Source organism: Rhinatrema bivittatum, chromosome 1, assembly GCF_901001135.1.
Source record: "Rhinatrema bivittatum chromosome 1, aRhiBiv1.1, whole genome shotgun sequence".
In the NCBI taxonomy this organism is placed as follows: Eukaryota; Metazoa; Chordata; class Amphibia; order Gymnophiona; family Rhinatrematidae; genus Rhinatrema; species Rhinatrema bivittatum.
In genome coordinates this window covers 656,001,294-656,073,382 of record NC_042615.1, presented here as the reverse complement: position 1 = coordinate 656,073,382, position 72,089 = coordinate 656,001,294, and the positions used below count along the sequence as shown (strand labels likewise).

Sequence of the window (72,089 nt, the reverse complement as noted above, 5' to 3'; positions counted from 1 at the left end):
TTTTAGCTTGCCCAAGCAAACTTTAAAATCTGGTGCTGGCTGTGTCACCAGGTTGATGTTCATAGATTCGCTCCCTTCATACAGACAGTCTTTGGTCAAATGATCTATCTTTCCACAGTTAAAACAAGTTGGCAGGCCTGAGGTCTATGACTGGAGTACAGTACCAGAGCTGTCCTGCTCTGGGGATTGTTGTTGGAGTCTTGCACTCTCATTGCCACACTGGGGACTCTGTGTGGGTTGCCTTTCTAGCTTTCATATTAGTTTTGGCATCAACTGAGTATGATGGAAAGTGTCCGCCACTTCCAATGCAGTTTCCAGAGTGAGCTCCAGGTATTGACATACCCACTTCTGTATAGTTCAGTCTAGACCATCCAGGAACTGCTCCAGGAGGACCTGGCAAGCTACTTCAAGGCCTGTTTTTACTTCTGGCTGTAGCCACTTCCATCCGTTATCCTTTAGCTGAGGAAAAAGGCTCCATGGACGTACCCTGGGTCGTCGGGTGCCATGCTGGAATTGTTGCTGGTATTTCTCCATAGCCAGGGCTGGACTAAGACATTTTGGTGCCCAGGACAGTCTGTATCATGTGTGGCCTGAAGTGCGATATGTGTGGCCACACAGCTAACTCTTCATGGCTGCCCATGCACGCACCTTAGATGGATCATTGCTTGTATCTACATTACATTTTTAACCTACAGAGATTATAGGCCCAGTATTTGTGAGTCTACCACATGGGAAGTGAGATACTGAGAAAAATATTGTAACATCAAGATGTCACAATGAAGTCCACAGCCATTAACAAATTGATTGGCCTAAACTATGCCACGAGGATCTACCAGATAAAATTAGTATTGATGGAATGTGACATGGATAATTATCCAATTAGTTGAGGTGAGACCCATAGACAAACAGAAAAACTATGTATCAAGACAAGGAAAGGCACTTGCAAAGATCTGTTTAGGAATAGGTGATGAATAGCAGAAAAATATTCAGCACTTAAGTTCACCAAAGGACGTGTGGAAGAACTTTGTGCCCTCAAAGACATTAAGTTCCTTATAATTAAATTTAGATACAGGTTGTAGGACACTAGTATGAAAAAGATCATCAGTGATTATAGAAAGATAAGGATCGATTTTAAAAGTGTGGCTTGAGCAAAAATAGTCACATTCGCACGTATGCGAGCAGTGCACATTTAAAGAAGATGCAAAGTACGTGCATACATACCCATGTGTGCGTCAAGTAGAAGGGGGCAGAAAAGGACTGGAATATGGGCAGGGCATGGGCGTTCTTATACGGGCCAAGACTTACATGCATAAATCTGACCACGGCGCACATCAGCTTATTATCCACATAACTTTACTTCTGGATGAGTAGCAAGCAGGAGATCTCACGTTTTAGGGTGTTTAGCACAGCACGAGGGAGTGAGGTCAAGTAGGAACTTGCAGAATGAAGAACCAGAGGGGTCTTGAAGACCTCAATATGAACTGGGCAAACTGGTGGGGAACTTTGAAAAAATGTTTTTTCTTGTTTTAAAATCTGCCTGATTATACGCGTAAAAGCAGCTAAAGTCCTAGCCTAAATACGTGTAGGAGGAGTTTTTTTTTAAATATGCTTGTACTTCTAAGCACAATTTAAAATTGCAGAGTCTCTCTGCTCATGTTCCAATACATGCATTTATGGGTGCACGTGCATTCCTTTTAAAATTATCCTGTTGTGAATTTGTTGCCAAGAATACCATAATTGTATCAAAGATTACACATGGAGTACTGTCAGTACTTTTATTGACTAGGAACAAGAGAAAAAAATGATTTTAGAGTCTATAGTTGTCACATTTGTGAAGAGGATTGGAACATGCTCATCATGGTAGAGAGGTAAGAAATCACAAACAATATCGGCTCTGAAACTTAATGTATTCCAAGTACCCCAGTTGTAAACAATGCTTCAAAAGATTGGTACACTTGGTATTTTTTGAATCATTACAATGTGGCTACAGTATGTTTGTAGGACCTTTCCTCACAGAGTCGGAGCACTTTCCAGACTCCCTCTCATGGTAATTGGTCCGTTTTACTTTATATTTTTTCAAGCATTTTTTTAAAATTATTTTTTGAAAAACTTTTTTTCATTTGTTCATTTTTTCATTTTTATCACACACGAATTTTCCTACAAACTCAATCCCATGTATTGAAAATCAGTCACTTTTCAAAAATTCATACGTTCATAAACAGTACTTATCTTGCACATCCCAACACGATCGCGTTTCGGACCCACCCTCTTGAGGTCCTGCTTCAGGGGAAAAGTATTTAATTTTCTTCAGTGACACCACACGATCCATACAAGAAATTTAGTAGCTGTTATTGCCATCTTCATAATTTTATATATATCCGCGATCCCCGCTGGAATCGCCTTTCTTTAAACATGGCCTGTGCCGGATGGCTTATGAAGGGGGGGGGAAACGGAAGTCCCTCCCCTTCTTGGTTTCTCAATGTCTTCAACCAGGTCGGCTTAGCCCTTAGACTTCCCAAGAGCTCAGTTCTCTTTCACGTCGTGTTCTATACGTAATCCACGTCATCCATTTTCAATGAGAACATAGTTCAAAGCGCGTAACTCACGCAACCTTTCTTCATCAGTCAACCAATCAAAACGTCTTATGTACTATAGAGGGTTTCTTAATGTCTCCAACCAGGTCGGCTTAACCCTCAGACTTCAAAAGAACTCAGTTCTCTTTCACGTCATCTTCTATACGTAATCCACATCATCCATTTTCAATGAGCACATAATTCGAACCACGTAACTCACGCAACCTTTCTTCATCAGTGAACCAATCAAAACGTCTTATGTACTATAGAGGGAACAGATAAAATTCTCTATCGCATCCGCTAATTACTCCCGTATTAACCACATTATGGCAAAAAATATCAGCGAAACCTGGTCTCAAATCAATGAGTACCAGTTGATTTTCTCATTTAGACCACGAGGATCCATGGTCTGTAAAGTGTAAATCCAATGATGTTCCCGTTTATTCAGTAGGTATTGAATATCTCCCCCCCTACTGCTGGGTTGCACTTTTTCTATAATAAACCACCGCAAATCTGTGAACACATGTTTATATGAAAGACAATGTTGTACGAGGGGAGCCGCCATTTTTTCTGTCTTAAGGCAGCTCTTATGTTCAATTAGCCGGGTACGAATTTTTCTTTTCGTTCGTCCCACATAGCTTAATTGACAAGGACAGAATATGATGTAAATAACACCCTCAGATTCACAAGATGTCACAGATCTGAGTTTTAGCATCACATTAGAATGTGGCATCTGCCACTCTTCACCAGACCATGAGAGAGCACACATTTCACAGTGCCCACAAGGGTAGTGTCCTCCACTTGTTGAATGCCTCGACATTGAATGAAAAGTAGAATGTACAATCATGTCACGCAAATTCTGTCCTCGAAAGAAGGCAAATCTGGGGCCTGATTGAAAAACCTCGTGTAACTCCAACACTTGCCAATGTGTACGGATCACATTAATCACTGACTGTACTTGGGTGGAATATCTTAAAGTGCAAGTGAGATGTTTAGAAAAAGGTCGTTGTTGGTACTCTAGAAGCAGATCTCTATTTGCAAATAGTGCCCTTTTGAAGGCTTTCTTGATCACTGATTTTGGGTAACCCTTCTGACCGAATCTATTGGACAACTCCAGAGCTTGCATCCGAAATTCTGCATCAGTAGAACAAATCCGGCGTAGCCGGAGAAACTGGGAAATGGGTAGTCCATTTTTTAAACGGGATGGATGCACACTGGAATAACGAAGATAATTATTGCGGTCTGTTGTTTTTCGATACAAGGTGGTACTCATTTTATTACCTTCACGTTTAATCCAAATATCCAAAAAAGAAATAGCCATCTGATCATACTGGGCAGTAAATTGTAAATGTGGATCAAGTGAGTTGAACCAACCCAAAAATGTCTGAAGATCTTCCAATGATGATAACCAAACAAAAAAGATATTGTCAATATAACGTTTATACAGTCGCATTTTTGTAAACCACTGCGAGAGATATAAATATTGCTCCTCAAAATGTGTCACGTAAAGATTGGCAATATCTGGTGCAACCGTCGCCCCCATCGCCACACCTCGTGTCTGGAGAAAAAATTGCCCATCAAACTGAAAAAAAATTTTAAATAATACCAACCGCAAACATTCAGACAAAAAAGATGAAGGAACTCTATGTGGTCGCTGGCGCTGATGAAAAAACTGTTCCATGAGAGAAAATGCTTCCTGCTGCGGAATATTCGTATATAATGATGAAATATCCAAGGTCACTAACCACCTCCGGGACGCCCTATTGTGGCTGGCAGGGGATCTGTGCTAGAGCCATTGTCTACATATTTGGACTTCTTTTTAAAACCATTTGTGAAGGAAGCACGTTCCTTTATTCAGGACACTTCACACATGCTACGCATACTACAGAATGTTACGGATCTCCCTGGTGAATATTGGTTAGTGACCTTGGATATTTCATCATTATATACGAATATTCCGCAGCAGGAAGCATTTTCTCTCATGGAACAGTTTTTTCATCAGCGCCAGCGACCACATAGAGTTCCTTCATCTTTTTTGTCTGAATGTTTGCGGTTGGTATTATTTAAAAAAATTTTTCAGTTTGATGGGCAATTTTTTCTCCAGACACGAGGTGTGGCGATGGGGGCGACGGTTGCACCAGATATTGCCAATCTTTACGTGACACATTTTGAGGAGCAATATTTATATCTCTCGCAGTGGTTTACAAAAATGCGACTGTATAAACGTTATATTGACGATATCTTTTTTGTTTGGTTATCATCATTGGAAGATCTTCAGACATTTTTGGGTTGGTTCAACTCACTTGATCCACATTTACAATTTACTGCCCAGTATGATCAGATGGCTATTTCTTTTTTGGATATTTGGATTAAACGTGAAGGTAATAAAATGAGTACCACCTTGTATCGAAAAACAACAGACCGCAATAATTATCTTCGTTATTCCAGTGTGCATCCATCCCGTTTAAAAAATGGACTACCCATTTCCCAGTTTCTCCGGCTACGCCGGATTTGTTCTACTGATGCAGAATTTTGGATGCAAGCTCTGGAGTTGTCCAATAGATTCGGTCAGAAGGGTTACCCAAAATCAGTGATCAAGAAAGCCTTCAAAAGGGCACTATTTGCAAATAGAGATCTGCTTCTAGAGTACCAACAACGACCTTTTTCTAAACATCTCACTTGCACTTTAAGATATTCCACCCAAGTACAGTCAGTGATTAATGTGATCCGTACACATTGGCAAGTGTTGGAGTTACACGAGGTTTTTCAATCAGGCCCCAGATTTGCCTTCTTTTGAGGACAGAATTTGCGTGACATGATTGTACATTCTACTTTTCATTTAATGTCGAGGCATTCAACAAGTGGAGGACACTACCCTTGTGGGCACTGTGAAATGTGTGTTCTCTCATGGTCTGGTGAAGAGTGGCAGATGCCACATTCTAATGTGACGCTAAAACTCAGATCTGTGACATCTTGTGAATCTGAGGGTGTTATTTACATCATATTCTGTCCTTGTCAATTAAGCTATGTGGGACGAACGAAAAGAAAAATTCGTACCCGGCTAATTGAACATAAGAGCTGCCTTAAGACAGAAAAAATGGCGGCTCCCCTCGTACAACATTGTCTTTCATATAAACATGTGTTCACAGATTTGCGGTGGTTTATTATAGAAAAAGTGCAACCCAGCAGTAGGGGGGGAGATATTCAATACCTACTGAATAAACGGGAACATCATTGGATTTACACTTTACAGACCATGGATCCTCGTGGTCTAAATGAGAAAATCAACTGGTACTCATTGATTTGAGACCAGGTTTCGCTGATATTTTTTGCCATAATGTGGTTAATACGGGAGTAATTAGCGGATGCGATAGAGAATTTTATCTGTTCCCTCTATAGTACATAAGACGTTTTGATTGGTTCACTGATGAAGAAAGGTTGCGTGAGTTACGTGGTTCGAATTATGTGCTCATTGAAAATGGATGATGTGGATTACGTATAGAAGACGACGTGAAAGAGAACTGAGTTCTTTTGAAGTCTGAGGGTTAAGCCGACCTGGTTGGAGACATTAAGAAACCCTCTATAGTACATAAGACGTTTTGATTGGTTGACTGATGAAGAAAGGTTGCGTGAGTTACGCGCTTTGAACTATGTTCTCATTGAAAATGGATGACGTGGATTACGTATAGAACACGACGTGAAAGAGAACTGAGCTCTTGGGAAGTCTAAGGGCTAAGCCGACCTGGTTGAAGACATTGAGAAACCAAGAAGGGGAGGGACTTCCGTTTTCCCCCCCTTCATAAGCCATCCGGCACAGGCCATGTTTAAAGAAAGGCGATTCCAGCGGGGATCGCGGATATATATAAAATTATGAAGATGGCAATAACAGCTACTAAATTTCTTGTATGGATCGTGTGGTGTCACTGAAGAAAATTAAATACTTTTCCCCTGAAGCAGGACCTCAAGAGGGCGGGTCCGAAACGCGATCGTGTTGGGATGTGCAAGATAAGTACTGTTTATGAACGTATGAATTTTTGCAAAGTGACTGATTTTCAATACATGGGATTGAGTTTGTAGGAAAATTCGTGTGTGATAAAAATGAAAAAATGAACAAATGAAAAGAAGTTTTTCAAAAAATAATTTTAAAAAAATGCTTGAAAAAAATAAAAAGTAAAACGGACCAATTACCATGAGAGGGAGTCTGGAAAGTGCTCTGACTCTGTGAGGAAAGGTCCTACAAACATACTGTAGCTACATTGTAATGATTCAAAAAATACCAAGTGTACCAATCTTTTGAAGCAGAGAGGTAAGAAACCCATTTCTTATGAAGATGACACTTCAACCACCAAGTGATAGCAAAGGTAAAGACCATGAGAAGAAGCAGGATTTATGCACTATTGATTGTTCTGATGTCAAGAAAGAATCCTTACAAGTGTGGCATTAATGAATGATACATATAAACAAAGACAGGATTCTGAAGATAGCCACAACACAAAGCCATGAGATGACTGAACTGTCAAACAATGAAGCCTACCATATGAAATAAGTATTTGAAAGGCAAGTCAACACATCAGTAATTTCCAAAGCAATTGCCATGAGAGGGGACAAAGGAGAGAATACCATTTTCCCTTCTGTACAGTGATATGATGGAATTATTCAAAATGCAGATGTAGGGTGAAGTGAAGTATATTCTTAAGGGTAAATTTTCAAAACTTTCTGCATGCAAAAATTAGAATATATATACACGTAAATAGCCTCTACATGTGTATTCCATATTTTATAAAAATAAAAAATACACGCCTATTTTCACTTTTGAGTACACAAAAAAGTGCTTAAACTGGGCAGTCTGGGGCATTCCAGGGTCTGGTCAACATTTACATGTGTAAGTTGCTATTTTAAAAGTCACTTACATGTGTACATTTGCCAATTTGCATATTTTTACACCTGCTAATTATCTGGGATAAGTGATATTAAATGTGTTTATTGTGTAGCTTTAGCTAAATGGAAGTCTGGGTGAACTGGGGAGTTCAGGCTGAAGAACAAGGACATTAAGAAGAACTGGGTAAACTGGTGGGGGTTTTTTTTTTCATTTATGCATGCATGATTTAAAATTGTCCATCTTATGTGCATAAATTGGTACTTACATACATAAGTTCTACTTTACTTTTGTGTGTAAAACATACAAGGATATATCTCTTAAATATGTAGGAAAAGTATACACATTCAGTGCATTGATATACATTCTTTCAATGCATTGCATGTATTGGTGTGTAAGCCTACATACGCAAGTACATTGTGGGGTTGAGATACACATATTTTATGAAACCCATGTATATCATATGCATAGGCTATAAAATATTGCTGCGTGTATTGCTTTGATGAAGCAATGAAAATGTGCGTGTATTCTTCCTGAAAGACAAAGAAGGCATGCAGAAAAAGTTGCAGAAATTTATGCAGGAGGCTGAGAGTTGGATTCAGAAGACCCTAAAGAGAATTTGCACTTACAATGAACTTGAGTTCTGTTCCAGGGTCTGGAACATGTTCAGAACAGTGCATGCGATTGTACATGAACACACTGAAAGAATAGCAAAGTGGATGAATTGTACTGTATTGTGTTCATATCCCAAACAGAAGAGGAGGTCCAAACTGACTGCATGGGCCTACAAAGGATGTATACTCATCGGATTTGCCCTGCAAGGACACAGTTCAAGGGTGTGATACCTCAACACCAATATATTGTTGTATCACCAGACTGTGTCTTCAAGGAAGATGTTATGAGTAGCGCTACACATTGACAATAAGACCTACCTTCAATTAAGTACTTTAGAGACATCTCATTGAGGGAAGAGAAAATGAAGATGAACTGAAAGAAAATGACAAGGATGATTACCCATATGATGAAGAGGAAGATGATCTTCCACATATAAAGTCAAATGGAGAAGCTCTTTTTAACAAAGAGGAATCAGGAGATGATGCCAGCCATGAAAATTCAGGAGACCCCCAAGTTACATAGAAAAAATAAATGATGTCAGATAAAGACCAAAATAGCCTATCCAATCTTCCTAGTGAAGATTCATCCACTTTGGGAAGATCCACATATAAATTCTCAGATGTAACCCAACACCAGCTCCCCTTTCCCCCATATCATTTACCTGTCTTTTCAATCCTTTTCCCCACCAGTGCTTACCACAGCTTTCCCAAGTATGCCCAAACATGCCACAGTGATGACCTCCATAACCTCTACTAGTAGGCCACTTCAGACCTTGCCATCTTCAACTTTGCTTCTTACAAAACCTATACTTAAGCCAACATCCAGGTTCCCATCTCTCCCAATCCAACACATAAGAAGTTCAAAGCAACCAGTATTGCACATGAAAATAAACTATATATATTCATTAATTGGTATATTAAAAATAGCACACAATGGCTCTCTATATCAGGGTTTGCCCATTATTTCAAATCATTCATATTAATTGTTAATATGATTGATCTTGTAAGCATAAATAAGTCTTAAAAACAGACAATAAGAACTCAAAAATAATTAAATACAAAAAACATTTAAATACATAGCAATTAATCTCCATATATCTTTCCTACTCAGAGATACATTGTTCTGAAAGACAATGAGTTTCAAAAAACTCCAAGATAATAGCAGTTATGACTGCACTGCCCGCGGGTTTCCCCGCGAGCAGGCACACTCACCCCATGCTGCTTCTTCACCCTACGCGGCAGGATGCCGCTGTCAGGCCTTCCCACGTGGCCGGAGCCGCGGACTGAAGTTCCTTCTGCTGCCCGGAGGCCGCCCTGCATCGTCCTCTTCACCGCGGCCGGAGCCGCAGACTTTCCAGCCTTCTTCGGGGCTGGGACTGCCCCCGACGCTGCTTCCATCTTTGCGGTGCTAAAGCCTCATCCCCAGGCTGGCCCAGCGGCTGGAGCCGCCCCCGGGGCTCCCCGCAGCAGCTGGAGCCGCTGCCGATGCAGGGCCTGCTCCTCAGGCTCTGTCAGCGTCTGTACGCGTCTGACATCAGCTGCTGTCCGCGGTCCTGCACAGCTCTCCTGCTACTTCCTAGGTGCGCAGCCGCGTCTCCTTGCTACATTTAAAGGGCCAGACACAGGAAGTGTGCTGGCCCCACCTTGGGACTAATTTCCTGTACTAGCCCTATTAAGGGCTGCTCCATCAGTCTGCTCTTCGCCTTGCATCGGAGTTACTTCACTCTGGAGGCTCCTGCCTGCCAGAGCTCCGTCAGGTCTTCTATTGTCTTTGCGGAGCTCCTCATCTCGTCTTATCTTCTTGTCATGCCACGTCATGTCTTCATAGCCTGAGGTCCCCGTCCAGGTGTCCTGGTGTCTTGATGATCTTCTATGTCCTGGTGTTCTTGCCTTCCTGGATGTTCGTTCCTGCGTCCATCTTCAACGCTCCTGAGCCTTCTGGTCCTGTGGGCCGGACTCCCTCGGACGACATCTTTCCCAGGTTGGGGTGGCCTGCAGGTGGACTGGTGTCCTGCGCTCTCGAGCCGTCATGTCCAGGATTTTTTCTGCGCTGTCCCTTTCTCCTCGTGGTCCGTGACCAGCCTGAAAGGGCTGTGTAGGGTGCGCAGTGGGACAGGGTGGTCCACGACTCAGTCCTGCGGGTGGCCTGAGTAGGGCACCCTGAAAGACAGTGCCTATGTCTGCCTTCCCTACTTCTCATCTTGTCTGGATTCCAAGTTCCTCGTTATGTCTGCACTTCAGCGTCTTGTCTCTGATGTCGTTGCATCGACCCTGGTCCAGGATGCCGTCACATCGACCACTGGTCCGTGATGTCTTCGCATCAGCCTTGGTGTCAAGTCTTCGTCTGCGATGCCGTTGTATCGATCCTGGTGTCACATCTTCAATAGTCCTGGTGTCATGTCTTCAACCCAAGTCTTCGTGTTATGTGATGCCGTTGCATCAACCCAAGTCTTTGTGTCATGTGATGCCTTCACATCAACCCAAGTCTTCATGCCATGTGATGCCGTTGCATCAATCTTCATAGTCTTGTCTTCGTGTCAAGGCCGTCTGCCCTCAACCTCAGGCCAGGCCTGCTGCTCCATGCTGCTCGCAGCAGGTCCGAAAGGGCTCGGAATGGTCAGAGGACCATTCAACTTCCAACATCCTCGGATGTTGGCCTTGGGAGCTTGCCGGCCTGGCAGAGGGTCAGACCATCAGCCATGCGGAGCCACCATCAACCCTTGGCTCGGCCCTGAAGGTCTGGGTCAGGCTGAGTCCCATGGGCACACTAAAACACCCCATTCACGCAACAGAATGCAAGGCCTTTTGAGGCCGTTCTCAACAATAGCAACTAAAAATATAGGAATTTGAGTATTGTCAAATAAATATTTATGCTCACTGTAAATAGTATTAATATGTCAGGTTTAAGTTATGGAATTAAGGGAAGATATTGGGATTATGCTGTGGAACTGAAACAAAATATTGATTTTTATGACTATTTGGAAATTGTAATGGGCAGTTTAAGTATAATAGACTGTTAAATTCACAAATGGAGAACAAAAGAAGTACCATCAGATAATAACAGGGTAATGTAAGCAACCTTTACAAATTCATTTACATCCAATTGTAATACAATTTATCAAATGTTAATACAATTTATTAAATCATAAATCTAACATTTCTCACAATAATATATTCAAATGCAAAGAAAATTCCTTTCAAAAACATAATATACATTACACAAACAAAAAATAAATAATTTTACCAAAAACCACACTCATAACCATTCCACGTGCCCTTTTCATTAACCCACCCAACCATTCATACAGCCCATTAAAATACAAATATTCATTTAAAAAAAACATCTCACACACACACACACACACACACACACTCACACACACACAAATCCCACACAATATCAAGAAACCACATAAGTATAATTGTACATTTTAATGCTTCAAAAACAATCAAATACTTCTATTGGATAATCATATCCATACAGTTAAAGGCTATGGCTCTTTAAAACGCCTTTTCAATGTATCGATGTTCTATGCAACAAACTGGCATTGTTTTCATTGGTCACTGATCAAATAAATCTTGAATTTCAGTTATCCAAGAAGCGCATTCATATTCAATTGTATATTACCTCAGGATATTTATCCCTGACATGGACCCATATTTCGCCTCTCAAGTGAGACTGCCTTAGGGGACCTATGTAAAAAAGAGAACTGCCAAACAAATTTCACATCACAGAAAGGAGCAAAAGCCAACCAATGTACTGCAGTGCACCAAACTGTAACATTTGGCTGGCCACAGGATAGCCTTGCATTTAGCCCCAATGCCAACATGGCAACATGGCATAGACACCGCCATCTTTCCTCCTCGGGTCCCCCTAGGCACACGCGCAAACAGCTCACGCTAAACTAAAAGGACCCTGTGGCAGGAAAATAGCAGCGGTGCCAGCAGAAGATGCCAACCACACTTCCAGCCGGCACCTCAGTAACAAGTCCCTCTGCCTTGCAATGCATGTTGCTACTTGAGTTCCCGTGCCTTGCCTCCTCATTTCCTTGCCTCCTTGTTGACTTCTCCGGCCATGTCTTGGTTGTCCTGCTTGTGTCTTGTCCCAGTACCTTGTCTTGCCTTGTCTGTCCTCTCTGCCTGACTCCAGTACTGACCTCTGCTTCAGACCTGACCTCTCTCTTGCCTGCCACCTGGTACTGATCTCTGCTATGGACACCAACTTCTTCTTGGACTTCCACCTGCCTGACCTTGGCCTGGACCCAGATATTGAGTCTCGCTGCTGCCCTGACCTTGACCTGGACCTGGATACTAATTCTTGCTGCCAGCCCTGTCCTCAGCCTGCACCCTGCTCCCTATGGCTCTTTTGCCTAAGCCCTGCCAGCTCCTAGAACCCAAAGTTTCAACCTGTGGGGAACAAGGCTGCTATAGGTGAAGGTTCAGTTCCAGTCCCAGTAAAAGCGAGTCCACCAGCTGTCAATGTGGACCTAGTGGGTTCACCTTTGTGACACAAACCTTACCATTCGCACTCATTAATCAAAATTAAAAATCAAAATACCTACAAAAACAAATATAATACGTCAATAAACACATGTTAAATTCTAAAAGAACCACCTTATACAAAAAAACTTTTTATAACAAAACGTACCAAGCTCCACACCATGGCCAAATCACTACCTGCTCACAGGTGATGCAATCAAACAGCAACAAACAATCAATCCTCTTTTTATACAAAACCAACCAATGAAAAGACAGCATCAAATGCCATGAAAATGCTGTCATATACACTATCTCTTAACAAAAAATTCATACATCAATATAACTACAGAAACATATCATAATCCATCTTCAAAAGAGCAAAAGAAGTCCACAGAGATTTTAATAGAGGCACTTGCACTTGTATTTGTTACTTTTGGAAAAATTACAAATAATCAAATAAAAATATTATTGTCAAGTTTATTAGTATACAATTCTAACCAGCTAAAAACATTCATGATCATTCTAATTCTAATTTGGTGAGGTCAAGCCATTCACTGGGAAAAACTCACTCTCATACATTACAAAATATATCATCACTAAGATAAAATACATAGCAAATCATAAAATACAATACATCATCATAATTCAATACATAAGTATAACAGCATAAGACACTGATCTTTTAGATGTATATGATTTCCTCTGAAAATAGAAGAAAAATAAAATAAAATAAAAATTATAGAAAAGAGATATAAATGGAAAATCTAACAGATAAAAATGGAAGGAAAAGTGATTGAATAAATAGTGTTTGTGTTTCTTTCTGTGTTTAATTGTATTATTTTCTAATCATTCCTATCATTTTTTTCATTTGATACATTATTGGTAACTTTCTATTTTTTGTAATATGTATTAGATTCAAGCAGCCACAAATTTCAGAGGTAGAAGCAAGAATAAGCAATTTAAAAGAGTCTGGCAGTTCTGGCTTGACTCCAAACATCAATAATGACTTTGGTTAGACAGAACATTCAGTGATAATAACTTTATCCAAAGGACAAAACCACAATCCTACATAACTCACTGCAAGTTTCCCCATGACGTTAAAGCTGTTGTACTGTACTGTACTGTGCCAAGGGATCTCATATCTAGTTGTCTGCCAGAAGTGAAATCTTTTCTTAGTTCAGCTCCTATCTTAGCTTTCCCCACTACTGAACAAAAAAGTTGAGCCAGAGTCAATGTCAGCTTGAGTTCTATCTGGCATGCCTGGCTGCACTGCATACTTTGATCAGAGCCCCCTGTATCCTGCAGCAGATTTTTCGAGATTCTGCAGCAAGTCAGCAAATACTGTGGCAGATTTTTCAGAATTCTGCAACAATTATGTGGCTAATTTGCATAAAGTTTTACATCTCTGACTATGCAAAAAAAATCTATTATGTTATTGAAAACCATTCATATAGTTTGTTTTTAAGTAATACTTAAACTACATACAAATAAACAATGTACCAAGTGCAAAAATAAACAATTTATCAAGTTCAAACATATAATGTTCACATTTTTAACTGTAAAATGTCACTGTTGTTTTGAATTGAAAGAGTGCAACCAACCTTTTTATATTTTCTTGAAAAAGTCCTTGTAGGAGTTTTTATGCTAAAAATGCCCTCAGCATCAGCATTTTGTCATGCTCTTAATTACTCAGAAAGGTATGTGCACATATATTGGACACATGATAACAGATACAAAAAATGGTTGAATTAGCACAAGTTAAAATTGCTCGGCAGTAGTGTCAGTCATCAAAGCTTCTTTGAATTGAAATGAATGCCCTCTCTGCCAGCTGCGAGACACTTGCAGTTGCAGACTTCCAAAAATGCACCTAGGTCTTTGTAAATGATGTATCATCGGCCACATATGCAGGTGCAAGAATGATGACATTCTTTCAAAGGGACATCACTTTATCCAGGAATTATATCAATATCATCTTTGGTTTGATAAAGATTTAGGTGATCTTTGAGGGATCAAACATTCTGACTGCCAGGGTCGGATTTCCCATAAGGCCAACCTAGGCCATGGCGTAGGGCGCAGCAGTCAGGGGGGCGTATATACAGTAGAAATAACAATCAAACATTTACAAATTTTTCAGTATTATTTTGAAAAGGCCATATAAAATGCTGTTTTTTAAATTTACATCCATATACTTTAAATAAATTGAGCGGAACATTTACGTTTGCGCTGTCTTGCTCAGTCACAGGCAAAAAGCATTTGTTATTTCTCTCTCACACACTCAGCATAAACCACATGTTAAAGGAAAATTCCAGATTTAGCATTACAATAGTGATTATAAGTGATTTATTACACTCATATCGCTCGTCTTCTACATATCTACTGATAATAGATACGTAAAATATATCATTACTATTTTTATATACTGTTTTGTTAACTCAGGACTGAAAGCCATAAGCAGAAAAAGTTGACGGGGGTGTTCGCCAAATTATAAGGGGGCTGCCATTTTTATTACAAAACATGAAACATACATAACTTATGGCTTGTTTATGCAGCATCATTTAATGTAATGTAAGTTTGACACAAAATGCAAAACATTTCAATAAAATTCTATAATGTCAGATGAGAATCGATGTAAATCTTCTGCATTTTATGTCAGTTTTATTTGCTGTTTTTTGTATCAAATACGCCATCTGGGTGAATAATTTGGACTAACCAAAGAAGTAATCATCGTACCTTATATGGGTTATATAGGCAGACGTCTGCATTTTGCGGGCTGGCCTGACCCAAACCCACGGTCCGGGTCAGGTTCAAAATATTTCAGCTCGGGTCGGGTCGGACAGAAGAATTTCCGCGTGGCAATGCGGGTCCCGCGAGCTGAAAAAATGTTTACTGGTTTTGGTCGATTTTATTTTGCTTCTGGGTTCACTCGTCGCAAGTTTAAATACGTTTCGAATAACTGGCAGGGAATAGTTACAGGATATTTCATATTTACAGCCTGCATCATGTTCTGACTCTGAAGAAAAATTGCCTTCATGATATACGAAAAGACGGTTTCTGTATGTAGACAGCGACTATAGATTGCTATTAATAACATCACGCTGACTATTCAAATCAGCCTAAAAATCGGAATCCTCAAAAGTCGCTAAAATGCTGGGTTCAGGAAACATCGAGAAAGAATGTGCATTACCGCTGGAGTATCCTGAACTGTATCCGGACATTTCGGTCCCGTAGAATCATCAAAATTTACGGACTGAACTATGCCTCAACTTTTGAGGGGGAGGGGGAGCAGAATTGTGCTTTGGCCTAGGTCATAGAAATGTGTAAATCCAGCCCTGCTGACTGCTTTCTTTGTCCACTCCAACTTCACTTCCCTCCCTTCATTTCAGGACAGGAGGACAGGGGATGGGGTAAACATCAGAAGAAGGTTCTCTACAGCCTGTTTGTGAGGGGAGGGGCTGGAGCAGGAGCAGAGAGAGTGCTGAAACTGAAGGCAGGCAGGCACCCTAAAGCTTTGTTCAAAGGATTGAATTAAGAGGTGTTAAAACTTTCAAGAATGTTGATTCTGTGGCAGATTGTAAAAAATGCAGCAAGCTAATTATGTATTTCTACCTGGATTTCACAATTAACTCTGAGACCAGGGACCAACACGCCCTTTCCATCCTGATCACGCCCCCCCCCCCCCCCACACACACACACACACACACAAGTTCTTGCAACCAATTAAAACATGATACAGTAATGCAAAACCACCACCCACCACCACCTACACCACCCAGAAATAATTGGCTATAAAGGCCACATCTTTATTAGCATACATTAAACAGAACAATAGAAAACAGGTACCTGAGCCATAGTCATGGATACCAGGGCGGTGCCCCCAAGTCATTTACCCCCGCCCCCCCCCCCCCCCCCCCCGTGACAACCAAGCCAAACAGCGATCTTCACCCACCAGCCCCCCTCCTTGGTACCAAACAAGAGGGCCACCCATCCAGGTGTAACCACTCCCTCCAATTCTGCCATAGAGGCGTTCCCTTGGCAACTGACAGCTGGCCCGATACCGTGATGCAACACTTACACCATCCATCGGAGCTTGCCATCGGCTCAGGTACCCACCCTTGCTGCAACAATAAACAATAAATTATCTGCTATTCGACAGTTGTACACTGTCTATCAAACAAAGCTGAATGTGTACATGAAGATGTGGAATCTATCTAACATCTGCTACTGGCTAAATGAAACAATGAAATACCTAAAAAATTCCATACCCACATTAACCCTCACTCCAAATGTAGGACACAATATTAGAAAAACATACAAGAGTCTTTTGAACGAGGATGGGAGGGTGGGGAAGAGAAGGAGCAGGCAAAGAGGAAGCATGGCGCGTCAGACCTTGAATTTAAAAGGTCCATACATCATCGGCCCATGCCAGGCATCAGCCACCGCCGACATCATCGGAGGTGCTTCTTCTAGTGAAGGAGAGCCCCACCAGCCGTGGACCCAATGCGGGAGGAGGGACCACAGCGACAGCCCTACCCTGTCCCAGGTTAGTCGCGGGCTACTATGCATGAGGTGCGGGCTCGCGAATTAACTGTGGCACCAGGGACCAACACGCCCTTCCCATCCTGATTACCCGCCCTCCACACGTTTTTAAATCCAATTAAGACAGGATACAATAATGCAAAAACCCCACAAATAATTGGCTGTAAAGGGTGCAGCTTTATCAGCATAACAATAAACAGAACAATAGAAAACATGTACCTGAGCCATTGTCATGGATACCAGGGCTGAGTCCCCTAGTCATTCACCACCCACTGTGGCAACCAAACAAGGCAGCGATCTTCACCCACCAGCCCCCCGCCTTGGTACCAAGCAAGGGGGCCACCCATCCAGGTGTAACCACTCCCTCCAATTCCATTATAGAGGCATTCCCTTAGCAGTTGACAGCTGGCCCGTTACCATGATACAATACTTACACTACCCATCGGAGCTTGCCATTGTCTCGGGTACCCGCCATAGGCATGAGGTAGGGTTTTCCTTGCCTTGTGCGCCCCACAAACAATGTTGGGGACTAGCATCAACAAATAGTGAATAGGTCCTCAACTGTCTCCTGCAGTGTATTATTGAAGATGTCATAACCGATGTTGGACAGATGTGTTTGATCTAGCCTGAACAAGCTGTCACATTACGCATCTGCCCAGTCGTGCAACATATGCAGCCCGCCCAACTTTGAGTCCATATGCCCACCTTTTTGCAAATTCTCCCCATAGTTTCCTGTTGCCCCATTTTGACTATAACAGAAAAGTATTCAGCCACCAGGCAGATATTTCGGCAATGTCATTCTTCATTCTCTTAATTAGTTGTTTGCATGAAAGGCTGCCCAGATCATTACCCCCGAGGTGTATTATTAATGTGTTAGGGGGAGACGATGAATCCCTGCAATGACGCAGGAGGGGTAATAACTGGTTCCAACGCATACCCCTTTGGCCCATCCATACTACACACCTGAAGAAGCCAAGGATAAGTGTGGCCCAGAAGGCTGATTGCTCGCCCTTCTGGCTGCCCAGTGTATGAAGGAGTGTCCAATAATCCACATGGTCTTAAGAAAATGTGACACATCTGCAACGATATTAAATGTCATGAGTAATATTACTTGCACAATCAAGGATCACGTATGCATTGGCTGCAGAGGACTTCCAACATCCTATTTGCTTTATTGTGTCCATCTGTAATCCTGTCTGCACTGCATTGACGAATCCTGCCTGCACTGCATTGACAAAGTTTAGCAAATAATTGGTATTGGATGAGTGGAACCATGTCTACGTGAATAAGCAAATGTGCCCCACCTTTGGGCTGAATGACCAAGTAGCTCTCCATGTTTTTTATTGGGCAGGTGACCGGGGAGCCCATGGATTTTAATGTAAGAAAAACCCCCTTACCAGCCTGATCTGTCTTGGACCTGTGTATCCGTATGGAGATGAATGATGGTGCACATCACTCGAATAAGATGCCACTGAAGCCGGAGTCACATTTGGATGAGGCCACCAGCTCACTTACTCGCAATGCTCCAAAGAATGCCAATGAGAAGGCCAAGCAGAATAAGCAAATCTCAAAATCTGACATGCATATAGTTGGCAATAGCATGCACAATTTTTCCAGCAGGTCATGTATAATCAGGAGGCAAGAATCATCAGTCGGTCCATCTTTTCTGGCCCAACCTGTGAGCATCCTCTTTACTGAAAACAACTTGGTGGGGTCACCCCAACCATGTGCCTTTGCAAAAAAGGCTAATCTTGGTAGGTGCTTAACTACAGATCTCCTGGAGGCACCTGAGACCTTGGCATGGGAGACATGTTTAATAATGAAATTCTCCAGTATAGGGCCAGCCACTCAGCCGAGCAGAAATAAAAATTCCTTCATGTGTTCGTAGCTCCTGCATTAAGCTGACCATGAGCTACCAGCTAAAGATCCTTTTATGAGGTCTGTTGTAGTCAGATACCAATCTCTCATAGGTGGTCCAGGACTGTGGTTCCTGTCTCCTCCGCTGTGAGTACCTGTTTATGAAATAATTCCCACTTAGTTCAGGATAAAGCATCTGCAACCCCATTACTGACCCCGGTATGTGTCGAGCTTTAATAGTGGTATTGCTGCGTAAACTGACCAATACCACCTCTCTAAGCAGTTCTGCTATGTGACGGTTGAGCACGTGGATGACCACTTGATTGTCACACCAGAATATAATTTGCTTATTCTGCAGCACTAGTGCCACCAGTATGGGAAATAACTTGAGGAATGTAACATTCCAAGTAAATCCTCCCTCCACCCATGTGTCTAGCCAAGGTGCAGCAACCTTGCACCCTGGCAATACAGCCTGAAACCCCACCCTCCGGAGGCATCAAAATGTATGTCTAAATCCCTAATGGAAAGTGGAGGCTCCTGCTACAGAGATACCCCATTGAAGACGACCAAAAAGGATACCCAAATGGTGATGTCTTGCGCATGGGTCTCGATATCCTAATGAAATGATGAGGCCTGCGTACACCCACAGTCACCGCAGCCAGTCTCCTGATGAAGATCCTTCCCATGGGTATCACTCTACAGGTGAAATTCAGGTTGCCATGATGGATTGCAAAGCTCAGAGAGTCAGCTTCTTCGCACTTGCAGCTTCGTTCAACATATCCTCTGGAAATCTGGATATCATCTCTTCTGAAACAAGCTCAATGCCCAAGAAATGGATACTGGTGGTGGGGTCTTTGGTCTTCTCTTGTACCAAAGGGACTCCGAAATCAGTTGCCATAGACTGAAAATCACGAAGGAGGCGTGAACAGCAGTTGGACTCGCTCAGGCCAATGAATAAGAAATTATCCAGGTAATGTATGATGTTATCCACCCCGGAATGGTGGACCGATGCGCAATGCAGAAAAGAGCTGAAAAGTTCGAAATAGGCGCAAGACACCAAGCAGCCCATAGGCATGTATTTGTCATATAGAATTGCTCCCGGAACCAAAAACCCAAAAGAGGGAAACTATCAGGGTGCACTGGCAGCAACCTGAACATGGACTCGATGTCAGCTTTAGCCATCAAGGTGCCCATTCTGCACCTTCTCAACAATGCTATGGCACTATTGAAAAATGCATATTGAACCGTGCATTCCTCTGTGGGTAGGTAGTCATTTACAGATTCTCCCTTGGGATATGACAAGTTCTATATGAGTGTGAATTTCCCAGGCTACTTCTTTGGAACTATGGCAAGCAGTGAGAGAATAATTTCAGTAAAAGGAAGCATATCGAAAGGACCCACTATCCTCCCCATTGCCAGCTCACCATCCAGTTTTTCCTGCACTATATTAGCGTGCCATAAGGAGGATAGGGCATTGCTCGGAGTGGTACCCCACAATTGCCTCCAAAATGGGATGTGAAAAACTTCTTGAAAACTTTGCTCGATGCGAAGTGCCTTGTTGTGCTTGGGGTAGCAGTCCAACCATGGAGACATTGCTGCCAGAATTATGGGAGACAGGGCCTTGCTGAAATCTCGGAACTCATTTGGGCTTAGTGAAACTCCCCCCACTCCCCCACAGTCTTCTTGGTGCATTGTTCGATGGATGGGAGGTGAAGCAGACTGAACATGCATGCCTGAATTTGCAATCTTGAAAGTTGCAGCCCAATTCATTGTACCTCCAGCAGATGTTGCTCGGAGACTGAGTGGGAGCAGAGGGCTGGGCCATCACTGAAAAGCTTTTCCGTGAGGACTGAGTGTGAGTGCCGGCATCGCTAACTTTATTCGTCATTTGCTTCAACCACAAGCTGATGTCTTGAGTTCCCCAGAATATGAATTGGTTTTCCTCCATTTTGTCATGGAATTGTTCATCATAGTTTAATTACGCCCAACCATTGTACTCTTTGTACACTTCGAGGATAGTGTCTGTGTAGGTCAGCATGAGGCCATACTGGGCTGGGTCATCCTGTCCTATCATGCTCATCATCCTTAAGAATGCCTGCATCCAATTAATTATATTTCTTGGGATTTTTATGTCAGAAACAGATGCAACATCTGCCTCCTTATTCTTTTTGCATATGGTTGTTCTCCTCCCCTCCAATATGCAGAAAATGTCTATGTATGTCCGTTCACAGATCTTTTTGCAAAGAGATTTCAGCACACTCTCCCAGAGCTATGACAGCATAGTGAGTGCTGGTGGCCCCCTGGACGCCTGCTCGGTCTCCGCTGCCAACTGTGATGGGCTATCCTCTGCTGAATTGTCTGAGTTGGATGTGACCCTTATGCTACTTGAATTGCGACTGACCCTGCACTTGCACTTGGATTTGCCTTTCTTTTTAGTCTCTGGCACAGTCACCACCCCCGCTACAGGGCGCACATTACCACCCATCCCCACCATTGACTCACCCGCTGCTGTAACGGCACTCGCCATGGCTGTTCTTGTCCCTTGAGTGCTGGCACTGACAGCCAAAAGAGAGTTTGATCATCCCCTGACTTGAGTTTCCTAAGGTGTGACCAGAACCCACTCTGGTGTGTTCCCCCAAGTGAGGAGGAAGAGCTGGCCACATCGTCAATGGTGCCATGTGAAACGGGTGTTGTTGTGGCTGTGTGCTGTGTGGAGATGTTGCCAATGTGATGTCTGTACAGTTGAAGTCTCTGGTCATAGCAGCGGTTGATGAGGTTGTGTAGGCCAGCATCCCCTTGGGTATGCAGCAATGGAGTATGATCCCACAAAACTGGGGTGAAATGGAAAACCCCACTGAGGACCAGGTCCCCAACTGGGACTGAGGTGTGGATATCCCTGAGTCCATCTGCCTCCCTGTTGCTGCCTCTATGAGCCCACCTGCCAGAAAGCCCAACCAATAACCTGGTGCTACTTGAATGGTCTGCCACGCCAGCCCGTTGCATCCTGACCATGTCCTGTCCCTGACGCTACCACCCACCTGCAATGCATTGTGAACAAGTGGGAGATCAGATGCAGTAAGGGGAAGGACGCCATCAACTGAAGATCCCGGATGCATTGGATGCTGTGGTGGGGTGATGCTGCCATGTGGATGAGCACTCCCCTGGGGACTCTGGTGTAAAGTTAAAATTGATGGTGCCTGCTTCTGGTTCTTGATCTTGCAGCCCTGAGGTTCATGCACTCCTCCATGCTATGTGGGGAACTAGTGCACTGTTATCACAGAGAACTGGCCCCTTTATGGTGGGGAGGATAGAAAGCATGTACAGAGACAGCTGGTGGGCTGAAACACCATGCACGTGATATCAAGAAATCTTCTCTTTTCTGCTTCCCCTCTTTGTTTTTTTTAATTGTGAAAGGGAATTGAACCCACAGTCCCTCTTGACTTGCCTCCCTCCTCCTACCATGCTAGGCTGTGCAGGGGCTAAGCTGCTGAGCCACTGATCTGCTGCAGAAGAGAAGGAGCAGGCAAAGAGGAAGCATAGTGCGTCAGACCTTGAATTTAAAAAGTCCATGCGTCATCAGCCAGTGCCCAACATCCCCCATCGCCGAAGTCATCGGAGGTGACCGGGGAGAGCCCCACCAGCCATGGGCCCGATGCGGGAGGGGGGACCACAGGTTAGTCACGGGCTTCTGTGCACGAGGTGCGGGCCCGCGTATCACAGGAGACTAAGGGCACTAACTATGAGTCTTTAATTTACAATTAATTTTCTATTGTAATATGGTGTTTTGGTCATACCATGATACATGCAATTTTTACTAACTGTTAAGCATATTTATGCCTATAGGTTCTTAGTTTCTGCTGCATGATAGTGCTTGCCAATGCCACATCCCTCTGAGGCAAATTTATATCTGATTAAGTAAAGTATAACTCTTCATTACCAGGGTGCCTGGGCATCATTGTGGATCCTGCTGGTGGCTAAATATCTTTGTGGCAATCTTTGGCAATGTTCTGCCACATCTTCATCTTCACCATTTCTTAGATTTTGCATGCTAGACAATTACATGCTGCCTTCTTACTGCATCCTAAAATATCACATTAAAATCATAGAAACATGATGGCAGAAAAAGACCATTTGGCCCATCTACCCAACTAAATTAACTTTACAATTCCCATCACTCCCTTAGAGATCCCCTTGTATTTATCCCATGCTTTCTTGAATTCGGATACTGTTTTTATCTCCATCACCTCCACTGGGAGGTCGTTCCATGCATCCACTAATCTTTCTGTAAAGAAATATTTCCCCTTTCGCCCTCATCGCATGACCCCTTTTTCTAGAGCCATATTGTGGTCTCACCAAAATAAACACTTTAAACCAGCAGTTTAAAATTGATCTTCTATTAGATAAAGTATGGAATGTTTCAGGAAAGTACAAGATTACTAGTAAGACAATCAGAAGCAGTCTTAGAGAGCATTGTTTACACAATAGATTAAATCCAAATTACACACCAATGTGTTGTGAGGCCCGATCGCGATCGCATGCGATCGGGCCTCCCTACCTCTTTTCAGCCGGCGGATCGGCACACCATTCCTCAGGGCCCCCAGAGCACGACTCGCTGCGTGCAGACGTCTGGCCGTCGCGAGACGGCATCGGGTGTGACGCGGCTAACTCCGCCTCTTAAAGGGGCAGGATCGCGAGGACGAGGCCGCCCCCGGAAACTGACGTCAGCAGGGAGGGAGATTTAAGCGGTGCAGTGCAGGCATCAGACGCCTTCTCAATAGGTCCCGTGCTTTGCTGTGCCCTGGTGTGACTTTGCTGTGCCTGACTCTGCCTTGCCTTGCTACCTGCCTGCCGAGACCCGGACCGTACTTGACTCCGCCTTGCCTTGCTGCCTGCCTGCCGAGACCCGGACCGTGCCTGACTCTGCCTTGCCTTGCTGCCTGCCTGCCGAGACCCGGACCGTACCTGACTCTGCCTTGCCTTGCTGCCTGCCTGCCGAGACCCGGACCGTGCCTGACTCTGCCTTGCCTTGCTGCCTGCCTGCCGAGACCCGGACCGTGCCTGATTCTGCCTTGCCTTGCTGCCTGCCTGCCTAGACCCGGATCGTACCTGACTCTGTTTGCCTGCTGCCTGCCTCGACCCAGATTGGACTTTGCTCTGTTTGCCCGCTGCCTGCCTCGACCCGGATTGGACTTTACTCTGTTTGCCCGCTGCCTGCCTCGACCCGGATTGGACTTTGCTCTGTTTGCCTGCTGCCTGCTTCGACCCGGATTGGACTTTACTTTGCTCTACCTGCTACCTGTCCGGACCCGGATTGGATTTGATCTTCACTGACCCCTGCCTCGCTTGGAACCCGGCTTGGGCTCCCTGGCCTGTACCTGTCTGCTTTCTCTTGCTAGGTACTGAGGGGTCTTGCTCCTGGTATCCACCCTCCGGAGACGAAGGACATCCCGGTTCCTCAGGTGGGTGTTCTTCTGTGCCGGGTCAAGGGTCCACTGGTTAACACCAATGAGCTAGTTTGTTTGTTTTCATAACATTTTCCTAATTAGGTGATATTAATACAACATCCTCTTAATAGAATGGTATTATAATTTTATTTCATTTATATTATTGAGTTGGGTTTATTGCATGGCATCTGATTTCTTATAAATTGAGCCCTTAAAGCAGGAGCAGAACCTAAGGCTGAACTCAACATACTTTTTAGCCTTTGGCCTACATCATGCCAAAACAGACTTGTAATGATTAAATGCATGTTTTACCATCTACCACAAGAGCAATAGCAGCCCCCTCTCCCCTGAATCACTATTGTGCCAATCATGAATAATCCCATCAGCGGTAAGAGGATGACAGATTTTATTCTTTTACTGCAAAAAGATTATTTTTATCATTTGGTAATCTATGGGGAATTATCCTGTTGCTCTTTTTCACAGTTACCTTCTTTGACTAGGGAGGTTGCAGCTCATCTGCCTACTTCTCCCAGCTGCATCAGTGGTTGACTCTGGAGCTCACCACCACAATGCACCTGGAATTGGGCTGCTGCCAACCCATACTCCTTGAAGCAGCCAGTCAGGTTGCACATCTTTTACATGCTTGCCCCAGCTGCTTCGGATGGTTGAGTCTTGGGGTCACTATAACTCACCAGGATTTAAGTTGCTGCCATCCTATGCTCCATCTGGCAGCTGGACAGATGGCGCATTATCTGAGGTCAGGAGAATATTCCTTCTCTTTGAGGCTGATATACTAAGATGCATGTGCATTCACAAATGTGATAGTGCATGAAACAATAGCAAATATCACGCATAATTGCATTTTTTTATTTTAGTGTATATTCTCTTGCTTTTTATGTGTTATTGTGTGCATGCGAACACAAATACAGAAACTGCAAAATTGCTAATGAGCTAAAGAATCATGCAAATCAATTCGTTAGTGATTTTTTAGACTGCATCCCAAAAAAATCATTACAAATTAATTTGCATAATTTGTAAATGACCTGGGATTATGAGAAAAATATCTTGCATTACTGAGCCATTCCCATGAAGCTCTCTGCAGGCAAATATCTCAATACCCCACCCTAATTTCCTGTGGCTCCACTACATGTACTTGGACTGGTGCTTTTTAATATATTCATAAGTGTGGTGATCAAATTTGTCAATGACACAAAATTATGCAGAGTAGTTAAATCTCAAGCGGATTGTGAGGAATTGCAAGAGGATCTTGCAAGACTGGAAGATTGGGCTTCCAAATGGCAGATGAAATTTAACATGGACAAGTGCAAGGTGTTGCACATAGGGAAAAATAACCCCTGTAGTTACATAATGTTAGGTTCTATCTTAGGAGTTACCACCCAGGAAAGAGATCTAGGCATCATAGTGGATAATACATTGAAATCGTCGGCCCAGTGTGCTGTGGCGATCAAAAAAACAAACAGAATGTTAGGAATTATTAAGAAGGGAATAGAAAATAAAATAGAGGATGTCATAAAGCCTCTGTATTGCTCCATGGTGAGACCGCACCTTGAATAATGTGTGCAGTTCTGGTCACCGCATCTCAAAAAGGATATAGCTGCACTGGAGAAAGTGCAGAGAAGGGCAACCAAAATGATAAGGGGTATGGAACAGCTGCCCTGTGAGGAAAGGCTAAAGAAGTTAGGGCTGCTCAGTTTAGAGACAAGACAACTGAGGGGGGATATGATAGAAGTCTACAAAATCATGAAGGGACTTGAACAAGTTAATGTAAATCAGTTATTTACTCTCTCAGATAATAGAAAGACCAGGGGGAACTCCATGAAGTTAGCAAGTAGATCATTTAAAACAAATCGAAGAAAATTCTTTTTCATTCAGTGCATAGTTATGCTCTGGAATTCATTGCCAGAGGATGTGGTTACAGCAGTTAGTGTAACTGGGTTTAAAAAAGGGTTGGATAAGTTCCTAGAGGATAAATCCATAAACTGCTTATGAAGGTAATTAATAAGCAATAGTAGCTTGTGATCTATCTAATGTTTGGGTACTTGCGTCTTGGACTGGCCACTGTTGGAAATAGGATACTGGGCTTGATGAACTTTGGTCTGACCCAGTATGGCATATCTTATGTTCTTATGTAAAGCTAATTATTCCCAATTTTATTCCCTACTACCGCAAACCACTAAGAATATCAAGTTCGCTGTCTCTGTTCACTACATTCTTCACTTCAGTAGCCATTCAGTCTTCTGTCCTGTCCACTGCTCTTGCATTTCGACATTTCTTCCTCTCATCCAGCCATCTCCACTCTCCCTGAGAAAATTTCAGCCTCATCATTATCACACTTCCGCTTCTCTTCTCCAAGTTATCCTGCTTCTCTTTCTCCTTTCAGGTGGAGTCTGAGGATTTCAATCCCAATCCTTGCCCTCCAAGGAAACCCCTACCCCCATCTGTTCACATCAATTATCTCCCCAATTGTATCCCTATTTCCCTCCTTCCTTCCTCATCCCTCCCTTCCTCATGTTCCCTGAGGAATGTCCACTGTTTCCAACAAGTTTGACTACATTTATAGCCTCTTTATCTCCCATACCCTTCATCTTCTCATTTTGACAAAGATGTGGCTTTCACCTGAGAACTCTGCTTCAGTTGCTGCCCTCTGTCATGGAAGTTACCTTTTCTCCCATACAGCTCATTCAGTAGACCACAATAGTGGTGTCAGATTACTACTCTCCCTTCTAGGAAGAATAGTAGTCTGACTCTTGGTTTCAACCTCTTCTGATATCGCAGTCCCACTCTGTTTCCTACTTTGAGGCCCACTACATCCTATTCAACTCACTACCTCACCAGGTATTTGTCATTTATTAACCTCCAGATGTCCTCCTCCTCCTCTTCCTTTCTCACTGACTTCATCTCCTTTCCTTCCTCCTTGAACCATTTTCCGCTTATATCATTCTTGTATAACTGGCCCAGAAAGAGCATACAAAATGTGAAAGTCTGCCCTCCACATTCCACAGAAACAGCCCTTGCCAAATTCTCCAGTGACCTATTTATGGTCAAGGTCATGGGTTTTTATTTGATCCTCATCCTTCTTGACCTATCCGCTCTCTCAGCACTGTTGAATGCCACTTGCTACTTGATGTTTCTCCTCACTTGAATTTTGGGACTCTGTTTTGTCTTGATTCTCATATTATCTCTCCTATTTCACTTTTAGTGTGTCTTCTGGTGGATCCTCCTCCATCATTATCCTACTATCAATTGATGTCCTTTGGGGCTCTATCTTGGACCCCCTTCTCTCTCTATTCTTGTTCCTTGGTGCTCTGATCTCTTCCCATGGATTTTATTACCATCTTTATACTAATGGCACTCAAATCTACCACTCTACAATTACCTCCTTAAAACATATCTTTCTACCAAATCCACTTCCCCTCTTTCCTTCCTATTTTTTTGTGGATAATATTGTCATTCTCCCAATCTCCTGAGCCCATAACCTTTATCTCCTCTCTCTCCTTCACATCCAAACCAATGCTAAAATGTGTAATTTCCTTATAACATCACCCAAATTCATCCTTTCCTTTCTGAACACATTATCAAAATTATTATCTACTTTCTCATCTCAGACTACTGCAACCATTTTCTCACAGGTCTGTCAGTGAACAATCTCTCTCCCGTACAATCTATTCAAAATTCAGTTGCCAATGTCGCTAAGCCCACATAAACCCTGTTCTTAAGTCACTGCTCTGGCTCCATATCTACTTCCTTTTCTGTTTAATTATTTATTTATTGAATTTTTCAAATAATGTACAGAACAGCAGTTCTAGAATGTGAAGACATAATCAGGATTAACAATATAAAGAGACAAATTTTAAATCAAAAATACCAATTTTTCCCTTTGTGTCTCTATGTATAGGAAATTGAGAGACCAAAATGTAGTTAAAGCAGAAATACTAGGAAAATACAAACATGCATAATTTACATATTTGCTTCAAAATTAACCAGTGCCTTTAAACTTAATGCCATCCCACCCTTGGAGTTTAATTAGAGTGGGAGTCCAGATACACTCGTAGTTGTTCAGGTTCTCTGAATATATATATTGAATTCTGATGGATAATCAGGCAATAACATGGATAGCGGAGCATATACTTAGCCCCTCTCACTAAAGCTTCCTCTCTCATAGCTATAATTATTCTCCTTTTTTATCTGCGTATTCTTGGTTATATCAGGAAATATTTTTAATGGATATCCATAGAATTTTTGATACTGATTACGAAAAAAAGTTCCCAAGATTAAATCTCTATCTGAAGAAGTAGCGAACTGCACAAAAAGGGTAGCTCTTTCTTCCACAATTAGTTCATGAGAATTTTCCAATATGGATGTCAAATCGAACGAGACATTCTCCTTCTCATCCTGTTCTTGGTTCTTCCCTTTATCAACTTGAGGTAAATAATACATTCTAACAATTGTTGGCATTGCCTATTCAGGGATTTTAAGTATATTCTGTAAATAACTCTTGAACAGTTCCCGATGTGCAAGTAATCTCAACTTAGGAAAATTGAATATTCTTAAGTTGTTTCTTCTTAAGTAATTTTCAAGATTTTCCATTTTAATCATCTGAAGATTTTCAAATTTGACCAAATTTCCTTGGATTTTTTCCATCTCTGCCACCTTTTGTTCAACTCCAATTATAGAGGATTCAATTTTTTCAACTCTATTTTCTATATTCTGACTCTTTTCAATACTTTCTTTCACTAGTAAAGTCAATGATGTTATCGACTTTTCTATGAATAATATAGCCTTCAAGATTTCTTCTAAAGTTACTTTAGTTGGATTAAGTTCAGATATTTCACATACTACTCATATTTCTCCTTCTCCCCTGCTCTCCTCCAAGGGCTCTTCTCTTTCCCCAGCTTGATGCTATGCTTCGTCTACCAGGCCCCTGGAGCCCGTTAACTTCAGGCTCTCCGAAGGCAGTGTACGTCCATTACTCCTTCTCTGGATGCCTTCCTCTGAAGCCGTTTTTTCCTCCAACAGAGCAGCTGTAATCAGCTCAGGTCCCATAGTCCCGAGCGGTGGATCCGGTGTGGTTGGTGCGCCTGGGCTCAATGATGTCTCGACGGCCAAGGGGCTCAGCATCTGCTCTCCGCTGAATCCACCAGCGGCCCCTCCCTCTGGCGACGGTTGCTCTAGTCCGGCAAAAACCTTCTCAATCCGGGGCTGCCTTGAAGTCGGAATCGGAGTTAAGGTAAATTCTCTTATTTTTGCTTTGCGCTTTGTATGTGGCCTTGTACCACAAAAGGATTCCAAGGAAATAAGTAAATTCAGGAAATTTTTAGCAAAGCAAAGAGAGTAAGCTCCAGAGCTCAGCGTTTGCCATTCATTCCTCAGCCTCCATATCTACTTCCACATTCAGTTCAAGCTTCTCTTACTTCCCTACTAGTGCATTCACTCTGCTACTCCTCATAATGTCTCCTGTTTTATCTCTTCCCTCGCTCTTCCTCATGAGCTCCATTCATTCTAAGTAGGTGGGTCTTATTACTTTTCTGGCCTTATTCAAATTCAGCCTAAAATCTTACCATGTTGAGACTGCTTTTAAGTTTTAATTCCTGGTTCTCCTGATCATAAACTCTTAAAGTCTCTTATTTATCCTGTATGTTTGTCTTGACTAAATTATAAGCTCTACTGAGCAGAGACTGTTTCTTAAATATATTTGTACAGAGCTGCATATCTTAAATAGCACAATACAGTGATAAGTAGTAGTAGTAGTAGTAGTAGTAGTATGTTCTGTTTTATTGCCGTATTATTATGATATACTATTGAAGTACGCTTGTGATGTATTTTTGATATATTATTATGGAAATCCATATTCAAAAGCATAAATCAGAAGTTATCTGGCTAAATAAAGATTTAAGCACTTATTGGCTAACTTCTAGCTGGATAATAAGTTAGCGGGCTACAATTTAGCTGGATAAGTTAGGAGCACTCTCTGGGGCAGATTTTAAAACCTGCACGCAGGTGCAGATTTTAAAACATGCGCCTAGGCGCAGATTTGTTCGCACAACCCGGCGCAAACAAATCTACGCCCGATTTTATAATATGCGCACGCAGTCGTGCGCATATTATAAAATCCAGGGTCGGCACGCGCAAGGGGGTGCACAATTGTGCAACTTGTGCGCGCCGAGCTGCACAGCCTGCCTCCGTTCCCTCCGCCCTCCCGCACCTTCCCCTCCCTAACCCGCCCCCCCAGCCCTACCTAGAACCCCCCCTTACCTTTGTTGAAGAAGTTACGCACGCCGGCCAATGGCCGGCCTGCGATCCTGGGCACAGCGGCAAATGGCCGCTGTGCCTGGAGGCTCAGGCCACGCCCCCTGGACCGCCGCAGACCGCCCATGCCCCGAACCTCTTTGCAAGCCCCGGGACATACGTGCATCCTGGGGCTTGCGCACGCCGCTGAGCCTATGCAAGATAGGCTCGGCACGCGCAGGGGCAGGCAGGGGCAGCTTTTCAGGGGTTACGCGCGTATCTTACGCACGTAACCCTTTGAAAATCTGCCCCTCTGGGTGTAACTGGAGGAATTGAGTTAGCCAGGTGAGTTATTCAGCTAACTCTGATATTCAGAGTTAGCCAGATAACTAATCCAGTTAACTCTAGTCATCCCATAGACCTGTCCTAAAGTTAGCCGGATAAACTTATCTGGCTAACTTTAAGATAGATGGAATATGTAAAGTTAGCTGGATACGTTTATATGGCTAACTAGCCAAGCCACATAGTTGCTGAATATGGACTTCATGATGTCTGCATTTAACTATTTGATGCAAACTAGAGATGTGAATCGTGTGCCAGATCGATGGCCCGAGAGCAGGAGATCGCGCCGGGACCCCCTTCCCCCCCCCCCCCCACTGGACCACCAGGTAATTTAACATTTTGGGGGGGTTCGGGAGGGTGGGGGAGGGTAAGGAATTGATTTTAAAGGGTCGGGGTGGGTTTAGGGGTTGTTTTGGTGTGCCGGTTTTCCCGCCCTCCCCCAACGATCAGATTCGGCTGGGGGGGGGAAATCTGATCGCTAAGATATGTGAATTGGAATCGTTTCTGCTAATTTTTTTTTAGGGAGGCCCGCGCCGCTAAAAAAAAAAACCCACCCGACCCTTTAAATCGACCCCACCCTCCCGACCCCCCCAAAACCTTTTAAAATTACCTGGTGGTCCAGGGGGGCCTCGGGGGGCCTCAGGGAGAGATCCAGGGGGGCCTCGGGGAGAGGAGAGATCCAGGGGGGCCTCGGGGAGAGATTTCCCGTTCCCAGGCATCAGCTGTTCTAAAAAATAAGGCGCCGATGCCCCTTTGCCCTTACCATGTGACAGGGTATCTGTGCCATTGGCCGGCCCCTGTCACATGGTAGGAGCACTGGATGGCCGGCACTGGATGGCTGGCGCCATCTTTAAAGATGGCGCCGGCCATCCAGTGCTCCTACCATGTGACAGGGGCCGGCCAATGGCACGGATACCCTGTCACATGGTAAGGGCAAAGGGGCATCAGCGCCATTTTTTTTTTTAGAACAGCTGATGCCTGGGAACGGGAAATCTCTCCCCGAGGCCCCCCTGGACCACCAGGTAATTTTAAAAGGTTTTGGGGGGGTCGGGAGGGGGGGGTCGATTTAAAGGGTCGGGTGGGGTTGTTTTTTTTAGCGGCGCGGGCCTCCCTAAAAAAAAAGGGTCGGGAGGGTGGGGGAGGCTAAGGGGGTCGATTTAAAGGGTCGGGTGGGTTGTTTTTTTTATCGGGCCATCGGCGCCATTTTAATTAGTGGCAGCCAAAATGGCGCCGATGGCCCGAGAACGGGAGATCGCGCCGGGACACACACCCCCCCTCCCCCACTGAACCACCAGGTAATTTAACATTTTGGGGGGGTTCGGGAGGGTGGGGGAGGGTAAGGAATTGGTTTTAAAGGGTCGGGGTGGGTTTAAGGGTTGTTTTGGTGTGCCGGTTTTCCCGCCCTCCCCCAAATAATTCCCGTGCCCTATTTAACGATACAATACAAATGCCCCTGATGATAAATCGAGGGCATTTGTATTGTATCGTGCACTCTAATGATTTAGGACGATTTTAAAATTATCTGACGATAATTATCTGACGATAATTATCTGACGATAATTATCTGACGATAATTTTAATCGTTCAAAAACGATTCACATCCCTAATTTTGCAAACCTCTTTGAGTTGAACCTGTATCAAGGAAGGTAGTATAAAACTATACCATACCAAAACATAACATAGTAGTAGTACTAGTAGGATCTAGCCTATCCCTTTGACCACTGAGTAGACATACTAAGGTTATTTTTGTAGCAATCTGTGTAGGTGCACATAAGTCCATTTTGAAAATTCACAAGTTATTCCAGTACATGTATACACATATGTGCAGAAAATTGTAACTACTCCATAGCAGATGTAACTCTCTGCGTGTGTATTTACCCACATACTATCTAGAACTGAAAGTATGCATGTACAATAAAAATATTTTTTTATTTATATTGAGCCTTTCATGACACTTCAAACTGGATTACATTCAGGTACTCTAGGTATTTCCTTATTCCCAGAGGGCTCACTGTCTAAATTTGTACCTAAGGCAATGGAAAGTAAAGTGACGTGTCCAAGGTCACAAGCTGTTTGCAGCCTGCTGCTCTAACTTCTTGACTACTCCTTCCCCAACTCTCCCCCTTTCCTCCCACCCCCAGAACACCTCTCTATATGCTCAAAATGGGGTTTTGCGGGTGCTTTTCCAAACTCCATGTATATGCATAAAGCTGCTGCTGTGATCTGCTTGGAAAGACTGTGGCACACGAGTGGAATATAAGCATTTTAAATAAATAAATAAATAAATAAATAAATACAAGGCTTTATGCACATACGTTGCTTTAAAAATCAAGACCACCTTTTTATCGCCACTCCTCTTCTCTGCAAGATTCTGACTCACTGTCTTACATAACTTTTTAGGAAGGTATTAATTAACTACCTCATGATGTCTAGCTTTGCTGACACAGTTTTAAAATATTCTCACTCACCTAGTGCTGAATTAAGTTGATAGATATATTGGATGCAGTCTTTTATTTTATCAAACCACTAGTATGGGAGAGAAAAATATGTTTTAAATATTAGAAAGCAAAACCCTCTCCAAGTGAACATAATGTACAGACTAGGAACCACAGCCCCATATCCTAGTTTCCAGTTCCCTAAATCTCTTTGCTTGTTCTCTTTAGCTTTTGATAAAACATTATGAACCAATTTTATAACAGCCTGCATAGGGCTGAAGCCTGCACACATGCAAAGTGCACATGAACTTCAGCCCTGGCTTTCAAAGTGGACTTGCACACATTAAATCCACTTTGAAACTTAGTGGGCCTATGTGGACCTTAGTGCGGGATAGTTGCACACATTTACCCACGTGATTATTCCCCTGCATGCTTTCAAAATTTGAAAGTACAGTAAATGATTTCTCCATACTGCTCCACCCACAGGAATTCCTCTTTGTGACACACAAGCAAAATCGCTTTTGAGTGTATTTTTATGCATACAATACCAGGGGTAATTTTCAAAAAACCTATATAAATGCTTAAAACTTCATTTTGCACCATATATGCCACTGTCCACAGGCTCTCCCGAGCTCCCACACTTTGTGCTATGTCTGCTAGCAATGAAAAATTCTAGGGCAAAGGCAATAGATTATGGGTAAGACCTATCAAAAAGCAAAATGAATACCACGCAAGGGGTAGCTGATGTTTGCTCTAACTCTATTTCAATTATCCTATAAATGTTTTAATTATCAGACCTGAATATCCAATTTATCAAATACAGACAACAGGCCAGTATCCAATGGCATTCAATGGGGCCATAAAAGTTTAAATATTTTCCAATTTATTTATTTTTTTAAGATCCTTTGTAAATATATAGTTACAAGAATATAGTCTTTATAACGTCACTAAGAAAAACAATAGGGGTATTCAGCTTAAAATATAAACAGGTTTTTTTTTAGATAAACTCTTTATTGACAGTTTACAAATACAAATAATTTACATTTATAATTTTATAAAAATTAAATATATATAAATGAATAAAAAAATAAATACATATTTGTCGTCAGAAGAAATAGCTCCTCTGCTTTCTTGGAACTTAAGATTTTTGTGGTTCTATTTTTACAAAAAAAGGGGCTGATTTGTCTTAGGCTATTACTGTCTATTACTGTTAGAAGTCTTGGAGAAAGGTGAGAAGCAGCGAATTCTGGCAATCTGCCTAAAGAGAAATCAATGAAACAAATTAATCCTTCGCAGGCTGCAATGACACAGTAATCCATCATTCAGAGCTGCTTTTATACACCAAATCAGAGAGCAGAGCAAAGAGCCCTGGGGGACATCACAGACAACAACTTACACCAACACTGGGAAAATACTGGAGAATCAGTTTATTTAAAGAGGATGGATTTCAGTTGATTGCCTATTTTGTCAAATAAAGATTTCTCTTCCATAGTGGGGTGAGCCCATGGGCAAAGTTCTAAAATCTTCACTACTTTCCTGCATTGCTAATCGTCATCTTGCATCAATTGGGCTGAATTATATCTAGATGTAAATGAATTATCATTATTATTAGTATTATCCATTAAAGAATTCTAGGACATATGTATTGTTTCACTTGCTTGATTAAGTTGCTTTAGACTATAGCTGCCATGACTGCAATGTTGCTTTTCAGTTTGAGATTACAATCGGTCCCTTATAATGATATGGCCTGAATGAAGAACTTCATAATTAGAGAGGTGAACAAATTCGGTCCTCATGGGCTGCAGTCCAGCGGGGTTTCCAGGATTTCCATTATGGATATGCATGGGATCTGTTTGCATACAAGGGAAGGCAGTGCAAGCAAGCAGATGCCATGAATATTCATTGTGGCAATCCTGAAAACCCTTGCGTGGGTTGAAGCTCTCCAGGAAAGAGTTTGTGCACCCCCTTGGTATGTTATATGAATTGTGCTGCAAAGTTTAAAATGGAACATCACTCTGGGTGAAAATAGAAATCAATGTATAAAACAAAACAAAACAAAAAGCAATTGTACAAAATATAAATCTTTTGCTAGCATAGTTTGTGATGTACCACAGAGAGGCCACAAGTGTGTTCATATGAAATGCGATATGAAATCTGCCTTAAGACTGAAGCGAGAGGCCTCTGATACCAAGGTCACCACCAGCGAAGTGACATGTCCCGAACCACTGACCGTCCAGGGACTGAGACATCAAAACTTGTATTCCAAAAAAAAAAAAAAAAGCAAAGCAGATGTTACCATGGTCCATGGTGAGCAACAAACGCAGCCTTCCATCTGAAGCCAGTACTGCAGGAATGCACTGCTATCGGGGCAGATGCGGTTTTAATTACACTCAGGGATGCTGTAATTACTGCCAAGACGTTTAAGGTTACTGGAGTTACAGTGTCGCTGCCGGGAATGCGACTTAAGAGTCCCCATCAAAAGAATGGTTTGTTCAATTTTACAAAGCAGTCAATGAGGGCAGCTCATTGCATCGATCCGCCTCACAGTCTGAAGCGTGTCGTGTACGGGGGGGGGGGGGGAATCCTGGCGATTATCTTCCCGGAAAGGACGGAGAAAGCCCTCAGATCTCCACGTACCCAGAGAAATTCATCACTAGTACAACTTCTGACTGCTACCGCTGAGAACGAGCCATGGAAAACATCTGTCTCGCCACGCTACTAAGTCCTTGATGGATTCCCTTTAAGGGTTGTATTTTTACTGCATAAAACACATGGCAGCTTGCAGCCAAACCCCCCCCCCCCCCCCTTCCGTGCAGGCAAAGGTCCCGGCTCATCCCAGGGCAGAATTCAGTGCTGCTTAAGCTGCTACCCTACGTCAGAGGGAAACCAAACGTGTGCGGCGGGGGCCAGCGGATCCTTCTGGGAGGGGGGTGGGGAGGGGGCGTCTAACACGATCCGGGGAGGAGGAGATGGGGGGGGGGTCCCAGGCTGGTGCGTAGAGCATCCTCCCCGGTGGAAGGCCCCATCCCAGTGCCGGCATTTACCACCACCATCCCCCCCCCCCCCCGAGCCTGAAAGCCCGGCGGAAACGCGTAGAACCCGGCGAGACTTTCGCTTCCACAAACCCAGCCGAAGAGGGGGGAGGGGAGGGGAAACCGCCCAGGCAGCCGTGCAAGGGAGCCTGGAGAAGTGGCCCCTGCGTGGGGGGGGGGGGTCCCCCCGTCTGATAGAATAAACAGGGACCTTTGTATAGCTTTTTTGGGGGGGAGGGGCTCCCTTATCCCCCTCCCCCCCCAGCTTCATCTCTCGGTGCTTTGAAGAGGCTGAAGGGGCGACGGCGAGAGCGGGTGCCGAGGCTGCCGGGGGTCACCGGAGCTCGGCTAATTGCTGAGCCTTAATTGCTTCAAGCAGCCCTGCCCTCCGAACGTGATGGGAGCCAGCCTGGTCCTAATAAAATAAAGAAGCAGTTCCCAGCAAAGAGAATATTATTAAAAAAAAAAAAAGTTTCTAAAGAATAGCCAAATGACTTCACTTCCACTCTTACCCCCTTCCATGATGACAATCCTGAAGGAAAACAGATTCGGGGCCGCCTCCGCAGTCACGGATCGACTGGGCCACAGCAACTGGGGCTTGGGATGGGAGGAGGAGAAAATAAATAAATAAATAAACAAACCCAGCCGCACCGTTTTACTCATCCTTCCTGTCAAAAGAGGCCCTTGCCAATTAAGTCTTTGCCCTTCCCAATGCCGCCCCATTCTGTCTTACCTGCTCACAACTGCCACCGAGGCGTGGCAACATCTGGAGCGGCAGATTTCTGCTGTTTGTTTACTTTGATTGCTTCAGTTTGGAGGGGGTTTTTTGTGGGGGGGGGGGTGGAGAGGAGGAGGAAGGGTTAGCTCAGACGAAAAAAAAAATGTTTTGGCTAGAAAATGGCGTTTTTTTTCTTTTGGCAATCCCTGTTTGCAGGAAGACAATGTTTAACACAATGATATAACCACAATTTAAAAAAAAAAAACAACCCTCCACAGTATAAAAAAAATATAGACTGTCCTGTTAACTGTCAAAGCTTGAGGTTTTAATTGTTCTCAGTACACGTTGTGCTTGCAGCCCTAGAAAGGTTTAATGTGACGGTTTGGGTACCAGATGTGTCCAGCTCGCAGTCTGCCGCTTCGGGATTCTGCCCGGTCCCAGAGATCCCGCCGCCGACCTGCAGAGCCTTTCACCTGTTGCCCAGAGCTATGGAAACAAACTTTTGCCTTTTTGTTACTAAATGAAGGCAAGATTTGAAGATTGCACTTGCATGGCCACTGACAATTCACTTGTTTTCTGCATTACCAATTCTGCATAATTCTGTTTTAAAAAAAAATGCAGTTTAGTGTCCCTGCTGCTATAAATAACGTATTTTCTCTCCAATCTTCTGCCGGTTTGTGAGGGGATTATGGTAACCTGAGGGCATGGCTGGGCGGACCAGGCCTTGATTAGCTCTCCGCCTTTCAGCACCTCCAGTCTGGCACAATCCATCTCTCAAATATTGCCCAGGCAATCAACTACAGTACAAAGTACAAACATATAAAGATGTGCCCGGTAAAGTTGTCTGGAGAGTGCTGAAAGTGCGTCCTGACATCTGTCAGCTTCTCCCTCTTGGGAAACCGGGAGTAAGCCGAAGCTTGCACACAAGCGAAGAGAGCTGCTCGGCTGCTGCACCGTCTGGCAGAGAGCCGGCGACTCGGGAGCTCGCCTTGCAATTGATCTCGCTTATCCTTACAGCGCTTTGATCATCAGATCCCCATCCCACTGAAAGGATCAAGAGGTCTGCCGGTCCCGTGTTTTTGTCCGCGGTCAAGGTCCAAGCTCCAGGACCCACCTGAAAGAGATTCTGTGCTGCTAGCCTACAGCCGCCGCTGAAACAGCTCTCTGCCTCTTCGGGGCGGGGGGGAGGGTCCTTTTCCCCTGCTAGAAAGGCCATGAGATAACTAAGATTTTGTCAAGATATAGAATGGAAGAAAGGTTTTAGACAATAGACAGATCCCCGTCCTGGCGACCACGGTGGCCGGGCAACTTTTGCATTACCTCATTCCTGCCTTCTGCTTTCTCAAGAGTCTGTGATTGTATTTTGTTTCAATGTCCGCCCATTGTCTGTGTTTTAATACTGGCTGAAAGCGCTCTGTATACGTTTCCCGGGGTGTCCATTGCCTTGGTTTATCACATAAGAAAAAAGATCTTACAGTGATAGAAATCTGAAAATAGCGACACAACCGGATAAGCGCCTATAAATGCTCCGCGTGCTTGTGTCCTCTCGGTATGTAAGGCACAGTACTATAAGCACACAACAGGCAGACAAGCACTCGCACCCAGAAACAAACAAACAAACAAAACAACTGTACTAGTTGTTTGTTTGGGGGGTTTTTTAAAATAGTTTTATTTACGAGTGTAAATATAAATAGGAGGTCGCCGGGGATGGACAGTAGCACAGGCTTTTGAAGTTGGAAAAAGATGACTTCCCACCACACACAGAAATCCAACTAACACATTTTATCTCTAACAATGCTTGTAATAGAGTGGGCATGAGCTGTGTACGAGGCAAAATATATTGATCTGTAATTTTTTTCATAGTTTGGTGTAAATATTTTCTGCACTTTGTATAAACCAATCTGCATAACTACATATATATCTAATCTGCTCTTAATTCCTAATATCTCTGCCAGACCAAAAAGCAAAGAGATAGAAGTTGTAAATAGAATTAAATCAAGCGTAATCCAAAGAATTCACATTAGACCTTGTCAAATTTTATAAACATACACAGGTAAGCAGGGGTTTTTAAGAATTTAATTTGAATTCCATTAAAGTTTGTCGGACACAATGCTATGAAAGGTGTTTCTACATAAAAACCCTCCAGTAGAAATGATGTTAAATAAAACTTTCTTACAGGTGCGCGCTGCCTTGCTAGAGGTTCTGCAAGTGATTCGGACAATGGGAGCAGCGGAAATCCGGCGATCTCTCACTGTAATAAAAATAAAAAGGTCCAGTAATGTGAAAGCAAATTTTATATTCTCTTCTAGTTTCCAAAGGGAGCCCAAACCTGAAAAATCAAGGTAAGCATTATCGCAAACTGTAGGGGAATAACGTCAAACAAGATCCAGGCAAAAATGGGGGGGAAAGAAAATCAAGGTTTGTTCACATTTTCCCCAAAACGAGCATCCTATTTTTATGCATTTGGTTGAATTAAGGAAATTTGGAAGATGATTTGATGTTTGAGGCGCAGAATTTATTTGGAGACAAAGGGAGAATAAGAAGACAAAAACTCGAATGAGTAGTATTATAACAGAGTTTTACAGTTAAGACATTGAAAAGGGATTCTACAAATACTGCTGTACTTTATTTAGAGCTGAAAGAAAGAAAGAGTAGATAAACATATTTGTCTAGACAATGGTTACAGCCAATATAGTCGTGAAAGAAGGACTACTTAAGCATATTGGTCTGGATAGATATTGTCCAGTAAACAGGCTGCACAATGCAAATTCCATTTCCAGTTCTGGATTCCCTTCTTACTTTTTTAAGCAACGTGACCGATCTTTAATCAGTTTCGCGTTGGCCGTTGGACTAAAACGTGAGCTTTGGCGTTTCCTTGTCTTGACCTCACCGAGACCAAAACCAAGCTGTGTGCAAAAGCTGTTAAAAACTTTCAGCTGGCCCCAAACTATTCTGAGCAAATTCAAGCAGCATGAGCACAGTGCTCTCACCTGCACACACACTGCGTAGTAGAAACATAGCTCGAGGTGGTGCAATCATTTTTTAAGTCATTTGACAGTAACCCGCGTGAGTGAGGAGATCATTCAAAAGGCATTCGAATCAATGATCAGACTTTGATAACATAAAGCCCTACTCTTTTGAAACACATACCTTGAAACATCATTTGTTTTCCACCGCATATAAATCACCAGTTGCAAAGTAGAATTTGTTTCCGTAAGAAAATCACCTTTTATTACTCTTTTGCCAAAGAAATTACTTGCCACTGTTAAGAAGTGCATTAAAAGATCATTGCAGTCTCCCTGTCAAGTCATTACGCCTTTATCCCTGCCAATTAACCACACCTCACAGGGCCGCTATTATGAGCTAAATTGAGCTTAAAAGTAAGGTATCCCATTTCATATAGATGTCCTAATTTAAATCAGATAATCATACTAGACAACCAAAAATGTATTGGAGGTTAATGATGCACGAGTTTCTAAAAAAAAAAAAAATAGAAATAGAATATGGAATATATATAGTGCAAAAAAGGTTAATTATATGTAAAAGGAAAAGCAGTTTGGAGTCAAATTTGACTGAAAACAACAGCAAATCAATTAATTACACCATTACAAATAGCAAACAAGTTGAAAATAAAATATACCTTTTAGATGGTGGGGGGGGGGGGTGGGGAGAGAGTTACCAGAGATTACAATAAAAATATTTCGGAATAAAGAAGATCTATGAACGTGAAAAAGTATCAAATATTAAAAAGAGGGGAAGAGGACCATGTTTCTACTTTGAACAGAAAGAGGAAGCTTCCTATTCACATACTTTGGAACCGGAGAGCCTGAGATGTTGGCAGATAATGCACCTTCCTCTATATGCACCCATCGCCAAAGCACAAGGGTATGAAAGGATTAGGAAGTTGTTTTTTTTTTATCTGATTCATCAGGAGGGAAGGAATGCAGCCTCTGCAGCACACTTAGGTGATGGGCGGTAAAATAATCCCACCAGGATAGAGCTTTTAGGAAAGGTCAACTTTCCACCATCTCCCTATGGGAATTTGTGGCGATGACTTAAATGAATTCTTTAAACAGTTTCTACACCGTGTACCTGGAAATGTTCTCTGCTCTCTGTGCTACATCTACATGGGATGGATATCATAGCTGTCTTGCTTTAAGAAAAATTACAATGCAATTAAATCATATGATCTTTTTTTTTTTTTCTCTTCACCATATACACGAAGCCACATGCTTTAAGGAGGTCGGAGTAGTTTCAATCATTCTGAGATAATGAACACCACGGATCTCCTAAGCGAATTATATAGATTATTACATTACATTTGTTACACAGATGTATCCGTTCTGAAGCACATTGGTTTCTAAGCATAATCAAATTAAAAGATTTCTAAACCAATTTTTAACTATAACCCTAATGTCCCTTAAATTTTGCACTATAGGGGTGTGTGTACATGTGTGTGTGCGGGGAGTAAAATCTAAGGGATATTCGCTTTGTGGAGCAATATTTTACTGCTAGGACTTCTATAGTGAAACTATTGCCTCCCTGGTCGTGCTGTTCCCAGTGTAACTGAAGTACATCCGGGGATCAAGAAGAAAAGTATTTATTCGTCGTAGACTTCTCCCCTATTGACGATAATCTACAGGTTAGTTTGGTTGTTTCCCAGCCCCATAGACTTTTTTAAGTGCTAATAGATTTATGGCTTCTTTTTCGACGCCCATCCAGAGTAATTAGCACATATGTTCTAAGTAGATGATAGTTTTGTGACCAATAAGGCAATTACCCATCGCTAGAGCTGACAGATCCTTCAACTAAACTCCAACCAGCAGCTAATTGGAAAAGTCATTTCAGCTCCATTGTCTGCAATTAGTCCTGCTAAACTATTACACCCAACTAGCTGGTTTGAGAGTAATTTATTCATTTGTATTTACATAAAGAGCAGTTTACCAAATATGACTGCTTTTTCAAACACGTTTTTGAACATCTCTGACAGTTTCCTAATATGTTTAATGCATAGAGCATTCCATTTTGTTAAAACATGCATTTTGCTTCCTTTCGGCTGGGTTCAGCTTTGCGCGCAATAAGCTGAAGTAAATATTGAAAGAAAAAAAACCCCAATATAAAAAATGACATCATAAGTAAGCGTCCGATCTCTCAGGAGTACGGAAGGAGAGTGTTGTGTCAATGAAACCGATTTTCCGTGTCCTGTACTTAAAAGTCTTTGCACCTTTCATACTGGAATTCTACATATGGCGCATGGGTGTGGTTTTCCCCTGTCCTCAAAGGCTGTTTCTATAAAGCAAGGCATTGCATTAAACTAACAAATCATTGCACTTCTGTGTGTAGTACCGAGTTTCAAAATGAATTTCTACATTTCGAAAAAGGCCATGAAGTTCTTCCGCATGAACTGTCTAGGGCACCACGCACACAAATAACAAGCAAGCTAAGCATTGCACCGGGAGGGATCGCCTGCGCCAGGCGGACAATAGAAAGCCTTTAGTTATAAAGCTAATGAAAAGTGAAAGGGACATTGCTTCGGCGTTCAGGAGATGGAGACCCCGAGTGGGAAAGAATGTGTTAAGCAGCAGTTTGACCTCACACTGCTCCTCAGAAATACACGACTACGTTCACTTGAGTTTCTTCTGATGAATTTGATTCCGGTTGCATTAGGGAGCCCTGCGGTAGTCCCGGCCTTTCCTGTAAACAGCCCCGCTCTGGGGGTTTCTGGCTTTTCCCCACTTGGTTTCATCCTGGTGCTGTTGGCGAATGGCGCTGGCCCGCTGGGGCTTTTCTCCAGGACTCTGCACAGGGCTGCGTTAGCCGGTCCTGTAGCGTAAAAGATTTGTGTTTGGGAAAGAAAATGAGTAGCCTTAGCAACAAAGTGTTCCCTTACAGGAATTTACAGCCAAAGCATCCCGAGAACAGAAAGACATGCGAATATGGTAGGAGGGTGGGGAGGGAGATGAGCTTTTGACTTTAGTCTGAAGCAGTAGCTTCTCCCTCTGAAAAATAAGAAAAATTAAAAAAAAAAAAAACCCACCTTTTTTTTTTCTGACTGATATCATTTTGGTGGAAAAAAAATGGAATTCTATACTCCCGGGCACTTAATTGAACTACGTAACTTTTCATTTCATTAGCGTTATCCCTCATAATCTCATAGTTTTAGTTAGCATTCACCATTTCCCCAATCCCTTTACTTAAAAAAAGGGAGCTAATAGGAGAATCACAGATAGCGGTATTTATTGTGCTTACTGAAGACCTTTTCAACATGTCATAATCCTTTTTCTATTGCAACAGTGCCTCTGCTTCCCATGTCTTTCCACACAAAAGACAGTGCAGTTACACCAGGACCCTTCTGCTGACGCAAACTTTAAAAGAAGTTACTCATTTTCACATTGTGCTTCATTCTAAAGCAATCAGCCTCTCTCTCTCTCTCTCTCTTTCCCGAAAATGCTCAGCCGCTTCAAGGCCAACCATGTCAACTAATGTCTCTTACAGCTTACAAGCAGGGAGAATTATTGGGTCGAACACTTAATTCTTGTTAGAATTCTGAATAGAAACATCTTAGCAAAAATGAGAAGACATGCATGCATCCAGAAATACATACATCCACACACAGTCAGCAGAGCAGAGGCATTTTTTTTTTATTCTCACAGTTTCTTTCTATTAAGAGCGATTAGATGGTGTCTATTCAAAGTTGCTGATCCAGAGAGAAAATAGAAGTAGATAAAAGGAGATTTCAAGTGACCTCCTCGTCCCTTTCACACCAACCTGAGCCCCAGAATAGCCTAAGGATCAACTAGTACAAAAGCCCCTCGCCTCTCCCTTTCAGCTTCAGAAGATTCAGTGCAAGGGGTTAACAACAAAACAGAGAAGTCTCGCTCAGCCTGGTTAGATCAGGCAATTTTAACTTCCCTATAGGTCTCACTTCAGTTTAGCATCAAAGATTTGTGCAGGTCATCTGTACGGTACAGTGAAATATATCATGCTGAAGTATGAGGTGTGGTAGGCAAGGACAACTTTTCGTGTTGTAGCTTTCATTTGGCTTGTTCAGAACGTATGCAACCTTCAAACTTCAATATTCAAAGCTGTGACAAGCATGCATTTGCCATTATAAGTGAAAATACAAAGCTTCAACATTTAAATCAAATTTATGGGTTCATTTATTTACTGCCTTTTTTTTTCTGCCAGAACAGCTGGAGTTACAATCAATGCACTTGCAGGATCATAGCTGGGGGGTGGGGGGCGGGATGGAGGGTAGGGGCTACCGGAGGGGGGCGCGTTAAGTATTTAAGAATTTCGAACGATATTTACAGTCTGTGAAGTGTCCAACCCAAATCGACTTCTGATGGGCTAATCCATGTTAGTAAAAGAAGCATGTGCTTTGACAGGTATCTATTAAGGGAAGTGATTACATACATAGTACAGTTGACTGTATTGATCAGAGCAATATAACAATCTTCAAACTATCCTGTTTTACTTGTGAGAACAACAAATCACTTTAAAACTTTTTAACAGGCGTCAGGCATTATACACACACGTCACAGTATGGACGTGGGCTTACAATTTCCAGACCGCACTAATTGTTTTGCGCAAAAATAAAATAAAATAATGTTTCTTTTGGCTCTCTCAGAATCAAGATCGCCGCAGTTTTATTTGTGCAGAAAGTAAATATTTGTTTCCGGATTCACTAGAGTGCTGGAGAGGATTCTCAGGATTGCCCTCTATAGATCTTGCTCTGCATTCAGATGCATTTTTTTTTCTTTGCCCGCAGGTTCTTTTATATTTCTGTTGACTTTCTTTGATTCACTGGGATAACTTGTCTCTTCTCTGTTTCCAACAGGCCCTTCACATGTGCACAGATGTGGACCAGAGTAACAGTGACTTTTTATACCACCTTTTTGAGTATGAATGACCCCTGCATACCTGTAACCTTGTCCATGAGCAGAGATATTGAACACCCCTTGTTAACATATTTGATGGATAGTTACAGGCCATAGAAAAGAAAGTTACAAAATATAGGTTGTACCTTGCTGTACATAGCAGAATAGTTTTATGACCCATTCTTCTATAATTACTCGTCCCTTACAGTACTTTTTTTTCCAGAAGAGTTGCAAATGAAGGCAAAGTATTTTCCCCACTAATACTAACAGTATTTTTTTTTCTTAAGCATGTGGTAACTAAAACAAAAATATTACATAAGCAGATTGATCAAAATGACTTATTTCACGTTATTTCAGATGTGTTCATTTCTTCGTGTTTATCATATAACCATCTTTTATATCTTGCTATGGAGGTTGATAAAATTACTTTGAAAGATTAATGGCTTAACTGGAAAAAAATAATTTACCAGATATTTCCTCTGCTGACTCTTGCTAATAGTAGAGGCAGCTCTTTAAGGATGTCTCTATCCCATGCGTTTTTCCAAAATTTAAAAATAAGTACACCTAGTTGGTTTATGGATGGAAAAGTTAAAAATAAAGTATACCAGTTCTAGGTATTTCAATATGTAGCATTTCTCTTGTTTCCTACAGTTTAAAGGGATTGTAACAAAAAGAAAAAACACAGTCCGGTTTAAGGAAAATAACCGTATAGATATTTATTTTTGCAATTCAGAATGCGTTCAAGAGTTTATCTTCTAAATCCAGGCTTTCTGAGGTACATAAACTATTAAATACACACATATTCTCTGCCATCCAGCACTATTGGAATTATATGCATTGTATGAAATGTTACCTACCTCACAGTTTCTGCTAGATTAAGACAGAGGCATTCAGCAATAGAGCATTTTCCAAATTTCATTTTTTTCACGGCAGAACCTGTTTTAGTGAGATTGCTAAAAGTTAATAAAGTAAGCCTTTAGGGATTTTTATGTTATGAGCGGACTGCCACATGGTTAATGTACCTTTAATTTAGAAGAACTCTGGAAATAACAACATGATGTATAATCACAAAGAAATAACAAAGGGGCAAGGTGCTTGTAAAATGCATCCCATGCAGACAAAGTTATTTTCATATACTCCTCTGCTGGAGCTTGCCTCTCTGCAAATTATTGTATGTTGGTTTTTAAACAATAACAACTATTGATTTCTCACAGGTTTTCCCCACAGCAAAACTGGCTTTTTAAAAGTTGTCACAGAGGGCTCAAGTGATCTGACGGGTTAGCAAACTTCTCAGGTCTTTACTGATAGAAGTATACACAGTTACAAAAAAAAAAAAAAAAGGTGCGAGCTGGTTTCACTGAGCTAAATTGATTTAAGATTATATTAATACATTTTTTCTAAATAAGTAAATATCTAAATGGGAAAAGAATAGTTGTTTTTTACTGCGTTTATTGTTTTAAAGATGGGTTTGAATCTGTGAAGTGGTATTTACATACTGAAAATAGCATTCAGTTTAAAGATATTTATATACATGTATAATTGCATTAAAAAAAAGAAAAAGAAAATCCTTAATGGCAGTTTATAGGTGCATAATCTGTTGAACAACTGCCGTTCTTCTGTTACCCCTTGCTTTAGTTTGCAAGCAAGGTAATGAGCTCAAAACGCTAAACTTCGTCTTTGGGTTGCTACAGGCAGGCTCGGTGCATACACACTAATGGCTTAGATACGACGTGAATTTCTAAAGAAATAAAAGCAGTTTTATTAATTCTAAATGTATTTTTTTTCTATTCCCTGATTATATAGGAGGGCACCATAGTCAATTCCCCTCCCCCAGCCAGTGGGCAGGAATTCCAAGTCCGTATTTCCCACGAATTGCACGAATTCTGGATGCCTTGGCCCTCGATTTCTGGCAGCTGATTTGTCAGTCCCTCCGTGGAATCGAATTGCTGCCCATTTAATCTGTTGACACTATCACACAGATAAACTTGAGTGCCATCGATCTTTTCATTAGATGCTCAAACAACAGAGCAGGTGAGAGTCAAGAACCCGAGTACAGGCATCTGACATTCTACAGTCACCATCTCACCCCAGGATTTTTTTCCCGAGGAAGGCGAAGTACACATACCAGAACTTGATTTATCCCTTATGTGCATGAGCGCTGTAGTGTGGGATTGCACATAGGTGTTTATGCAAGTTTACTGTATGTATGTATTTATAGAAATGTGTGTAGGTGGTATGTGTGTGTATTGTGCTCAAGTCAACATTGAGCTTACTTCCCCGTCGCAAGAAATATTATGTGTGTGTGTGTGTGTGTGTGTGTGTGTGTGTGTGTGTGTGTATTAAAAACAACTGATCCAATTCAATCACAATATGTGCATTCTTAAAACTTATCTGCAGGTCAGAGGGGAAAGTTAACCTTACACTAGAACTCCCTCCCAACTGGCTTCTAAGTCCTTCTACACTGAAACGGCCCTGCTGAAGGGCTAGTCCCCCCCCCCCTCCCCCCCTAAGAAAAAATACTTGCCTGCTGTGCTGATTCCCCCACTTTTCGATCTGTGCTTTCTGGTACCGTTCCAAGCGATCCAGCCTCGGAGTTAAGCTGCGTCCTCCTTCCACCTCCTCTAATTGTGTCTCAGCCTTTTCTCTCTCCAGCCTTCGCTCGCTCTCCCTCTCGTTCCCTCTCCCTCTCTCTTTCAGTCGTGCTCTGCCTCTTTCACTCTCTGTCCCTTTACAGCCTGCGGAGTAAAATATAGAGACACTGTACAGTACACACACAGAGCTTTCTCTTTTTTTTTTTTTGTCCGATTTAATCTTGTTCGTTTCACCTTTTCACTGACCGGGAGGTAGGGGAGAGCGAGGGAAGGCGCTCACTGTTGCATAGTCAATGACATCCTCCCTTATCAGTGCTTATACAAAAGGGCGCTTGGCCCTGAGATTCACGGAAAAAAAAACAAACCAAAAAAACCTCTTCATTATTTTCGGGGAAAGAAGGAACCACGGTTCTTCTGCTTCTGCTCGGGAAATCGGCTACTGAAATGTTTTATCGGCTAGAAAGCCTCCTATTCGTGTTCTGAAATAAAGGAAGTTAAAAATGCTCCCCCCCCCCCCCCCGCTCAATTTGTTAATCTAATTGTTTCTGGAAGAGTGAAAAAAAGAGCCAGAGCTCAATTAAGGCCTTCAGTTTTATCATTCATTTCACCGGGGGGTCAGTTTGGGTTTCAGGACTGGAGTTTGGCTGATTGAAAGCTCTGGTTAGCCAAATGGTGCCGGCGCTTGCTCCTTCTTTGTCACACTCAGATGCGCGCATCGCACCGTCCGAGGGGGGGGGGTGTACTTTATATCGCTTCACGTATAGCTGAGGGAAGAAGAAGACGCGCATTAGACATTATTCTACCAAAAAAGCAATACACTAAAAAAAAAACCCCCAAAAAAACCCCCCGAAACCATGTTTTCGAACTGGATTTATAAGCACCACCTCCAGCAAGCGTGGAGCCCTGGGGCCGCTCTGAGGAAAGCGGAAGCCTCTCCGATCGGAGGTGAGTTGCTCGCCCACTTCCCGGCACCGCCGGCCTCGCCGCGGCAGCCTCGGGTCGCTCACTGTACGCTAGATGGCAGCCGGAGCCAGCTATTTTTGAAACTGAAAGGCAGTTGAGTTAAACAGGGCTTTTCTTACACGGGGACTCTCACTCACACAAGGCATTGATCTTTCCAGACAACAAAACGAAGAACTTGCTTTGGTTTTATTAATAATTATTGAAGCATTGCTGCTGTTTGAAAAAAGCTTCACAACAGGCTGGGGAGAGAAAAAAACAACTGAGAACTTGCAGGATACAGGACTTGTAATGATTTAGATTTCAGTCTATTAGACCGTAAATTCCATCAGTTAATGTACACATACTATATATATTATATAGAATATATGTGTGTGTGTGTGTGTGTGTGTGTGTGTGTGTGTGTACATACTCACACACACACACACTTACACGCTTTCAGAAACTATACCAAGTAAAGTGTAAAGGACCACTGGAGAAAGTAAACTTGGAAACAATTTTCCTACAATGATAACGCTCCGGATAAATGAGGAAAATAGCTATCATTTGTATTTAAAATGATTAAATTGGGTAATGTTTGATATTGGAGGTGGCGGACGGGGGGGGGGGGGCGCGGAGGGACAGCTCCATGAAAATATATTTTCTAAATGAACTCATCTAATTACCTTTCAGCGTTTCTCTTTCCTGGCTTTTGCAAATTATTTTCCCCTCTTCTCCCACCTCTAACCCTCCAAATTGAACCGACGGAATATTAGAGGATCTCCTCCCACCCACCCCCACATTTTATTGGATTGTATTTTTGTTTTTTTTGGTCGGCGAGACCGTAAATGACCCGCACTAATCAAAGGTCTCAGCAGCAAATAGCAGCGGGCAGGGAGATCTGAATGAAGAGAGTGTGCTTGCCAGGACACCCCCCTCCCTCTCCTTATCCTCCCCCCCCCCCCCCCAGCACACACACACACACACACACACACACACCCAAGTCGTAGGTAACAAGGCAAAAGAGTGAGAGAGAGAGAGAGAAAGAAAGAAAAAAAAAAAAAGAAGTGCTGTAGCCAATGGAGGGAAGGAGGCTTGGCTAACCTTCGCCTCCCGCTCCCTCTCTCCCCCCACCCTCCCCGATCCAGGGCTCTGACCAGTCAGTCGCCTTTGATTATCAGTTGCCAGCAGCCCCTCTCTTGGCTTCCTTGACACGAGCACCATATAAGGCAGCGATCTCCATAGAAACGTGTCAGTTTCAATAGTCGTGTCAAAGTTCACTATATACAGACAGTCGCGCAGATCCCCCTTTCGGAAACATTGCTCTGCTAGGCTTCCCGTTTCAACGCATTCATTTTTGGGTCTCTCTCTCTCTCTCTCCCCTCTCCTCTCTCTCTCCCTCACTCTCTCTCTCCCTCTCACTCTCTCGCCTCTCTCTCTCTCTCCTTCTTGCATATTCTATTAGTTGTGTTTTTTTTTTCCCCTTCTTTTTTTTTTTATCCCTTGTCTCTTTCGCTTCATTCTTGCAGCAGAAGGTGAAACTACAAGGGGTGCCTCAACGTCGTTTTATTGTTATTATTTTATTTTATAGAGAGATATATTTTTTTTTTTCACGTCGTGGTTGCTGTTTGGGGGCTCCAGCTGACTTTTATTTAAACTATTTAATACATAGCTATAAATATATATATATATATATATATATTTGGAGATCTCCAATTTTTCTTCCCCTCCTTTCCACCACCGGCACTGTAAAGAGAAGAAGAAGAAGAAGGAACAAGAAAGAGGAGAAAAGAAGAGGATTTACTGCTCGGCATACACTTTGGATCTCTGTTTTTTTTTTTTTTTTCTTCTTCTTCTCCTTTTTGCACATTGTTATTCGTCTGATTTGCCATCACTGAGAAATCGACTTCTGAGCACATTTCTTCTTTTTTTTTTTTTTTTAAATTAAAACATAAAACAAAGAAAAGAAACAAAAAGAAAGAGAAAGAGAAAAAGAGAGAGCGAGAGAGCGAGCGAGAAGCAAGCAAGCAAGCAACTGCTCTGGCTGGGCTGCAGGCTCCCGATTTCGCCCCGGCTGCCTTCCTGCATGGCGGACTCTGACTGCGCCCTGCCCTGGACCTGGCCCCCGGACACTTCCACTCCCTGAGCCTCGGCCGCCCCCTCCCTCCCCCCCCCCCCCCCCCCCCCGCCCTCTCGCTTCCCACCTTCGCTCCCTCCCTGCCGGACCCTCGCGACCCCCTCCCCCCTCTCCCCTCTCCGCTCGGGTCGGGGGCTTCCGCCGGCCGATGCTGCTCTGATCGCCCCCTCCCGCGGGCAGAACCTGAATCTCCCCCGTTAAGTGGCGGGGAGGGGGGAGGGGGAGTCCCCCGCGGGCTCAGCGGCGGCAGCAGCAGCAGCAGGGCAAGAGCCGCGGCCGGAGCCCCCCCTATGCGGGCTGCACATCCCCCCCTGCGCCGCCGCCTCCCTCCGGTCCCCGCCGCCGCCGCCGCCTCTCCTGCCGCAGGCGCCCCCCTTCCCGGCCCGGCCCCGGCGCCGCCGGGAGACAAAAGCCCGCGCGGGGCAGCCACCCCGAGCCGCCCTGCCCCGACCCCGCCGCCGTCCGGGCGAGCAGCCGCCCCCCCGCCCCGGCTCCGCCGGTGCCCTCCACCCCCCGCCCCGCTCCTCCTCCTCCCCCGCGCCCCCGGCAGCCCAGCCCGACCTCCCCCGCCCTGACCAGCGCCGCCGCCGCCACGCTCGCCGCGCTCCCCGGCACCGTGTGGGCCCGAGATATGGCAATGGTAGTCAGCAGCTGGCGAGATCCGCAGGAGGACGTGGCCGGGGGCAACCCGGCGGGCCCCAACCCGGCGGCGGCGCCGCCGGCCCGCGGGGGGGAGCCGCCGCTCGCCGCCTCGGCCGCCCCGCACACGCCGCTCACCCCCAGCGCGCCCGGGCCCCCTTCCACGCCGGGCGCCGCCGGCGACAAGGGCCAGCAGCAGCAGCAGCAGCAGCAGCAGCAGGGCTCGGGCCAGGGCCAGCAGCACATCGAGTGCGTGGTGTGCGGGGACAAGTCCAGCGGCAAGCACTACGGCCAGTTCACCTGCGAGGGCTGCAAAAGTTTCTTCAAGCGCAGCGTCCGCAGGAACTTGACCTACACCTGCCGGGCCAACCGGAACTGTCCCATCGACCAGCACCACCGCAACCAGTGCCAGTACTGTCGCCTCAAGAAGTGCCTGAAAGTGGGCATGAGGCGGGAAGGTGAATATTTCTTCTTCTGCTACCCCCTCTGCCCTGGCTGTGTGTCTTGTGTGGCAAAGTGCAGGGAGCCGAGCCGAGCGCCGGCTGCCTCTGGACACCCACCCCCCACCCTTACCAGCACCGAGAACTCCCCCTCTCTCTCACGCTCTCTCCATCTCGCTGCTCAGACATTTCTTTTGCAAGCACTGCTTCTTTTCTCCTCGTTCCTTCAACCCTCCACCCCATCAGTATTTATTTTTTTTTTAATTTGTTTTGTTTAGTGCATACTTTCCAAAACTTTGCTCTGGGTCCTCTGCTTTTCCCATCTTGCCATCTTCTCTGTTGTGTGTGTGTGTGTGTGTGTGTGTCTGTATGTACCTATATCTATATTTATTTATAGGTATATGATCAAAGTAGGATGACAAAAATGTGCTGCCATAATACATATATATTGTCCCTGTAGTGTGCTAGAGCCAGGAGCTTATTTCTGGCCTTGTATTTACTCAGTGTAAGAGGAAACTCCTGAAACAATCATGGCTTTGCAGCCCTGTCATTTATTTTTTCTCATGCCATCGTTGTGTCACTTCAGGAAGATCCATACTCTCTGCTAAAATTACAGCACATTTGGAATGATCTAACATATGATAATTTACTGCATACATTTTGCATGAGCTTTCAAAAACGTTAAACTTTGTCCTCAAATTCGCAATTAACATTTGCTATTAATAATATAGACTTATGTACAAAATACGTTATAGTTAAAGAGTAAATTTAGAGCAGCATTGGAGATGCCTTACCGAAAAAAAAAAATAAGCAAAATGATGTAAATGTCTATAAAAACTAAATTGTAAGGAAAACCAAGTTCTTGCTTGGAATCTGGAAAGGCTGACATCTATGACGACTTCATTTGTGGCTGCTGATAGCTGCACTGCCCTTTTGTATATGCTCCCGGAAAAAAAAGAAAAAAAAAAAAACAACAACTTTGAATTGTGCCTTCTTTTATTTGAAAATCAACCGAAAAGTAGCTCAGAGAGCAATCAGATATCTCAGAAACTGAGATGGTAAAATACTGGCGTGCATTCACTTGGCACAACGATAGATAAGTTAAGAAAACTCAATTAAAGCACTAAGTCCTGAAAGTGCAAATTGTGAAAATCTGCCAGGCTGTAGTCTTAATACTGAAGATATTGTTGTTTACAGGGCAGAGGGGGAAAAAAAAAAAGAAGAATGTTGGCAGAGATGAAGTAAAGCACACACAGACACACACGCACACATCTAAAAAAAAAACTTTGGTCAGCTTTAGGAACTCCAAGCATGCTTACGTTTTGCATTCAGATGGTTAATGAATCCAGGCTTTTTTTTTTTTTTTTTGCAGTTGCAAGCTTGTGCTCTCCATGTACAAAGCTGGCTGCATGATTTTGCAGTTGTGACGCGCAGCAAAGATAATAATATCCGGCTCTCCTTTTCTTTTACTAATGTTTGGCTATTGTAAGTTCAAACATATTTTTTAATTAGACATTTACTTCCCCTTCGGCGGGAAGATCTTGGATGATTGTGCTGGAAGATTGTTCTGCTTACTGCAAAGTTAAAATGTTTAGATGTGATTTTACCTTCAGGGAATACTTTCTAGCTCGTCTTTCAGAATACATATGCAATATTTTTCATAATCTGAAAATGCTATTTAAAATCAGTTCATTTGCTTTCAAAGCTTAAATGATTCCAAAATGTGCTTGGAATTCAAACCTTTATTTTCAGAAATTGATCTAGTCTGAGCCCTTATTTTGGATATTTTTCGAGTGTTTTTTGGGGGGGAGGGTTATACATGTTTTTTTGCGAGATTTTTTGTTTTGGCTTTGGGATTTTTTTTTAAATTTCATTTTGTTTTGTTATTTTTTGCATGATCAAACAATTGATCTGTGGATTAGAAAGGGAAGATATCTGATTATATGTGTATGAGGATATGTGTGTGTGTGTGTGAGTGTATATATATAGATAGAGACAGAGATATATATATATACACACACACACACTCAGACATACATACATCCACTTACTCCTGGAGAAATACATAATTTGCATGAATAAAAGCAGAAAGCAATGCCTGTCAAGAAGGGAGCCGGCCGGGCTCGTGGTGGGGGGTTTTTTTTTGGGGAGGAGGGGGGCTTTTCTTTCAGCCCTGGTTGCACATTTCCTCTCCTTTCTCCTCTCTGTTTTGTCAGCGGTTCAGCGAGGAAGAATGCCGCCCACCCAGCCGAACCCAGGCCAGTACGCGCTGACGAACGGCGACCCGCTGAACGGCCACTGCTACCTGTCCGGCTACATCTCGCTGCTGCTGCGGGCCGAGCCCTACCCCACCTCGCGCTACGGCAGCCAGTGCATGCAGCCCAACAACATCATGGGCATCGAGAACATCTGCGAGCTGGCGGCGCGGCTGCTCTTCAGCGCCGTGGAGTGGGCCCGCAACATCCCCTTCTTCCCCGACCTGCAGATCACCGACCAGGTGGCGCTGCTGCGGCTGACCTGGAGCGAGCTCTTCGTGCTCAACGCGGCGCAGTGCTCCATGCCCCTGCACGTGGCCCCGCTGCTGGCCGCCGCCGGCCTGCACGCCTCGCCCATGTCCGCCGACCGCGTGGTGGCCTTCATGGACCACATCCGCATCTTCCAGGAGCAGGTGGAGAAACTCAAGGCCCTGCACGTCGACTCGGCCGAGTACAGCTGCCTGAAAGCCATCGTCCTCTTCACATCAGGTGAGGAGGGGGGGGGGGGGAGTGTGTGTGTGTGTGGTGGGGGGGGGGGGGGGCAAATCGAGCATCTGCAATCCACCCCGGGACGGGGGGGCTTCTCGGCCGGCAGGGCTGCCGAGAGGGGGCTGCGATTCCTGAGCAGCTCTCTGGGCCCAGTCGATTGGGCTGCGCTGCTTGTTATTGTTGCTCCCTTCTGCTGAAATCAGAGAATGAATGATTACTCGTTGTGTCTGTGACAGAGCTGCTGTGTAGTGATCGGTGTGTGTGTGTGTGTGTGTGTGTGTGTGTGTTTTGCATGTGTGACTCTGCATGTGCGTTGCTTTCACTTTTAGCGTTTTCGATTTTATTGTTGGGCCAAGAAGAGGTTGGCAGAGGAAATAAGCAAAATAACATCTCCTAGGTCCTGCCGTCTGCTTCTCTCCTTGTCGGCAGTCTTTCCCTAGATTCGCAGTTGCAAAACTTATCGGCGATCAGAAAAAAAAAAAGAACTGGACAAATTCCTTACAAAATGACTGAAAATGTAGCAAGCACACGTTAAAAATATGAGGTTGGAAAGCAAAAAGGGGATGCACCAGCCTAGAGATCCATTCTCTTCAGTGTACAAAGCATATAAGTATGAAAAAAGAACAGGCTGGCAAAAAAAAAATAAAATAGTGTAGGCAGTGCTAACATTCATGTGGGCCTGTTAACAATTTACCTTACCATATAGTTTTTCGATTTAACTTGTGGGGAAACACATTCAAATTGCCTTGCAGCTAGTCCCTTAAAAACATCTTTGTACTTGCAACTTGCAACAAGGAAATGTGAAATCTCTTTAACTCACTTCCATGCAGGCCTCTGGAATGTAAACAGAACGCTTCCCCCACCCCCTCCCGAAATCGTAGCCACCACAAAAAAAAAAAAAAAAATTAAAATTCAGTCAAAATGGGAATGTCATAAATCTAAGTTAAAACTAGGCAGAGCCGGTATATTAAAGGTATTCTTAAACAAAGCTGGCAAATCGTTCACGGGCCTTGCTTAACAGTAAGCAGTTTATAATCCGTCAGTATTTTAGTTACCTCTCATGCATGAAAAATAGTATTTACATGGCATTAAATGACTCTTAAATTTGCACAATATTGTAATGTAGCAAATGCAGTATTAATATCGATTTGAAGATCAAATAATTTATTTAGACAGGAGGATCTCATTTGTATGCAGGGCGGTCAGAGCCACCTACTTTGATGACTGGCCCCTTTCACTTTCAGCGCAAATGCAGGTCTGGGAGAGACTGGTGGAGGGGATATTGCTCTGCAGCGGGGAGAGAGAGTGGATCTCGCAAACAAACGGAAGATTTACCGAGCAGCCACCTCGGCATTTTATCTTAATAAGTCTTCCTGATGGAAACGTGTTTCTCAAACCTGACAAAAGAGACTGGGAGGGAAACACAGTGTGGATCTGGAGAAATCCTGCACACTCTCACACACATTTTTCATGCTAATCCATTTTCTAGAGATGAATCAAGAAAGGGGACAGATTATGCGAGATGGTTCTTTTTTTTTTTTTTTTTCTTGGGTGCAGGTTGGGGCATTGATTAGGAAGGGGTCAAGTTAACTGGACTTGTTTATGATATGATGGGAGGTAGGACTCCGGATCAAGCATTTAGGAAAGCAGCAGTTTCTTTGTGTGTGAAATCCCATCCTGTTGTGGCTGGGTTACTGTTGCAGGTGTTGATTCCATCAGCTTTGACTTAATTTTATTTTAATTTAATGAGCACAAATAATACAGGACCGCATAAGAAAAAGTTTCTTAAAAATGGGGGTGGGGGGTGGGGGGGTCATATTATTAATACTTTAAATGCAACTGAATAAAAATAAATTGTCAGTCGAGCTGTCAGGAGTAATTTACCTTGCTTTAACCCCTCCCTATCCCGCCCCTCCCCCAGTACACACATTTCCACCTTTCACCAAACTTGTTTTGATTGCCTGCCAGAGGGGAATTCATGGGAAACTTTCCCCAGTCATCCAACTTCTAAAATATTATTAATTGAAAAGTCGTTATAGAGATATTGACCAAACTAGTTTGCCGAGACCATAAGTATTTCAAACCGGCCTAGGGGGGTTCTCATTTTGTGGCTTTTGCAATTGGGTTTCGCGTAGTATTTTCAACTTAATATTCTGGACGCCATCCAATGGCTGGGTCATGACCCAGACTTCCTTTTTACTTTATTAATTTATACAGCAAAAATAATTCTTCAAATAAATGAAAGCCGCCCAGAGAGATTAATTCTGTTTAGTTAAAGCAAGGGTAATACATTTCAGAATGCATCTTTTAGTATATCTTGTATGTATGAAAGCTTTAAGAAAGGATATCGTGACGCTCCCGGTTGTTGATGAAGCCTGAGTGACCTAAATAGTAATTATTATTTATTTACATAATTCCTTTTTGAACTAGACAAGAAATATTGAACTTGTATTTGCTTACAATAATAGCGTGAGAATAAGTGAGAAAGTGTCAGACTGTCCCTTGCTTATTTGTAACTATAATTCAGAATCTGTAAATGGGTTGAAGTACAATTTGATGCATATGTTGCGGTTCTCATGGATAAATGTCATCGTTTTTGTAATACAAAGTCCCTTAATGCCACTTAAGTCCGGTATGGGGGAAAGGGAACACATAGACTTTTAAAATAGTTTTTATTTATTTTTTAATAGCCGTAAAGCTCAATGTGACCATATTAATTCATAATTGCACAATTGGGTTTAAGCAGTGCTTGGCGTAAAATTGTAAAGTCTTTCTCTTTCCCTTGTTTTTGCTTCAGATAAGTGCAGAAAATGAAACACCCAGTGGCCATGAATTTATACATGCACTTATCATAAATATCTGATAAATATTTTACAGACCTTAAAGATGTGACATATGGGGCCTAAAGTCTGCTATAATGTAGCAGTGCTTCAAAGCTAAATCATCTTTTATTGTATAATTATTAAATAATGAACGATAAACAGCAAGCTATATGGAATAGTTAGTCTGATCATACATGTGTTAATGGACTAGTAGGTCAAAAGTAGGCCCGGTTTGATGTGATTTGTAACTCAGCAGTTGAGCTATGAAAAAATAATCCAGAAGCGAAACTAGACTATCCGAAACGGAATTGCCGGGATAATTGTGTTTCTGAAAGATGCATTGTCTCTCCCTCAAGTCAAAGATACCTTTTGTCGGAAGTTGTTGAATTATACAGTCAGTTTTATTTGTATTTGCTTTAGGCCATGGTTCTGTTGCGGAAAGTGCTAAAAAAAAAAAAAAAAAAAATCCTTTCCTTTTTTGATTCACTTCTCCAATCATAAAAGCATGAGCTTATAAATTGAGTCGTGCTATATACACACACAAGTCTTACTGCTAACAATTGTGGTGTGGCACTATTGCATCCCCAATTCTGGAATGTCCTTTTGGGGGCCATTAAACTGCATCAAGTCATTCCCTGATCTGTAGACTGATAAAGCTCTGCCTTTGATCTGCACGAGACCGCACAGCTCTCTGACGGCTCTCATTTCGGCTCCTGTTTTTTTTTCTTCTTTTAAATATTTATCGTTAATATAAGGTGAAAAAGGAGGGGGATTTTTCACCGATTGCTTTTGCTAATGTCTCCAAGCCCAGCTTCTTCTTTTCCTCATTCACTAGTCAGTTGCTCTATGGTAATCTGCTGTTTGTTTATAAATAAGACGTGGTTTTTGGTGATAATAGAGAAAGCAGAAATATTCCGTCGCTCCAAGATGCTGATCTGCACTTTGTTCTAAGAAAGAGCGGATTGTGGCGGCAGCAGCATGTGGGCAATGCTTAGGCAGTGCAGGCGAGCGCAGCTTTTTTTTTTGTGTGTGTCTGCTGGCTGCAGATGTCTCCTCAGCAGCTTGGAGTAACCAAACCATATTCCTCGAGATTATTATTATTACTATACAAGCTTAGTGAAAAAGGGAAACGGTTTTATTTGTAGCTGCAAGCCACAGACGTAAGCATTGTCTGTTTCGAAAGGCATTGTGGATTTCTCCCCTAGCCTTTTCAAAAACCGCACATACATTGCTGTGACCATTGACTCCAGCAAACCAAGTCCACCAAGGCGCCTTGCTATTATATATTTGACTCCTTCATGTGCAGTCCAAGGTGCTGCAAATGGGGTTTTAAAAAAAAAACCAACAACAACAACAACAAAAACTTAATTTAGTCGCTGTTCTCTGTCGATTAGCGATTAATTTCTGTAACAACAATAAACACTGAGAGAGAGAAAAAAAAAAATCAGCTAGCGACCGAGGAAGCTGCCTCACTTGAGACTGAGGACAGGTTGCTGTGTAAGAACATGGCTTCAGATAATTTCTGTCTTTCATTATTCCATTCAAAGGTGAAGAAGGAAAACAAAGAGAGAAGGTGCACGGGGGATTGGGTGAGAGGGGAGTGAAAGCTTTCAGATATGCTGTCTCGCTCGCTGTGGGGGGAGGGGATATGAGGTATGTAGTTTAGTGATTGTGTGTGCGGGTGCATAATGTGTATATAATTTAGAGAGAGAGCGAGAGCGTGTGTGTGTGTGTGTGTGTGTGTGTGTGTGTGTGTGTGTGTGTGTGTGTGTGTGTGTGTTTCAAGGCCCTGGTATCATTCTCTATACTAACTACTCCTTGTATCTTTCTCCCCCACCCCCATGCTCGTGCGGATCCCGAGTAGATGCCTGTGGCCTGTCAGACGCGGCCCATATAGAGAGCCTGCAGGAGAAGTCCCAGTGTGCCCTGGAGGAGTATGTCAGGAGCCAGTATCCCAACCAGCCCAGCCGCTTCGGCAAACTGCTACTGCGGCTCCCCTCCCTGCGCACGGTCTCCTCCTCGGTCATCGAGCAGCTCTTCTTCGTCCGATTGGTAGGTAAAACCCCCATAGAGACCCTCATCCGAGATATGTTACTATCCGGCAGCAGCTTCAACTGGCCTTACATGCCCATCCAGTGTTCCTAGAGAGCAGAGCAAACACAACCGAGGACCACAATTTTGGAGACAAAATTAAACTGAGACACAAAAGTGATTCAAAAGAGTGAGTAGAGAACCGTATTAAAGACTCTTTTTTTTTTTTAGCATCTGTGAACCTGCTTGAGAGGAACAAAATAAAACAAAAACAAAAAAACACTTGGGTCTATGAAACAATTTGGAAAAAGAAATTGAAAAGGACCATGGGGTTTTAATATAAGGACCTTCCTGGATTTATTGCAGACATGCCATGGATATATTCTGTACAGGAAAAAAAAAAAAAAAAAGAACTGACCTGAATTCTGTGTAGAAACACAAACACTTACCACGAACATTGTTATTCATTTTGTAAAATATTAGTCTTTATTTTCATTTTTTGTAAAATTTAAAACATCGTATGCGCATAAAGAAAAAAAAAGAAACAAGAATTAGGGGAAATAACATTTTCCAAATAATTATAAAAAAAAAATTGTCCTGTGTCTATGTATCTATATCTGTTTTGTATTTTTTTCTGGTTCCAAACCAGGTTTTCTGTGATTCTATACTAATAATTTTTGATATAACCCTTTGCTTCTTATACTGAGTGCGATATATGTTGTCGAAGCTATGTTCTTCAAGAATTAAAATTGAAGTGAAAATTTAAACAAAAATAAAAGAATTTAGCAAAAAAAAAAGTGAGTCTTGTTGCTTAAACCATGCTAAGGGCGCTTGTGAGGGGCTCTTGATTTTGTAAGAGGTCATTAAAGTGCGCCGGGGGGGGGGAGGGGGGGGGCTTCCAAGGAGTTTTAGAATGTGCACAATGCCCAGAAAGGAGCCTGAACTGCCAGCCCCTGGAAATGAGTAATAAGACTCAAGAAATGGACCAAACCTCCTGCCCGGATGCCAGCCTCACAGATAGTGTTGCCTTATGCCTTTAAGCTCATGGCATATTTTTTTTCCATTAGAATTCGCACTAAGCCCCCCCCCCCATTATTGTTTCCTTTTCTATTTCATGGGAAGTGGACGCCCTGTACGTTCTGTTACCACTGTGGGGAGAGTAATTCTTTCTCTTCTTCGTTTGTTGCAAAGATGAGGCTTATCACAGGCTTTAAAGATCTAACAATGTACATTATTATTTTCTCCATTTTTTTTCCTACTCTCTGCTCAAGCATCGGCATTATTTGTTCTCCCCTCTTTTAAGTGCAAAGGCTATTCCAAAACCCATTAATACAGTAATCTGACCCGAGGTTTTTCGCACTGGGTGGTGTATATATATTCCATACGTTCATTTTATTGTAGATATATGAAAGGCGAATTGGAAATGTGTACTCACCAAGCCCCCAGCACCAGCACCACCACTATCCCTCCCTCTCTCAATTTTAATTTAAAAATCATTTCCATAATGGGGCCCCTTTGAAGGTAAAGGCTTCACAATGCATATGGCTGCTGGTGGTGCAGGTCTCTGTAATAGCTTTCAGTGCATTAATGTTTTATAGAATCCGAGACAGAGCTGTAAGAACACATAATGCCAAGGGAGCTCTTTCTTAACGTATTAATAAAGCCGGATCTTTAAAATAACACCCCCAAACAAACCCGAATTAAGCAGAATTTTCAATTTGAAGAATCATTGGCAATGTTTTTCGTTTAATTTGCTGTCCATACTCTTCAGATTCTTTGCATTAACAAGATGGGGTTTTTAATATTCTAAGCGCACAGGATACAAGGCCAGAGGTATATAGGCACTTATATATGGATAATCAGCTGGAAATGATTATTATACGTATTCCATCACGTTTCTATATGGAGACATTGTAACCATAGCAGCAAGTATATATGGGCGATTATTTCAAATCTGTACACATAAGAGCAGGGAGTGAAAATTATTCCCCTATCTGATTCTTTTCTTTCCAAATGCTTTATATAATGAGAGAGGGCAAGATAGGTTGAGGTAAGACAATGAGATATTGAGATCTTTAATCCATAAATTCAAATAGAAAACACATCCTTGAGTAATTCGTTGGTAGTGGTCTTAGGTCCACCAATTTTGTTCTAAGCACACCATGATATTTCTTTTTTGTCAACCCCCCGCCCCCCAACTTCCCCAAATGATATGGAAATATATTCATGACCGTGTTATCCCACAGATGCAGAGCGAAACATTTTCAGGTCAAGAAATTTTATTTTTTCAATTAATTGCAGTATTTCTAAATGTAAATACACCCACTGAGAGGAAATGTCTATCTTAGAGATGCTGAAACCGACTTTGTCGTGTGAAATGCAAGAATTATAGAGCAGTATAACTTTTAGAGGAAAATTGTCTTCAGATGGCTTACATATTAATCTTTGTTCCTGGATATTGTCCTTAGTCACTGCTAAAGCTCTTGGACAGTCACATGTTTAACTGGAAATATTGTTGCATCTGGTCACACCATTCGAGTTTTAAATGCTGCATATGTCGACACTGAACATGACATGAATTCCTGATAGGTTTCTGATGACTTGGTTTTCACATAATTTGCTATCTTTCAAATTGTTCTCTTGCCATTCAGCTACAGTATGTCCTTGGTTAGTCTTAGGCTTATTATTCCCTGATTCTGATGCAGCCCTCCAAGACGCATTAATAGCTTTGATGATGTCTTTCTGTTAACTACCGTGTGGTGTGGCTTATGGCGGCAGCTCAAACTACACCATCAATGCCTCTTTTCTGTAAAAGTGTTTGGCTTTGCAGGATGTGCTGGCTGAAAGTTTGTCATCACAAAAAAAAAAGCAACCCCCCCCCCCCCCCCAAAAAAAATCCCTCTCCCCAAAAAAAGCAAAAAAAAAAAAAAAAAAGAAAGAAAACCTCCCAACAAATTCAGAACGTTTCCAAACCCATGCTAAAGTGGTTTTTAAGAAGGATGGAAACCTGTGAAAAATGGCAGATCTTTTCTACTGACTTATAATATGCAATCAAAATAACTGTTTAGAAATTCTGCAAACTGTAAGCTCGCCTTGCTGATTCTAGGATTTGCTTCTGGGTTATGATTGGACGCTTGACTGATATCATGACTTTGATAAATAGGGCAATTCCTAAGCCTTGCAAGCTAAAGATAGTCGGAAGTGTATCAACGCTGTTGGGTTTGTTTTTTTTTTTTTTTTGCTAAGTACATTTTTATTTAAACTTATTTCAGCATCTTCCTGCAAACTCATAGCATGGTCTTTTTAAATAAACACACAGCAAACACACACTTTAAAAGTTAGCTGAGAAAATAATTGCATATCTATTCGACTATATCTATATACAATCACTCAGCTACGTTTTCAAGCAATTTTCTCAGTAGGAATCAAATATTTGTAAACCATCGTGAAGGAATGCATTTCAGAAGGAACTTAAAGAACGCCTGTGCATATTGTTTTGTATTGCTCAAAGTAAGGTTTAATTTTTAAATTTTTATAAGTGCAGTAACTCATTTTATTTTACTCTGACCCTGCAAAACTGAGAGTTTAATAATGTCTTTCACACTCACTCCCGCTTATGTAAAATTCTGTTTTAATGTTCAATAAATAATGTATGTTAGCTAAAATGCCTTATAGGATTTCTGTTTCTTCAAGCTATATTAAACCAGAGTAAAGAAGGACAAGTAAAAGTAACATTGTCCATAACAAAGGAAATACGAGGTTACCAATGCAGAGGGAGAAAAAAAACCCAGTTTCACCAATATAAAATGTTTCTTCTACAGTAACTTCCTTTATTTAAATTATTTGTGACATATGAAAGTCAAATATTTCCTTTTTAACCCAAACACTCATTGAGCGACTAAGAACTTCGCTCCTTGGAAGCAAATTTGAATTTTTGTAGCCACTAGCTTTTTAGTATTTTTTTTTTTAAGGAATCTGAATACGTTTTCTTCAAGGAATTCCAGAAAAGTGAGACCAGATATAATCAGCCTTTGGAAAGAGATGTGGATAGATAGGTAGACGGATAGATCGCAATTAAAAGCTACAATACTGTATCAGTAATGAAATAAAAAAGAAAATAAATGGCCAATATTACTTCTACATTTCCTTCCCTTTCATGGATACGTTAAGACAATTGAAGGCGTTTCATTTACTCGTGTTTAAAATAAATGTTTCCTAGAACTGAATTTTAATCCCGTCTAAATACCACAATTGTCTTACTCGGAGGGCATCATAATCGTCCACCTCTCTGAGGTGCTTTCCAGAAAGTTTTACAAAGATAATTGCTTTAATAAATACAATAAGAAATGGATCAATTAGCCGATCTACTAAATAGCTGTACTTGGTTTTACATTAAAAGTACTAGAGGGAATCTGTTAAATTTCAAAATACTGTGCTCCAGACTATTGCTCGAACACACTGTACCGTACTTTTTAAACCCTGTTTCTTTCTTAAATAATTTCATCCGTGGCAAGAAGGCTGTTTTGTCACCTATGCCAGCACTAAGGACATTTTGATCTCTACTAATGGAGGATGGATGGAAGAGAAAGGAAAGAAAGAAAGAAGACTGGTGGATCTGGGAACACAAGTGGGAAGTAATAAAAGTCTTATTAATGTGCTTGCTCAGGATACATGGCCTCACCAGGTCTTTTACTTAGAAAACCAAAGAGGGCATTTTTCCCCCCCTAAATGAGTTAAAGAGTCATTTACCTCTGTCTTATTCTATTCATCAATCCACTAGTCCAGAGATCCTAACATGAAACTATTTGTTTGCTTACACAACCAGCTGGGCGCAATTTCACGTCTGAGATATCTATCTGAAAGCGCCTCTCATTGATTATCCCTACTTGTCAGCGAATTCATTTTCCAACTTTCCCCCCCTTTTTCGTTTTTTTATTTTATTTTGTTCTACTTGCATTTTTTTTTTGTACACGAGGAACTACTTTCTCCAAGTATTTCCAATATTGCTCTGGTCAGAACAGTTTTAATTTATCACAAACATCTGGATAATGAAAACATAAAACAAACAAACAACAACAACAAAAAAAAAAGCCCTGCAAAGATCGCCAGGGCCACGATCCCATAGACAAAGGTGAATTAAACACTGCGGCTCTGTCAACACAAAGAAACACACTACACGTGTGCATCTGATTGCCTAGAAGCAAAATAAAAACTGGTATATTTGTGTATTTTTCTATGCAGTCTGCAGTGTAAGGTGCTCTTCCTGTGTCATTCGAATGCAAACTATCTGTGCTTTCCACGCCGTGGGATTTCATGCTTTTAAGATGTTCGGTCTATATGGTCTGTTTGTTATGTTCACTTATTTTTCTCTATCTAAACTGGCGTATGCAAAATGTAGAGAGATGTACAACTGGGAAAAGGGAACTGAAGTGTTTTGGGCACATGGTTTCCGTTACCAGAGACATAAAACAATGTATACACAGGTTTCTAAATGTGATTATGAATCAAAAGGGAAAACAAAACAACATTTAATGAGATAGTTCAGCATCAAACTGTATCCTTTTTCCAGTTCTGAAAAAAAAAAATGTGAGCAGGGTTCCAAAGCTGCCTGGTCAGCCTGACAAGAGAATCCCTGTTAGTAATCTCAATGATGGCTGTATAATAGTGTATATACATCTCCTTGTCTGCAGAATCCTCCATCAGGCTTAAAGCAATGGATCAAATCCAAAACTACAGGGTATAAAATATCCCCAGTTGTAAGGGGGAGGTAGGGGGAGGGGGGTGTCCTTAAGGAAGACCAGCCTGGTTGCTGTAAGCGATCCTTTGTGTTGATTTAGGAAGACATTGGCTGTAGAGAACGTTTAAGGCTGATAATATCATTGCTCGGCCAGATAAATAAAGCACTGGCCAAACCGTGGGGTCAGTTATCGATCTCCGTACTGGGAAGGAGGGGGGAGGGAGGGTAAGCATGTTAGAGAAGGGGAAACAGAGAGAAGGAGAGACAGAGAGAGAGAGAGAGAGAGTTGCAGTCTTCATCCAGGCTTTTGCAAAAGCTCATTAGCATTCCCTGTCCATGGACCTGCACTGACAACTAACAGAGATATCCAGCTCGCCACTAGGCCTCCTCCCCTTTTGTCTTCAAATCTCTAAGAGCAACAGATTTATCTGTGAGCGCCGTAAAGTAAACTTACATTTGGGCCGAGGATACGCAGCATTTGGCAAAGATTTTAACCGAGGCATACTTTAACAGAAATTGTCAATGACCCATTAAAACGTCAGCTACAGATAATGAAATCCCACATCTGCGTGCGTGTCCTTAGTCCACACGTGTATGTGCTCTGTAAGTACAGCTCCGATGTAAGACTGAAGAACATATCCATGTGGGTGACTATTTTTCTGCAAGGCTGAACGTGCAGATGGTTCACAATCAGACTGTGGTTTTATATCTGTTTCTTTTCTTCAGTGCAGTCTATTACATAGCTATGTACATTAAAAAAAAAAATGAACAAGATATTGCCTGTATTATTTCAATGCATTTGTTCATCTCAAATAAAAACGATCCTGCGGTTTTAACTCTCCTATTTTATCCGCTTTTTCTGGCTACTTTTTTTTTTTTTTTTCTGTGCAATTACATTTTAACAGCATTCAGACAGAATAACTATGAAAGTGTTAGGAAACGAGGTGCTTGTTGCAGTAGTAGTAGTGCATAGATAAAACCAGTCAGGGAGTTTTGTGCGAGAGAGTACAAATTATCCCATGTTGACAGATGTTTGTCACTTAGTAACTTCTTTCCAAGTTTTTTTTTTTTCCTCCTCTAAGCCTTCTTTCTAGCTTGCTTTGTTGTTTTAAAATATGCATGTCTCTCAGGAATGCCAGTCACGAGTCCAAACTTTGTGTGCAACCTCCCACATGAAATGATCCTTTTATAGGGAACCCGATATGTCTCAATCTGCACTTCACTCAAAGCCTCTGGGTTTGAGGCACTGGTCCCTGCTCAAACATAACTCCGCAGAAAGGAGATTCCTCCTAAAAGTCCCCACGAACGTCTCCCGGGGGAGAAATATAGCTCAGATTATTAAAGAAGGCAGCGGCCAGAGGGAGATTGCCTGCAAACAAAACAAAACAAAAAAAAAGTAAGAGTTTTCTTTTTTTTTTTTTTTTCTTTTTGTGATTGAACTTGGGCTGTCATTAGCAGCAGGTTTATCACCACCAGGTACTTGTACTTAAGTGTTAATCGTGTGCCCTGCAAGAGAGAGAATGACGGGAAAAGAGGACAGCGGGACCCAATGACACGTGAGAAGGAACAACAGACGGAGCACAAGCAACTTTCTAGAAGCCTACAGTGAACTTTACTCTGCACCAAGCTACCGCACCGATTCTCATGAAATAAAACGTTAAAACAATGATATGTACATGCCGAAGTGGAGGTAACGCCGACATTTAATGAGCGGTTAATATATAAGAGGTAACCCCGCCAGAATATGGGAATTAGTTGGTGGAGGACGGGAAGTCAAATAAAGGGAACGTTAATCGGGTGCCATTTATCCTGGGGTAGAGCTCGCCCTTGGCAGAGGTCTAGTTCTGGGTGTGGATCGTGCCCTTTCACGCTAGGAGACTGCCCCGTTTGATTTCAGTGCTATAATTTAATCAGTTTCATAAGTTTAAATGAAGCCTGACACAATGACCCAAGGAGGCGTTGCATACATCAGGCCAGAAGCGAGGCCTCCGCTGCCCCGGCTTGATTTCTAAATGAGGTGAACAGGCGAAACTTCTATAACCCATACAACAACAAAAAATAAAATTAGATGAGAGATGCTTTTTGGGGTTGGTTTTTTTTTTTTTGTTTCTTCACACATATCGTTTGGGTTCCGGAGTGACGTCAGCAGTTTACTATCCTATCCCCTGATGGAGACGTCTGTGGGGGTGGGGGGAGGGCGCAAAATGAATCTCCTCTTCTTACCTAAACCTCCATTAGGAGCCTGCAAAGCAGGGGCTGCGATGATCCCGATTGATATGACACCTTTACCTACTTTCAGCTAGATCGCCGTGTTCGAACATATGGAAAGCACGCAGGCCCTGATCACTTCGAGAAGCTGCGAATGCACGAGCTTTCCGCAATATTTACAGCACCACTTTTAATAGACACCAGATGGTTTGCGACTGTGCTGCCACAGCCAGCTCGCTTCCTAGCTTTTAACTCAGCAGCATTTTGTTGCAATTACACTCCATGCTGATACCAATTTTATCGGTGACCTATTTTTTTTTTTTCATAATTTGCACGATTTTATGTTTAAAAAAAAAAAAAAAAAAGCGCCCCCATGGTCCCCTTTCTAAAGGGCAAGGCTCAGCAATGATTTGTCAAGAAAAGGTTGCGGATTTTCGTGCGTGTTCAAGGACCTATTTAGTGGTTTCTGGTACTTGGACCGCACCTGACCTGCGGTTGGCTTTTACCAGGAAACTTTTACAAACAGTGAGACTGTTTTGTTTTTTTTTCTTGTCCTTTACTGCGTCACCGAACACATGCCTGCATTTTCTCATGAACCCGAAGTCCTCAAGCAATCTACCGCTGATGAGCATATGTCCCGAGCAATGTGAGGTCTTGAGGAGAAGATAACAAAATATTGCAGGGGCTTGGGATTGTCATCTCTTAAGCATGGCGCTACATACTTAATTAGTTGCAACAGAATATGAATACAAAAATTGAGTTCACGATATTTATTAAAAAAAAAGTCACATTCTAAAGTTGAGCATGATCTTGCCGGAATACAATAAATAAAAGCATTTCGGTACAGTCCTCTCTAAATGTCACTGTGGTAGAAGGTAGAATAAAATCCATCCCGGGCGGATGGTGGAATCTACCTTATTTCCCCTGCTATAAACAGTGAATAGTGTACCAGAGAGAAATGGGGTTTCTATAAAACCAATATTGCAGGTGTGTCCTTAGGCACATGCTTATTCCATTTTTATAGCAAGCCCTTCATTTTTGTCACTCATGGTAAAATCGCAGATGTCTATTTTATTGATATAACCTCGACCATGGTTATGCTGAGAATAATATGCTTCAACTAACAGCAAATAATAGAAGCTTCCTGGACGCTTTCCAGTGTTACACATGTACTTGGTCATAAAATGATACGTGAAAAAAAAAAAATTAACATCTGCTTTCCTATAACCAAGTCTGCCGAGCAGCTTTCTTCTGAATGCTTTCCTCATTTCAAAAAAAAAAAAAAAGAAATATGTAGAGATAACCTGGTGTCCTTATACATAGCATATTTGTAATGGTTTGAGGATTTAAAGGCAGCTATTCATTGCATAAGCCATTTAGAACTGACGTTTTAAAAGCTCCTTAACCTCAGACATCCTTGAATCTTAAAGGATTCAAACGATATTATTTAAGGGGGAATTTTCTGCAATTTATTTGCATATCAAGGCGGAACTGAGCATAAGCTTTCAGCTGCGCCCTACCTTGCTGTAACTTGTGCTTTATTTACCCACAGCTTTTTAGGAAGAACTCCCTGTCTCTTCCTGGAATCTGATTGGAAAGTTTAGTTCGAAGGCTTTTTCAGTGCCATCGTTAGGAAATGATACATCATTTTATATTATTTCATTACGGTTTGGCCTTTGGGGGGAAAGGGCTGGGAACCATAATCATTAGTGCCTCTTTTATTATTTCTACGCCAAACAACTGGATTCTTTGCTGAATAAGCTGCTCGAATGTTTTGCAGATGTTCCACTTAGACCAGAACTGACCCCTTATTTCCTCTCAAATAATTCTCTCCAACTCTTCCATCAGGGCATGCACTCGCAAAGAGCAGCAGCCGCCTGCGCTTACGAGACACAAACGATGAGATGGATTCCTACAAGTTATAGACCCACAAAAGAGAGGGTTCTGCAGATATCTCACGTATAAATGTAAGCATATAACATATAACATGCATCCAAATATACAATGTACCTACTGAATGAAGCTACCTTTAAAACAGGCAAATATAATATCTAACAGCGTTGTCCCTATACATGGGAAAATGTTAGCTACCCGGGCTATGCCAGCGACACGGGGTTTGCATTTCAAAATATTTTTCCACCATATGAGGGGGCTACATATGTCTAAGGAAAATATGTGCTTGCCTCTCCAAAGTCGTAAAGTATGGCTGATGATACTGGGTTAGCAAAACGTAATGCTAAGTCCTAAGAAGAATTGCCATGACTCGAAGAGTCCTACAGTCAATAAAGCGTGCTCTCCCCCCCAAGGCTAGAGCTTCGTGCGCTCCAGGGAGGGCATTACCAGCTGTTTGTTAGCGCTCTGTGGCCTACATACCATTGCTCTGATTACAGAAGAGCCTCTTCTTCCTGCTATAGAAGCCGGATCTCTAATCTGTACTGTATGTTACTTCAAACCCAGTTGGACGCGATGTGTGTGTGTGTGTGCGTGTAGGAGAGTACGTGAGGCTGCCTTGTGGGTGTATTAGTAGGAGGTTAAAGAAATGGCCCCTTTCTGAGTGACAGGACCCCTTTTCAAAGGCCAAACTGGGAAAAAAAAATGCTCTTAATATGAATAGGAGAATTTGCAAGGCTTCACGGCTCTTTCCCGTTTCTGAAAATAGAGAGTTCTTGTGTGTGTGTGTGTATAGGTGTGTTTGGGGGTGCACAGAAGAGGATGGGGAATTAATAGAAAAAAAGTAACGTCCAATAACAATTTTTTTTTTATTCCTCTTGTATTGGTGAAATCATTAAAATATGTTAACTGACACGAAGTTTGGTTTAACGTGGACAGCGAGTGGACAAGGCCAGCAGGGGCAGTCACGCTTTAAGACAGGGGGTCTTTATTTGAAGATGGTGTATTTATAGGAAAAAGAAAGGCGATATCTTACAAAGCTTTCACTATACTCCTGATAACAAAACCTGTCACATCTTTACTTTTTTACTAGAAAAGACAGAGTGTCCTCGTTTGAACATCCTTATACTGATTATTAGATGTCTCAGTGAGAAACCAGCTTGGGAGCATCAGCGAATATTTCTCATACATAGAATTTAACTAATAATAATTTCTATACCATAATGGAAACCTTTGCCTTGTATCAAAGAAGGTGTTGATAAGAGTAAAGGGGGATGGAGGGAGGTTATAATGGAAAATGTTCCTGTTTTATTTTATTTTATTTTATTTGTAATTCTTTGCCAATGTCGATTTTTTTTTTAATTTAACTAATTTTTGCTTGGTAAAATGAAACATTTTCTTAAGAGTGTGACGCAAAGGACACCAGGAAAGTATCTGAGAACAAAAGAAGAAAGTGGTCCTTCAATGAGAGCTAAAGAAAATGAAAACGTAAATGAACTATATGGTAAATGCTAGCTACTTCACAGTGCATCCTAAAACCCCTGAACTCAGTCATCAGATATATTTGGTAACTGGGAGTTTTAATGTTTTACTACACAGAGGTAAGGTGTGGACAACTGCATAAGTCTTCTATCTTCTTACTAATGTGCATTTGTTATAGGAAATCTCTTCTTGCAATGGATTATCAAATATCAAAATATCTTAAATGCTAAATGAAATCTTTGCAAGGAAGATTCAATGACAGACAATCTAGCTGACTAACCAAAAGTGTGTGTGTGTGTGTATGTGTGTGTGTGTATACATACTAGAATCCACATATTTCAGACGAATTTTGTGATAGATGTATGTACAATAGAACATTAGTACATATCTCAAACAATATCCTGATGATTTCATTCTTATTTTCATGTGTCATTTTGTGTTTATTTTCTGACCTTAGCCTTTTTCTTTGCTTTGCAATAGTCCCCATAAGTAACACTGCAATAAATCCGAACAAAAATAAGACAGATTTCCTCATCGATGTGTAATGAAGTTAAAGGACATTTGTTTTGTCAGACAAGCGCTAAGTAGAAATAAATCTCAGGATCTGGAAAAAGAAAACGGAATGCTTTTGGCATGTGTGTAAATTTACTTTTAAAAGCGATAAATCAATCTTAACTTAAACAGCTGGGTGTTTACGATTTCATGCTTGAAAAATAAAATCTTGATGGTGAAATGTGCCACTTAATAAGGCACTGAAAAAAGTGAAACCGTTATTTCAACGCTAACTTTTCATTGGTTTGATTACTTAAAGACCTTCAGATTGCTGTTTGTGGTGAGAAAAAAAATACTCTGTATATTTATGTTCCATGTAACCAACCTTAGATCGTCTACCCACATACTATACTCCAAGTAAACACACACATGCTGTGTAGATACAGTATAAATATTATGAATATACCATAGATGTAATATATTACTTTCATTATCGCACATTTATTAGCTCTTTCTTAACTAAAACATTCTGGCCGCAGCAAAATAAAATAAATATTTTAAATGGAGTAACAATTGTTTGTATAAATGGATGGTGAGTTTAAAAAATAAATCTATATTTAATATTTCTTAAAACGAGACAGCAAAGTTTTTAAGAACGCGTGCACTTTAGGTTTTATATTACTTTGCGGTGTTCTAGTTTTGTGGAAGATCCTTCTTAAAGAGGCTTACTATATGGTAACAAATTTCCCCCAGCATAACATAAAACTCATTAACGATGAGAATCAGTACGTTCCTGCAATGTCAAATTCACACAAGAAATAAAGAATCTATCGATTTCGATACTGCCTTTGTACCTAAAGTCAGTTTTCCAATGACCCGGCCTCAAATTTTGAAGAACTAAAGTA

General features: G+C 42.4%; 1 protein-coding gene and 1 long non-coding RNA gene across 5 annotated transcripts; one reads left to right on the top strand and one right to left on the bottom strand.

The window, feature by feature from the left end:
- Window positions 1-34,370: 34,370 nt before the first annotated feature.
- Window positions 34,371-47,528, bottom strand: LOC115074122. 2 transcript variants are annotated; one of them, XR_003852186.1, is made up of 4 exons: window positions 45,890-47,528; window positions 37,168-39,403; window positions 36,947-37,031; window positions 34,371-34,660 (listed from the first exon to the last, which is right to left on the bottom strand). It is a non-coding gene; the product is annotated as an uncharacterized LOC115074122 (long non-coding RNA). The 2 variants fall into 2 exon arrangements; XR_003852187.1 differs by lacking the exons at window positions 34,371-34,660; window positions 36,947-37,031 and having other exon boundaries at window positions 37,093-39,403.
- Window positions 47,529-50,890: 3,362 nt separating this feature from the next.
- Window positions 50,891-59,819, top strand: NR2F1 (nuclear receptor subfamily 2 group F member 1). 3 transcript variants are annotated; one of them, XM_029573283.1, is made up of 3 exons: window positions 50,891-51,796; window positions 53,995-54,522; window positions 59,209-59,819. In XM_029573283.1, exons 1-3 carry the CDS (start codon window positions 51,331-51,333, stop codon window positions 59,487-59,489), a joined length of 1,275 nt encoding a protein of 424 aa, XP_029429143.1. In that variant the 5' UTR covers window positions 50,891-51,330; the 3' UTR covers window positions 59,490-59,819. The 3 variants fall into 3 exon arrangements, with proteins under 3 accessions (XP_029429143.1, XP_029429133.1, XP_029429152.1); XM_029573273.1 differs by having other exon boundaries at window positions 51,197-51,796; window positions 53,998-54,522; XM_029573292.1 differs by lacking the exon at window positions 50,891-51,796 and adding an exon at window positions 53,159-53,263.
- The last annotated feature ends 12,270 nt before the right edge of the window (window positions 59,820-72,089 follow it).

Coding starts and splice junctions, on each gene's coding strand:
- NR2F1 (XM_029573283.1), top strand. CDS start 51,331: ATGGCAATGGTAGTCAGCAGCTGGCGAGATCCGCAGGAGGACGTGGCC. Junction 51,797..53,994: donor AGTGGGCATGAGGCGGGAAG/GTGAATATTTCT, acceptor CTGTTTTGTCAG/CGGTTCAGCGAGGAAGAATG. Junction 54,523..59,208: donor CATCGTCCTCTTCACATCAG/GTGAGGAGGGGG, acceptor GATCCCGAGTAG/ATGCCTGTGGCCTGTCAGAC.